Source organism: Ornithorhynchus anatinus, chromosome 2, assembly GCF_004115215.2.
Source record: "Ornithorhynchus anatinus isolate Pmale09 chromosome 2, mOrnAna1.pri.v4, whole genome shotgun sequence".
Lineage (NCBI taxonomy): Eukaryota > Metazoa > Chordata > Mammalia > Monotremata > Ornithorhynchidae > Ornithorhynchus > Ornithorhynchus anatinus.
In genome coordinates, this window is record NC_041729.1 from 120,355,753 (window position 1) to 120,427,841 (window position 72,089).

At 41.5% G+C, this 72,089-nt stretch overlaps 1 long non-coding RNA gene across 1 annotated transcript; it reads left to right on the forward strand.

The window, feature by feature from the left end:
* Positions 1–2,110: 2,110 nt before the first annotated feature.
* Positions 2,111–32,219, forward strand: LOC114818215. Its single transcript, XR_003766056.2, has 3 exons — positions 2,111–2,240; positions 31,440–31,486; positions 32,109–32,219. It is a non-coding gene; the product is annotated as an uncharacterized LOC114818215 (long non-coding RNA).
* Positions 32,220–72,089: the final 39,870 nt, after the last annotated feature.

Here is a 72,089-nt window from a genome sequence, read left to right on the forward strand (position 1 = left end):
AAGACAAAATGTGGGCCTGACAGCATAAAGGGTGCTTTTTGTCCTTGTGGTCTCATTCCCATTCTTGGCTCTGGTCTCTCCCACTCTTGTCCTTGCTCGGGGGTCAGGGTGTCTGGGTTCTATGTCTCGATCTTTGGGTTCTTCAGCAGAGATGGGAACTCTGTCGGCGAACAAGAGCTTTATGTGGGACTTGGGACTTGAGTCGCATAATAAGGAGTTACTTTCTACCAGCATTGCTTGTGGTCAGGGATCAGGCGGAAGAGTCTTGTGGGGCCCTGACTAAAGGGCACAACTGTGGCAGGGAGAAACTGTGATGGAAGGAGTGGGATGTTACCTGGCTCCAAACATAGTAGGGAGAGGGCTTGGACTGCAAGTTCTGACTTGCCCCATTTCTGTGCTAGTTGCTGGCACAGCCTTCCTGGAAATGCTAAGTGTCATCTTCAATCACCCTGAAGCTATGGGCCCCCAGATCCCACTTGCTTGCACCAAGAGACACAAGATAATATTCTTCCTTATATTCTCTTCCCTGCAAACTCCCTGCTCTCTCTCTTTCTTTCTCTCTCTCTGTCCATCCTCTACTTTACCCATCAGTAGATAAGAAATGACCCCTTAGTAAAACAATGAATATGTTTGACGAAATCTGATTTACTGACAACTGGACAAGTTTACTGGAAAGTCTGAAAGAATAAAAATTACAAACATCATGGGTACAGTCTTGTTTGAAACAAATATCTACACTTAGAGCCAGTTATGTATTGAATACCTAATTAGCTTTTGCAGTAGGAGGCTACCTCCAACACTCCTTAATAAATGAAGACTGACACAATTAAATCTGCCTCTGAGCCCATCACAGGAACTATAATCGCCTGAGACATGAAGAGGGTATTTGGAGTAACAGGCTCCCTTATCTAAGACAAGCTTTAAACATTTGGTTTAAATGTTCAAATATTTAAACATCCTGAGATGGATTCACCTTCCTCTCCCACTCCATATGGAATCCCTACATTATGGTATGTGTCCATGCAATACATATGATGTCATTATATCATGCTTGGCATGTGTAATGTAAGGGAATGTTACCAGAGAGAAGTTCACCTGAGCCTTGGAACCTAGAGCATTAACCCATTGGAATCCCTGACCCTCAACCCCAACCTCTCAGATCTCTGATCACCTAGATAATACTTCCAACCCAAATAGTTATTTTCAAATATTCAACTATCAGTGGGAGTGCACTGGGGCCACTCCACAACTGTCCCCGTGCAGTGTGCCCTCAGAGAGCTGCCACATTTGCTTTTCATCTCATGCCAGCCCTGGCCCTCTCTTGGATTCTCTAGCTCATCCCTGCCCTTTCCAGATTCAGTTCTCAGTAAAATAGTCTCAGACTACAGAAAAGTAGAAGTCAGGGTGAACTAGTGAGCCAATTTTGTTAACAGGACTGAGCTACAGCACCCTACAAATGACTACAGCAGAACACTCTCAGGGGCTCATATCACGCAGGAGCAGAGGCAAGGATAAAAACCCAGTTGAACTGAAATCCCCTGAGAGGAATATCAATAGTGGTTACAGCCCATGATGGACTAGACTATTCTATGTGCTATACATTCTGCTAATGCTGGCATAGGTCTAAGAAATCAGATAAGCGATAGTACCTGCCGCACAAGGGACTCAGTCTAAGAGGTTAGGGAGACGGGATATCTTATGCCTATTTTACAGATGAGGAAACTGAGCCATGGAGAAGTTCAGTCAATCAGCCGTATTTATTGCAGAGCACTGGAATAAGTGCTTGGGGGAATACAATATAACAATGTTGGCAGAAACGTTCCCTACCACAGTTAAGTTACTGTGGTGAGCCCACAACAAGCTGCCTCATTAATGGCTGTTTATGATCCCGTGAACAACAACAAGGGAGAGATTTTGTTAAGGCACGAATGGACTCTATCTAGGACAGGTGATTGCGGGCCTGTGGGGATGGAGCTAGGAGGGAGGCGTGGCTTTCTCTCTCTGTTCTACCCAGCAACAGGCCTGGACCAATCAATGACTGCCGTATAAGACCACAGCTGCAATGCCTAAGGCACATAAAAGGCGGCCCCTTTGACTCAAAGGAATCCTGCTGAAATGGGAGCACCTGGAGATGGTACAGAGGTTTGAGGAGGAGCAGAAGTGTGCAGAGAAACGAGAAGGAAGCACTCTGAGAGTAGCAGGAGAGCAGCACTTGGAAGCAGAAAGAAGCAGCATTGACAGTACGTGCACCTTTGACCACAGACTGGTTTGGGCCCGTGGGTGGTGAAGTGGGTGTATGGTCAATCTGGCAGACAACCAGTCTCCCTCCCTTAAAAGCTTTATTGAAGACACACCTCTTCCAAGTAGCCTTCCCAAATTAAACCTCACTTTTCCTCATCTCTCACTCCCTCTGCAATGCCCTGACTTGCTCCCTTTGCTCTTCCCCTTCCCGGCCCCAAAGCACTTATGTGCATATCTGTAACTTTATTGTATTCGGGTCTATCTCCCACACTCTAGACTGTGACCTTGTTGTGAACAGGGAATATCAGTGTTAATTGCTGTAGTGTATTTTCCCAAGTGCTTAGTACAGTGTTCTACACACAGTAAGTGTTCAATAAACAGGAATGAATGAATGAAATCTTGTAGTTGCTCAACTGAAAGAGCCCTTTCAAATCTTTTGGAAAAACATTTCTTCCTATGTTTTTCCAATTTTAAGAAAGGTGAGCTTGTCAGCACTTGAAAGGATACTTAAGACATAAAAGCAAAAAAGTCCAGATCAAACCCATATTGTTAACATGAAATCCTGCCAAAGTCAGAGCAAACTCCCCACAAGAGATTAGGAATACAACTCCAAAATTTCAAATAAATCCTGGACTATCATCTGCAAATGGGCTACTGGGTTTACTTTATTGCCTTTTTGTTAGATTTATCCCCCCTGGTTTTTCCTGCGGTTGGCTCAAAATGGGAGACTCAAAACACTATCCCCATGGGTTCCTATAGGGAAGCCCTGATCCTTAATCACTTATAGTCTCACACACACTGTTAGTTCTCCCCAATTCTTCTCATCTGAACATATTAGTCATAAACTGCCCCATGGATCCTCATTCATTCAAGAGGTCCATAAACATACAAATACAAATAATGCACTCCCAACCCTCTGTAACTTCCTCAAAAGTGTGGGTCATGTTTCTCCAAATCTCATCAAATTCTTGCCATAAAAATCTCTTCTCCAGATAAATCTGATAATCACAGGGTAAGCTTCCTAATTGTGGGAAAAAAATGTAATTAATAGCATTTGTCCTTTAGAGAAATGGCAGGTTGTAGATCTGTTCATTATGTCAAACATATGACTATAAATTTCTAGAATGTAAAATTTATATTAAAGAACATTGCTAGAATATGTAAAATGCTCTGATGCGGCTGGATTATGAATGTGGAATTGAGGATTTAGACTCACTGTGCAAAACCAAGGTGCTCACTTCAGGCACAGTGCAGAGACTAATAAGCAGCTAAATAAATCTGAATTGTGGAAGCCAGCATTTGATTAAGTTTATTTCCTCGGACTATTTCCCCCTTTATCCCAACTATCTGCCAATGATTCCAGTAGGGAGCCCTGGATGGATGCAAGCCTGTTTCCTCCCAGGACAACTCAGGCAGAATGCAAGGGCCAGATTGAAGGTGGTTACAAGACCCGGCTCATTTTCTCCTTGTGGGAGATGAATCTGGCTAATGCCTGGCTGCCTCTTTTCATTTCCTTCTCTCTGCACTGCCTGTTAAGGATTTGGCTGCAGAATGATAGGCAAACTATCACAGTCTTTGAGGGGGAGAAGGAAACTATGCCAGCAGAATAGTAATATTGAAGCTGGAGCCTGAGTCAGACAGGGAAACAGATTGCCGCCCTTTCTGGTTTATCATATTTCTTTTAAAATGTGGATTAAAATTAAGTAGAATGGTAATAATAATGATGGTATTAAGTGCTTACTATGCGGCAAGCACTATTTGAAGGACTGATGGTAATAGCTATACCTTTGCCTGGAACTCTTTCCCATTTCAAATAGACCAGGCCACAGCTTTCCCCATTTTAAAAGCCTGCTTAAAATCTTAGTGCTTCCAAAACACCTTCCTTGATTAATTCCCAGTGGTCCAAGTCACATCCTTACAACACCCCTTAGCACTTAAACATTTTTCCCATCCTCAGCACATATATATGCATGTATATTAAATTGCAGATTCGATAATGTAGTTAATTCATCCTGACATACTTTTGCTACTACTTCCTGTTATAGCCTCATTCTTCCTCCTAATCCAACTATTTGCAAATGATTTATGTTTTCCTGTATCACTTATTAAATGTAAACCCCTAACGAACAAGGACTTTGTGTATCTGGTGTACACTCTCTCAAGTCCTTGGCACAGGACTCTACATGCAGTAGGCACTCTACAGCATGGATTGATCTGTTAATGAACAGTAGTAGTGGGAGCAAATTCCCTTTCTAGCTCCATCAGGTCAGAAAGAAGATCCAGCTGTATGCAGAATCCCAGAAAGTATGAGGAAAGGGTGGACATTTGTACAGTTGTTACTGTATGGACAGGAGAGAGTTGATAAATTTGGACAAGATGTTGGCTACATCTGCCTGAATGGTTGTGTGACTGGAGTGCAGTTAAGATGGAGGACATAGGTCACAGTGCTTGTTTCCGCTTAACATTTCTCTCCCTGAATCAATCAATCAGTGATATTTATTGATCACTTTGTGCAGAATACTGCACTAAGCACTTGACCACTGTACTAATTGCTCAAATCCTGTATTTGATGGAAAATCCTCCCACTCATGGTTAGTGGCCCTAGGGGCATCTTGTTTCTCACCAGGGTTACAACCATACTTTGGAATAAATCCCACTTGTCCTGGGAGACTTTCCTATTTGATTTTGGACACTTTTTCAAGAATGGGTATAGGTAGTGTTTTTAAAAAATGTAGGGTAAGTAAAAGAGAAGGTGTGTTAGGATTTTAATGATCCAGTCAACACAGGTAGTCTGGTTCTAGTAAAGATAGCTATTATAGGTTATTTAAACTGCCCACTGAATTTGAAGCAGTCAATTAAGATATCCTAGCCAAAAATATTGAACATCTCCAAATCAGCTGTTATATAACAGCTAATAATAATAATGATGATTATGATGTTTAAGTGCTTACTGTGTGCTAAGCACTGTACTAAGTTACGCCTATCCCGCCGTCGACCCCTGGGTCACGTCCTCCCGCGGTCCTGGAACGCCCTCCCTCCTCACCTCCGCCAAACTGATTCTCTTTCCCTCTTCAAAACCTTACTTAAAAATCACCTCCTCCAAGAGGCCTTCCCAGACTGAGCTCCTCTTCCCCCTCTACTCCCTCTGCCATCCCCCCTTTACCTCTCCGCAGCTAAAGCCTCATTTTCCCCTTTTCCCTCTGCTCCTCCACCTCTCCCTTCCCATCCCCACAGCACTGTACCCGTCCGCTCAACTGTATATATTTTCGTTACCCTATTTATTTTGTTAATGAATTGTACATCGCCTTGATTCTATTTAGTTGCCATTGTTTTTACGAGATGTTCTTCCCCTTGACGCTGTTTAGTGCCATTGTTCTTGTCTGTCCGTCTCCCCCGATTAGACTGTAAGCCCGTCAAACGGCAGGGACTGTCTCTATCTGTTGCCGACTTGTTCATCCCAAGCGCTTAGTACAGTGCTCTGCACATAGTAAGCGCTCAATAAATACTATTGAATGAATGAATGAATGAAGTTATGGGGTGATAATAATAATTATGGAACTTGTTAAGCATTTACTATGTGCCAAGCACTGTTAAAAACACTGAGGTAGATACAAGTCAATCAGGTTGGACACAGTCCCTGACCCAAATATGGCTTACTGTGTTAATCCTCATTTTACAGATGAGGTACTTGAGGCCCAAAGAAATTGTGATTTGTACAAGGTAACACAGCAGACATATGGGATACAAACAGCCAGATCCTACTGACTCCCAGGCCCTTGCTCTATCCACTAAACCATGCTGCTTCTCTAATTACAAGTTAATTAGGTCCCACATGGGGTTCACATTCTAAGTATAGGAAGACAGGTATTTAATGCTCATTTTCCAGATGAATGAACTGAGGCCCAGAGAACAAATTCCCAAAGTCACATCACAGATAAGTGGCAAAGCCAGGATTAGAACCCAGGTCTTCTGACACCCAAGCTCATGCTCTTTCTGCTAGGCCACACTGCATTTTTTTAAACTTTGACTTCCTCCAGCCCTAGACTAGTATTCAATGGCACTTCACCAGATACCATTCCACAGTGAAAATGTTCTAACAGGAGTATGCTTAGTTTATAGTTTTATCTGAATGTCATATATGAGGTGTTCTTAAACTACTTTCTTCCCTTTACTTAGGCACAGCAAATAAGGAAGTCAAAATTTGATGGGGTTTGGAAGATAGAAAAATCCTGAAGTTCAGAAGAATCAATTTAGTTATCCCAGTTAAGAGGGAAGAAGGGGAACTCTACAGGGCTAAGTGCTTTGAATGTCCAGATCCTCAAGGCAAAGTATTTATTATATTTGAACTATGGTGCAATTGTCTTAAGATCAATTGGCCCATTTGACCCTGTCTGTACAAATAGTTTTTCATTCACTTTTAAGTGAGAAGATACATGTCTTTGAGAAGTGAAGGATAAATATTGAGATATTGTTTACACTAACACAAAGACTAACAGGCAGCCATATTGAATTAGCATCAGTTTACCAACTTTGCCATTAAATTTGTCCTGTATTCTAAGAGGTAATGAATGACTTGTGACCCTATTCTGTTATGGCAGGAAATATCACCTAAAGTCAGGAAAAATAGATGTTTTAATAGCTTTTTAAAATACAGTATATTAACAAGGTTTAATTTCCATATTATAAATTTAATCTCGCTGAATAACTACATTTACCAGCTTTAATTTTATTCAAATATTGAATGAATAATTACATTTTAAAAAATATCCTCACCATTTGCACCTCTTGTTGGGTAACTACAGTACACTTGATTGAAACATCTGCAGAAACTTTCTCTTCTGTTAATTCCCAGAATTATTCAGAATCCTAGCAATAGAACACTACTTTGATCTGAAGATTATCCTTTATGAGTTATTCTGAATTTATTTGAAAGTTCTTCAAATCAAATTCTCTGGTGACTCTTTCTCTACATAAAACATTCAAGGCATAAAGCACTACAAAACACATGATTGGAAACTATTTGCTAACCCCTTGGGGGATAAAATGCATTCTGTGATATGATTTTTTTATCTCCATTTTTCTTGAAGCTAAGATTCAAATAAATTCTAAATTTTTTCCAAGCATATGGCTTTGAATCCTTATAGTACTGGTACTCAAATCTGAAACTCATTTGACAGCATCAGAATGGATGAGTCTACTGATAAGTGAAATGAGAATAGCTCTCAAATGTCAATGATGATTGCTCTACCAAGATAGCAATGTAATTCTTACATATTTTCACACAGTTAAGAAGCCTTGTAGTAAAGTCAAAATACATGATGAGCATTTTTACAGCACAAGGACATAAGGAGAATCCTAGCAGTTAATCATCATTTTCCAGGCTTCGGAATATTTAAATCTCTATCATCTACTTGAAGACAAATATCAGTCAAACTGAATTTTCTCTCAGCATAATGATGAAAGTGATCACATCCTTTTACTCTGGTGAAGATGTTTGTTAGAACAATAATAATAATAATGTTGGTATTTATTAAGCGCTTACTATGTGAAGAGCACTGTTCTAAGCGCTGGGGGAGATACAGGGTATTCAGGTTGTCCCATGTGAGGCTCACAGTCTTAATCCCCATTTTACAGATGAGGTAACCAAGGCACAGAGAAGTCAAGTGACTTGCCCACAGTCACACAGCTAAGTGGCAGAGCCTGGATTCGAACCCATGACCTCTGACTCCCAAGCCCGTGCTCTTTCCATTGAGCTACGCTAGAAGAAAAAACATGGAAGTTCCTCTTGCAAACTAAAAATGTTACCATATTTTCAATTAATAATAAATATAGCTTCATAGGTTAGCTTTGTATTCTGGTTCTTAATGCTGAGAGAATGCAGTTACTCCTTGTTTTATGTCAGGAATGTTTTAAGTGAAAACTCAATTCAGTAAATACCTTTATATAGGGCTGTTGTAGATTGCCCCCATATTCCTGCTTAACCAAAGAATTACTTTTATTTTATTTTCCATAGATTAACCATAGATAGATATTGCTGTATTGTACCTTCTCAAGGGTTTAATACAGTGCTCTGCACACAGTAAGCACTTAATACAATTGAATGAATGAATGAGCCAGAGGGCTTAAAGACTTTCTTTTCTATTTTCATAGGGTTTTAAATTCAACAAATTCAATTATTGAGAGACCAATAGAGAGAAAGGTGAAAGAGAAAATACCCCTTAGTCACCTGTTTGCTATTTTTCTGGGATAGAAAATTCAGGTTGTAACCTGATTAATGTCTATTTGGATTGCAAGGCATCATAATCTCTGGGGATCTCTATGGAAACTTAGTTCAGACTGCCTAGGTGAGGAAGTAATGCCTGTTTTTGGTTCTGAGTGATCCCTTTTGTGGCCTCAAAAATTCCACTTCTCTTGAAAGTTGGAAGATGTGTTACTAGGAGTGTTTAAGCAAAGCTGCATCCTGAAAGAAGTATTCCCTATTTATTTGCAAGCATTCATCAATCCTTCCCAAAACATATGCAGTCTCTTGGAAAAGAACAATGATGAACATTTTTAAGAGATTGCTTAGGGTGACCTATATATGTATTTAAAAAAAAGTGGCAACACATCAAATAACTCTTCTTAGAAATTCATGGTAGACTAAAACTACTGTGAAAATTTCATTCACCACTCATTAATATTAAATTCTTCAATATGGGGATTGCAAGCATGAGACTAAAATTTACCCTAGTCCTTCATGACTTTGCCCCATGCTTTAATTGGTCACTGCACATTTGGGTAGTATGATAGTTAAAAAGGGGAAGGATGAGAGGAAGTGTGGCCTAGTGAAAAAGAACCTGACAGTGGGGGACCTGGTTTCTAATCCCAGCTCTACCACTTGTGAGCTTGAGCAAGACACTTTACTTTTCTGTGCCTCAGTTACCTCAGCTGTAAAATGGGGATTAAATCATCCACTGTCTAACTTGAATTGTGAGCCCCATGTGGGACAGGCACTGTATCCAACCTGACTATCTCATATCTACTCTAGTGCTGACATGTAGTAAATGCTTAAAGTACCATTGTAAGTGTCATTACATTATCCTGACTCAGTTGTCAAATAAATGCCATAGGTATTAGTAGTGTCATTATTCTCATGATACTACTAATGACTATGGTATTTATTTGCTTACCCTGTGCCATGCACTGATTTAAGTACTGGGGTACAAGGTAATCAGGTTGGACACAGTCCCTGAACCGTATGAGGCTCACAGTTGAAGAAGGAGGGAGAACAGGGATCAAATTCTCCATCTTATAAAGAGACTGTACATATTACATATCATAAGTGTGTGTTAGACTGGACTTGGGCTGGAATTTTGTGGATTTTGGCTAAGCATTCCAATTGAGAGATTAAAGAAAAGAGATCATCTCACATCTGAGAAATTTATGCAGATGAATAAGGAATAAAACATTTTAATTTTACTCTCTTTGGTACTTGTGCTGTGGCTCACATTCCTGCTTCCTAGAACACTTTGTTTTCTCAGATGTCCTTTTTTTTTTTTTTTTTTTGGAAAATGAAAGAAGATACATTAACAATTTCAGGGCAATTTTGCTTCCTCTTACTTCCAGGCTTCAGTGTGTGCCTCAACCTAATATGTAATGATGCAAACAGTAAACCATTCTTTGGCCTGAGGAAGACTGATTTTTAAATTCTGGGTGTTTTCAATTCTATCCATAGTTTGGAAACCCAGGCTTTAAAATTACCGTGTTTGAAAAATACCAATCAAATACAATTGCTGTAAAACAGGAGAAGCAACATTCTCAAATATGTCAAAGCTGAATGGGGACAAAGTCCAGCCTGAATAACACACTATGAAATTGCTTTCCCCTCACCTTCAAAGTAATGTGTGATTTTCCATCCTGGCTGGGTGTTGAATTGAAGATGTGAATGGTTTTCAGGCTTCCTGAGCATGTGTAGGTGATTAGAAGAAGGCACATATAGGTAATGATGACTACAAATCTTGGCCAGTAAATCAGAAATGTAATAATATTTCAAGAGACTTCTGAGAAAGTAAATTCCAACCAATTGAATAGTATTGAGTTCCTTCTTCCTCAGCAAAATTTTAGAGTAGTTTTCTTCTAGTCAGTAAGTGGCATTGCACAGTCCAGTTTAGTTGATAAGTAGTTTTTGCCTGAAAAATGCAAGTGTCAGATTCACTTTCCAGACAGAAAATGAGCCATCATTTTGTAAACCATTGGCAAAAATAAGTAACTCAGGGAGAAAGGGCAGTTTTTAGTGAAGTGCAAGGTGTTACAGCTAAAAGGAATGCACTGAAATTAAAAATGAGAAAATTTAGTTCAAATAAGAGGAAAATCATAAATCAGTAAAATGATCTGTCCTGCCCATGAAATATAGCACCTAGATCTCCCCTCAGATTCTAGTTGGGGAAATGAAAAAAGTAACAGCAGTTATTTAGCTCTAGTGGGATTTTCAGCCTTTTTTTGTGGGCCTAGGAAGTAAGGTTTTTCCAAAAGATATATAAAAGTGCAATATGTATTTATAGTGGCTGAAAATTTTGCAATGTACTTATCACATCAAAATATAGTGTAATTAGTGTAGATCATCATCTATTACCAGTGGTACTTATTGAGCTATTGAGCTCTTACTGTGTGCTGAGCACTAAGCACCAGAGAGAGTACAATGTAACAGAATTATTAGGTATGTTTTCCCTGCCCACAGTGAGTTTACAGTCAATCTAGATGATGGCAAGAAAGACTTTTGAAATGTAATTTACTTGATATTGTGATTTATTTTCCTAATTAGTAGTAAAGTAATTCTGAGTTAGTTGTAAAGACCCCACCATTTGCATGGTGAAAGTGAAGATTATTAGTCATGCAATTTTGAAGATGTCACATGAAGATATGATTTTCCAAAGTTACAGTCTGTGTCCCTAATACCATTTGTCTTTCCTGATGAAGAATATCTCACAAATGAAGGGAGTTAAATGATTTTCTGGAGAGTTCCCCCTTTTTGAATGTGATCAGTTGCAGGTGCAAAAATTCCAATGACAGTCAGTGGCCTTAGTCCATCTAACTTCAGCATAAAAACTGGTAAAGCTCCAGGATCAGATGGTACATTTTGTAGAAATCTGCATGCAAAGTTAACATGCATTGTTAACTGCTCAACATGAGGAGTACTGAGGAAGTTCTCCTGGATGTCATTTCCATCTTCAAGAAGACAAGGGAGAGACCTGACAATAGGCAATCATGGAACCTAGTTGCTTCCCAGACAGAGTTCCTTAGAACCAGACATTTAAAATACAATGCTAATCATCCACCTCCAGAGCCTTAATTTATAGCATGATAAGACATAGTCTTCTGGGAAACTACAGCAGTGAAAATAAGCCTGTCCTGGGTAGGGAATATGTCTGTTGTTGTGTTGTACTCTCCCAAGTGCTTATTACAGTGCTCTGCACACAGTAAGTGCTTAGTAAATACAATTGATTGAATAAAGCGATCTGGTGTCTAGCAATAGGGAATGAGGAGCACTTCTAAAACAAGCCCAAACCCAAAGATCGGGAGAGCGAATAAACAGTTAAGCTATAAATATTGCTCAGCAGCCCCACCTTCTAATTAAAATATATGTTCTTAAATAAACAAGGATCACTGACAAAGATACAATTTTGTAATAGAAGTAAATCTATATTGACACTCATGGATTAGTGTGTTATCAGATAGCCCTGTGCATGTGCCATAGATTTGATCCAATCATCATCCAGCCTGAGACACTAGGAGAGAAGTGGTTTAAGAGAATTCCTGATTCTCATTCACTTTCAGGGCTTCATGTACCATCTTTATGCAGATGATTGCCCAATTTAACTTTACAATCCTGATCTCTCTCCTCCTCCTGCAGTCTCTCATTTCCTCCTACTTTCAGGATATCTCTTCCTGGATGTCCTGCCAACACCTCACACTAAACATGTCCAAAACAGAACTCCTCAGCTTCCCAGCTGGAACGAACTCTCAACCTGACTTTCTTATCAGAGTAGACAATACCACTATGCTTCTTATCTCACAAGTCAGTTACTTTGGTATTATTCTCTTCTCAGATGGCTCATTCAGCCCACACACTCACCCTGTCACCAAGTCCTGTCAGTCTGCCTTCACAACATTGCTAAACTCTTCCTTTCCTTCTCCAAACTGCTACCACACTGATCCAAGCACTTATATCCCATCTCTACTATTACTTCAGCCTTCTCACTTACCTGCCTACCTTTTGTCCCTCTTTCCTCCAGTTCTTACTTCACTCTGCTGCCTGGATTATTTTTCTAAAAAAAATCTGGTACATCTTCCCCACTCCTCAAAAACCTCCACATCAGGCAGAAACTCATTACCATTGACTCTATAGCACTTATTCATCATGTTCCCCACACAGTTCACTCTTCTAGCATCCGCTTGCTCACAGTATTTTTGATCTTATCTATATTGCCACTGACCCCTTTCCCATGTCCTCCCTCTGACAGACCACCATACTTTTCGAAGTCTTTTTAAAATCACATCTTTAAGAGGCCTTCCCTGATAAAGTTCTTTTTTCCCCCAACTCCCTCTCTTTTCCGCATCACCTCTGCACTTAGATTTGTACCCTTTAAGCACATAATATTCACCTCACCCCCAGCCCCATGGCCCTAATGTACATATCAGTAATTGATTTTTATTAATGTTTGTCTCCTCCTCTAGACTAAGCTCCTTGTGGGCAGAGAAGGTGTCTACCAATTCTGAGTATTGTACTCTCTCAAGCACTTAGTACAGTGCTCTGTATACAGTAAGTACTCAATCAATACCACTGATAGATTGATTTCTTTGAGGAGCATGATGGAGCAAGGGAGATATGAGTAGGAGGTAGAGTTGTAAACAATCCATTAATTAATTAATTAATTCAAACACTTGGAAAGTACAGTTCAGCAACAAATAGAGGCAATTCCTACCCAACAACAGTTTCACAGTCTAGAAGGAGGGAGACAGGCAACAAAACAAGTAGACAGGCATCAATAGCATCAAAATCAATAAGTATAACTATGACTCAGTGGAAGGAGCTCGGGCTTGGGAGTCAGAGGTCATGGGTTTGAATGCCGGCTCTGCCACTTGTCAGCTGTGTGACTGTGGGCAAGTCACTTGACTTCTCTGTGCCTCAGTTACCTCATCTGTAAAATGGAGATTAACTGTGAGGCTCACGTGGGACAACCTGATTACCCCAGTGCTTAGAACGGTGCTCTGCACATATAAGTTCTTAACAAATACCAACATTATTATTATTATTATTATTATATATGTACACATCATTAATAAAATGAATAGAATAATAAATATGTACATAAATACACAATTGCTATGGGGTGGGGAGGGGATAGAGCAGAGGGAGGGAGTAGGGGTGATGGGGAGGGAAGGAGGAGCAGAGGAAAAGGGGGGCTCAGTCTGGGAAGGCCTCCTGGAAGAGATGAGATTTCAGTAAGGCTTTGAAGGGGGAAGAGAGCTAGTTTGGCCGATGTGAGGAGGGAGGGCATTCCAGGCCAGAGGTAGGACATCGACCAGGGGTCGATGGTGGGACAGGCGGGAACAAGGCACAGTGAGGAGGTGAGGAGCAGAGTGTGTGGGCTGGGCTTGGAGTGTGTGGGATGGGCTGTAGAAGGAAAGAAGGGAGTTGAAGTAAGAGGGAACAAGGTGATGGAGAGCTTTGAAGCCAATAATGATGAGTTTTTTCTTGATATGAAGCTTGATGGGCAACCATTGGAGATTTTTGAGGAGAGGAGTGACATGCCCAGAGTGTTTCTGTAGAAAGATAATCCAGGCAAAAGAGTGAAGTATAGACTGAAGTGGGGAGGGACAGAGGTTGGTAGATCAGAAAGGATGCTGATGCAGTAATCCAGTTGGGATATGATGAGTGATTGTACTAACAGGGTAGCAGTTTGGATGGAGAGGAAAGGGCAACATCTCGGTGATGCTGTGAAGGTGAGACCGGCAAGTTTTGGTGACAAATTGGATATGTGGGGTAAATGAGAGAGCAAAGTCAAGGATGACACCAAGGTTATGGACCTGTGAGATGGGAAGGATGGTAGGTAGTGCCATCCACAGTGATGGGAAGGTCAGCGAGAGGACAGGGTTTGGGAGGGAAGATAAGGAGCTCAGTCTTGGACATGAGTTTTAGGTGGTGGGAGGACATCCAGGTGGAGATGTCTTGAAGACAGAAGGAGCTGTGAGCCTGGGGGGAAGGAGAACAGGGGAGGAGACGTAGAGTTGGGTAGCTGTGGCTCTCCAAAAACAGGTTTTCCACAAATCCCTAATTTCTCCTTCTCTATGCACTTCCTGGTGACCTGACCTATTTTTCCTCAACTTTCACAACTGACCTTCCAACTCTTCCACAACTTTCACTAAAGTCTCTATGGCTCTCACTACTCTTGCTGCTACCTCTACTTTCTTCATGCAGCCCCTACATCATCATCCTCACGCTTCCTGTCAGCTGCCCTCTGACATGTGATGAGACACTTTATCAAACTATGCCCTTATTGACTTGATGCTATGTTTTGAGTTACAATAAGTAGAACAGAGATTTTCAGAGAAAACATTCCTAAAAATTTGAGGGATAATTGGAAGTGATATGCATTTTAGAAAACTGTATAACTCATTTTCAATATGATCAGCCTCACTTATTTTCATTTTAATTTAAATGAACCTCATAGTTTTTTTAAGATCTTGAATTTCCTATGATACTTTGAAATTTACCCATTTCAGTAGTTTTCATCCGTTTGCATTAATTTTTCCTATGTGTGAATTGTTTGCAAAGACAGTACTAAGAACTGATTTTATATAGTTCCTCTGTAATCCTGCTGATTTTCTAAAGGTCATTATTATGAAAAATACAGTAAAATGAGGAGCATGTCTCTGTAAAAAATAACTTTCCCTTCCATTCTTCAGAATATTTTTAAGGATTCACAAATTCTTCAAAAGAATATCATGAAGTCACTTGTGTGGTGTTTCTATTCATTGCCTGGACCCTACCTACAGTGACTGACTACTTTAAAAGGTGTGCTTTGGAAAATCATCTTTGTTCCACTCTGACATCTAAGCTGACATCTAAAGAGCTGGCCAACTCAGATTTTGATTTGAGCCATATTTAGTAGAATACAAGTTGAAAACTGCAATTAAAACCATTCTACACATTAAGCACTTGATACTCATAGCACTCTCATCCTAACAGCACTTAATGTAACCTAACCATGATCAATTTATATGAATACCCATCTCTCCCTTTGGACTGTAAGCTTGTTTGGGCAGGGAACATTCTATCAACACTGTTGTATATTACTCTCCCAAGGCCTTAATACAGTACTCTGCACCCAGTAAGTATGTATTTAATACCACTGATTGACTGATGATGCTCTCAAAATTTCCAAAAAAAGAGTTCCTCCTTTCCTGATTTTGGTGCTTCATATTTTAAACCTGTCTCTAGGCTTTTAATTGTGACATTACATTATCAAAAGGGGTGAGTTGCCCTATACTTTCCTCCATCATTTTTGATTATTCATTCATTCATTTATTCAGTAGTATTTACTGAGTGCTTACTGTGGGGTAGGATGAGTGATTGTATTAATGTGGTAACAGTTTGGAAGGAGTAAAAAAGGGCAGATTTCAGCAAAGTTATGAAGATGGGACCAATAGGATTTAGTGATGGATTGAATATGTGGATTGAATGAGAGAGAGGAGTCAAGGAGAATAACAAGGTATGGATTTGTGAGACAGGATGGTGGTGCCATTTACAGTGATGTGAAAGTCAAGGGAAGGACAGGATTTGGGTGGGAAGATAAGGAGCTCTGTTTTGGACATGTTAAGTTTGTGGTGATTGGAGGACATCCAAGTAGAGATATCTTAAAGGCAGGAGGAGATGCGAGTTTGGAGAGAGGGAGAGAGATCAGGGCTGGAGATGTAGATTTGGGTATCATCCACATAGAGATTGTAGTTGAAACCACAGGAGCGAACAAATTTTACATTATAGTTTCCCCATTTCATCTTACTGTTCATAGCTGTTTGGTAACCTCATATGCCAGACTGTGATATTATGTTGGGGTAAACATAGTTTCAATGCTAGTAGACTGGTTTTATTTAGGGGGATCAGGTGTGATCTCCCTAAAAACTCCTCTACTCTCCTCCAGTCCTTTACTCCTCCTGCTCTTTCTTTCCCTCCAGTAACTCAAGAAGAAATATCAACTTCCCCTCAAACTTTACCCCCTCCACTTGCACTTCCAACCCTAGCTCTTTGAATCTTATCAAATCACCCCTACCTTTTTGCTTCTCTGACTGCCAAATTCAGCTCCTCACTCTCTAATGGCATCTTCCCCACTTCCTTCAAGTACGCTCATGTATTCCCTTTCCTAAAACAACCCCTCATTTGACTCCATGGTTCCCTCTAGTTATCCCCCCATCTCCCTCCTACCATTACTCTCCAAATTCCTTGAGCGAGTGTCTACTCCCTTTGCCTACACTTTACCTCATCCAATTCTCTTCTTGAACCTCTCCAATTGGGCATGCCTCATATTGCCCTGTCTTAGGTCACCAATGTCCTCCTTCTTGCCAATCCAACAGTCTGAACACCTTGGTAATCCTTCACTACCTCTCAGCTGCCTTTGACATTGGGGACCACTCCCTTCTCTCTTTTTTAATGATATTTGTTAAATGCTTACTGTGTGCCAGACTCTGTACTAAACGCTGGGACAGATATAAGCTAATCAGGTTGGACACAGTCCATGTCCCACGTAGGTTCAAAGTCTTAATTCCTATTTTATAGATGAGGCAACTGAGGCACAGAGAAGTGACCTGTCTGAGGTCACTGTTACCCATCACCTGGGGATGGGTTCATTCAGGATTTGGCTTGGTGAGAGAGAGATAGAGGACAGAAAGGCTAAGTTCAAACAAACTTTATTCCATGAGGCCAGTTGAACTTACCTTTCAGGAAGGATATTATTTTTTAATTATTTTGGTTGGAGCGAATAGAACTTCCCTTTTGGGATGCCCCTTTCGGGAGGAATATGATTACATAATGATATTAGAGCTTACCTATTGGGAGAAATATACTTGTGTTACTTGCATGTGGCAAAACACCCAGATCCCACCCACAAATGCTTCCCACCCGTGAGGAATTCACTTATATACTGTTTGCACGTGGAAAGGCAGCTAACTACAAACCATGAATGCTTCCCACCTGGGAGGAATACATTTAAAAGTTACACTCCTGTGGCAAAGCACCCTAGCATTCACTGGGACACTCACATATCCCACAACTCCTCATTTGGTGCAGGCAGAGCGAGCTTCCCACGCTCCAGGCAGAGGTGTCATGCAGCTGGCTGTTGCAAGTCTCAAACCACTACCCAGAAGGTCTGAGGCCACAAGTAAATATTACCTGTGCCCCCAGGCCTTTCCAACTTCTGCATCAATTTATCCAATCTCTGCCCTCCCCTTTCCTCCATACACAATTTGATTGGCAAAGGGGCAAGACACATTATTTATTCCTGGCCTAGACTGTCAATCTAGCAGTTTCAGTTATGGGAGTGGGTTGTTTATGGGAGTGGATTGTCCCTCCTATGCTTATGAGTCCTGTTTTGTTGGCTCAGGCCAACAAATGAGATAACATTTGTCCTTGAGATGGTGAGTACCCCAGTTCACCTTGGAACAGTCACACGGCAGACAAGTGGTAGTCAGAATTAGAATCCAGGTCCTTCTGATTCCCAGTCCTGTCCTCTATCCATGAGGCCCTGCTTCTCTTGGAAACCTCCAATCTTGCTTCACTGATATTGTCCCCCCAGGTCCTTCTTTATCTTTGGCCACACCTTCTCATTGACTTTGACAAGTTCCTCCTCTGCCTCCCACCTTCTAACTGTGGGAGTCTCTCAAGACTCAGTTCTGGTTCACTTTCTATTATCCATCTACACCCACTCCCTTGGAAAACTAATTCATTCCTATGGTTTGAACTACCATTTCTACATGAATGATTTCCAAATCTACCTCTCTAAACCTGGCTTCTCTCTTCTGCAGTTTTGCATTTCCTCTTGCCTGCAGGACATCTGTATTTGGATATCCTGCCAACACTATCAAGGTAACATGTCCAAAACAGAACTCCTCTTCTTTCCATACAAACTCTGTCCTCCCCCTATCTTTCCCATTACTGTAGACAACACCTCTATCATCCTTGTCTTACAAGTCAATACCCTTGGCATCATCCTTGACTCATCTGTCTCATTCAGCCCACATGTTGAATCTTTCACCAAATCCTATCAGTTCTATTACCAACAACCATTTCCCATCAGCAATACTCCCAAAAAGGATCTGTCCATCACTCTAGTACAGTTACAGGTGCAAGAACGAGATGGCACATCAAGATGTCCATGATAATTCAGTTTAGTAGCTTGCCCCTAAACTGATTTAGGGTCTAGTGAACTCCAGCCTGCACAGCAAAGATCAATGACCCTTGGACCACATTTTTGCCCTCCAACACTCTTCACCATTCCCTGGTTCTGCCTTGAAGGTGGCTATCCTTGCCTCTGATGTCAGTCTGGGTGGTCTCGGTCTTTCTGAGTTGTCTGCATATTTCAGGGTGTCCCCTGTGTCATGAGCTACCGGCTCTTACCGACAAGTACTTTTCTAGACCAAGGTAGCCTCAGTGACAAGTAGAGAGTCACACCACACCACCACAGTGATAAGGTTAGCATTAGATGAGCCAAGTTTGCAGACTGGGTTGTGTAAGGAGAGTAGTGAGGTGAGGTAGGAGAAGGGAAGGTGGTGGAGTGCTTTAAAGCCAATGATGGAAAGTTTTTCTTTGATGTGGAGTTCAGTGAGCAACCACTGGAGTTTTCTGAGAAGCAGGGTGACATGCCCTGAGTGTTTTTGTAGAAAAATTATCCAGGCAGCAGAGTGAAGTATGGACTGGAGTGGGGAAAGACAGGAGGCTGGGAGGTCAGCAAGGAGGCTGATGCAGTAATCCAGGTGGGTTAGGATGAGTGATTATATTAACGTGGCAATAGTTTGGAAGGAGAAAAAAAGGCAGATTTCAGCGATGTTATGAAGGTGGGATCGACAGGATTTAGTAATGGATTGAATATGTGGATTGAATGGGAGAGAGGAGTCAAGGATAATGCCAAGGTTCTGGGCTTGTGAGACAGGAAGGATGGTGATGCTGTCTACAGTAATGAGAAATTCAGGGGGAGCACAGGGTTTGGCATTCTCCTTCTCCTTCCAGTGTGTTCTCCATACGTACAGTTTGAGTACCACAACATCAGCTGTAGGACCTTTCAACATCAATGTTTAGTCTCTGCAAGAGGTTCTACTTTTACAACATTGCTAAAATTCTCCCTTTCCTCTCCATTCAAATTGCTACCATGCTGGTCCAAGCACTTCTTACATTCTGCTTTGAGTCCTGCATCAAACTCCTTTCCTGTCTCCTGTCTCTCTCCTTTCCAGTCCTTATGTCACTCTGTTTGCTGCCTGTATCATTTTTTTCTAAAAAAGGTTCACTTCATGCATCCTGGCTCTTCAAGAACTTCCAGTGGTTTCCCATCCACCTCTGCAAGTGCCTACTCTGTGCAGAGCACTGTAGTAAGCTCTTGGAAGAGTACAGTATGACAGAGTTGGTATACCCATTGTCAGCCTACAGGAGCTTATGGTCTGGAGTGGGAGACAGGCATTGAAAAAAAATTACAGGTATGTATGTAAGTGCTGTCAGCTGAGAGTGGAGTGAATAAAGGGTACAAATCCAAGTGCAGGATTTGAAGGGAAATCGAGTTGGATAAATGAGTGCTTAGTTAGGGAAGGTCTGTTGGAGAAAGGTTACTGGCTTATCGGATTGAGAAACTCCTTACCATTGGCTTTAAAGCACTCAATCACCTTGCCCTCTCCTACCTTAGCTCATTGACTTCCTATAACTCAGCCCGCATGGTTTGCTTCTCCAATGCCAACCTACTTACTGTACCTCAATCTTGTCTATCTCACCACTGACCTCTTGTTCACTTCACTCAATTATATTTATTGAGCACTTACTGTATGCAGAGCACTGTACTAAACACCTGGGAGAATAAAGTGTAACAGAGTTGGTAGATACATTCCCTGCCCACAGTGAGCTTACAGTTTAGAGGGGGAGACAGACATTAATATAAATAAATTACAGATATGTTCGTAAGTATTGTGGGGCGGATGTAGGAGTGGGTGAATAAAGGATGAAAATCCCAATGCAAACGCCTGGAATGCACTTGGCCTTCATAGCCACCAGACAACCACACTCCCTACCATCAAAGCATGACCCTGAAGATGATTTCCCTGACTGAGCTTCACTTTTCCCTACTCCCTTCCCTTCATTCATTCATTCAATAGTATTCATTGAGCGCTTACTATGTGCCGAACACTGTACTAAGTGCTTGGAATGTACAATTCGGCAAAAGATAGAGACAATCCCTGCCCATTGATGATCTTATAGTCTCATCGGGGCAGACAGTCTAATCCGGGAAGATTAGACTTCCCTTCTGCATTCCTTATGCACCTGGATCTCCAAGTGTTGAACATTTGGTATTCACTCCATGTGCAGCCCCACAGCACTTTTGTACATATTCTTAACTTATTTCTTCTGTACTGTAAGCTTCTTTTGGGCAGAGAATGTGCCTATCAACATTGTTGTATTGCATTCTTTGAGCACTTATAATGCTCTGCACACATAAGACTTCAATTAGTACAATTGATTGATTTCTTTGTTTCAAGTCTTTACCTTTAGTGACACTGTCCTGTTGAATAAAGGAGATAAGTGGTGCTAATAGATATTTTATTTTGCAATCATGGAAGGACCTATCTAGAAGAAATGATGGCAACCTGGTATATAGTCAACCATCATTATCCACGGTGTTGAAGAGTGCTGAAGCACACCAACATTCCAACTATGTCTTCTGTTCAATAGTCCAAATTTTTCTCCACCAAATATCACAACAAATTGGCTAAGTAGTGAAATTGTTTAATTGATTTCTTCCTGACTTGGAGCTAACAATAAGGGAATTGGTTAAGGGGTATACCTGGGGGGGGGAGGGGGAACGAGGAGGTGTGAGGAGAGGAAGAAAGAGAAGTAAGGGATATGGATCTCCAAATATTGTTTTTTAACCTGTATGTGAATAGGAAATGGACAATGAAATATATACTCTATACTCTGAATGAAATGTAACACTAGAGAACACAGTTGAGTATGGAGTAAGAGAATTTGGTAAAGCTCAGTTCAGGTTGTATAAATTGAACAGTACTTTACATGTAGTGCTTCACAACTGAATAAAAAATATAACTATTGTTTGTGGCATTTTCAGTCTTTTAGTTTTGTATTTTACAAATGTATTTATGGCTAAAATAGATTTAGGCAGTGCAGGCTTAAGTAAATCCAGACTGGCTCAATTATGTATTGGAATTTTACTGTACAATTCAGAGTTTTTGAAATTTCTACCTTAGAAATATTAGGTCTCACTATCCTTAATAGTTCTCACTATTATTAATCTGAAAATCTCCATCAATTAATTAATCGAGTGTTTATTAAACTATAGATTTTTCACAAGTAGAAGCATGAGGAAAAAAAAACTATGTCCAACAAATACTAGGAAGGGAAAAATTTTTTTAAAAATGAGTTGTGCGTGAGCAAACTGTATATAGGTGATAAGGGTGGCTACATATGTATAAGTGCCAAATGTGATCTCTGAACTTTAAAATAAAAGCAAAGACCCTTTAGATCACATTTGAATGCATGTGATTACTATTATTCATTTCAAATGTACTTCTAAAATGTACATTTGAAATTTCTCTTTTGACCTACTTGAAACATTTTATGCTAAGCATTTCAGCCCATACTAAGTTTTATTGAATGCTTGTCATAAAAATTTAAATATGGTATTTTTCAATGCTTAACTATTAAATTACAGTTCTAAAAATATGTTTCATTTTCAATGAAATTATTGTCAGAGGGCAAGAATTTGTGTCCTTTTCAACATTTCCTAATTTGCAAATATTTTTAGTCTTTTTCAAAAATTAATAAGGGGTACCTGCAGTTTCATATTATGAAATATGAATATTATGAAGAGGATTGGATTCAAAATATCTTAAATTAACTCTTTTACTTCATTGATGACTGATAGAATCTAATGGAACTTTATGTACCAAAATTCAGAGTGCCCAGTATGGCCTAGTGGAAAGAGCATAGGCTTGGGAGCCAGAGCACTTGAGTTCTAATTTGGCTCTCTCACTTGTCTGTTGTGTGACATTGGGGAAGTCACTTAACTCCTTGGTGGCTCAATTTCCTCATTACTAAAATGAGGAAATTTTACTAATTCTTCATTAGTGTCAATACAGTAGATTTACTTCATTTTACAAAATTATATCTTTGTCAGTGATCCTTGTCCAAATATGGTATAGCTGAAAAAAATTGATTTTGATTAGAAGGTGGAGCTGCTGGGTTGTATCTATAGCTAAATTGTTTATTCTCTCTCCTGATCTTTGTGAAAAGAAGCGTGGCTTAGTGGAAAGAGCAAGGGCTTGGGAGTCAGAGGTCATGGGTTTAATCTCAGCTCTGCCGCTTGTCAACTGTGTGACTTTAGGCTAGTCACTTAACTTCTCTATGCCTCAGCTACCTCATCTGTAAAATGGGGATCAAGACTGTGAGCCCCATGTGGGACAACCTGATTACCTTGTATCTTCCCCAATGCTTTGAACAGTGCTTGGCACATAATAAGTGCTTAACAAATACAATCATTATTATTATTATTTGGATTTGGGACAGGGACCATGTCTGTCTACTTGTGTATTCTTAACCAACTCTTAATATAGGGCTGTAAACACAGTAAACACTTAATAAATGCCATTACTACTACTATATATTCAAAATCATTTCTGAACCCATAAGCAGGACCTGAAGTCACAAAAGTAGTTCAGACCCTAAGCAGCTAGCATCTGCAGTTGCCATATTAGTGATTGTAGTAGGCAAGAAGCATTTGGGATGGCAGAAGAAACAATGATAGGCAGGTGCTTATTTGTATGTATGCATGTATGTATGTATGTGTATGCCTGTCAATGTGTACCCATAACTGACATGAAGAAAGTTAATCACTTGAAAGGTCCTAAATACTGCTGTACAGATTTTACTCATGGTACAATAAAAAGAAGTCTATAGTCTTTGGTCTCTCTGACACTTGCCAGTTTTCAGCTAGGTGCCTGAGGAATCTGTAGTTTTCTTCATTCTGGCTCACCCTATGGTGGACTTAGGGTCCAGGAGCCTAGGTAGAAAAAGATCTTAGACACTGACCAGATAGTCAAACTGAAGAGCTACAGATAATGATGATAATGGCATTTGCTAAGTTCATTCATTCAATAGTATTTATTCAGCGCTTACTATGTGCAGAGCACCAAGTTCTTACTATTGTGTCAAATACTGTATGAAATATTGAGGTAAATAGAAGATAATCAGGTGAGACACTATACTAACCCCACGTAGGCACACAGAAGGAGAACAGGTATTGGACCCTCATTTTACTGATGAGGAAACTGAAGCACCGGGGATTAAAGTGACTTGCCCAAGGTCAATCATATTTATTGATTTGACTCATGTTTAAGTCAAATTATTCAAAATAAGTCATATTTACTGAATACTTATTGTGTGCAGACCACTGTACTAAGCACTCGGGTGGATACAGTATAACGGAATTGGGAGAAACATTTCCTGTCCACAATGAGCTTACTGTCTAGAGGGGCAGATAGCCATTATAATAAAATATGGATATGTACACAAGTGTTGTGGGACTGAGAGGGGGAATAAAGACTACAAATCCAAGCACAAGGGTGACTCAGAAGGGAGAGGGAGTGGGGGAAATGAGGGCTAGGTCAGGGAAGGCCTTTGGGAGGAGATATGCTTTTAATAAGTGCTTAACAAATACCTTAAAAAAAAATAAGGCTTTTTCAAAGAGTGACTGTTGGATATGAAATGGGAGGGAGTTCCAGGTCAGAGACAGAACTTGGGCAAGAGACTCTTGGCAAGATAGACAAGATCAAGGCACTATGAGTAGCTTGGCATTAGAAAAGTGAAGTGTACAGGCAGGGTTGTAGTAGGAATTCAGCCAGGTAAAATAGAAGGGGGCACTTCTATTTTAGAAGTACTTTAAAGCCAACCTCTGCAAAGGAGTTTCTATTTGATATGGAGGTGTATGGGCAACCACTGAAGGTTCTTGAGGAGTGGAGAAATATGGGGTAAATGATTTTGTAAAAATAACGATCCAGGCAGCAGAGTGAAGTACCGACTGAAATGTAAGAGTTGGGAGACTGGAGGCAGGAAGGTCATCCAGGAGACAGATGCAATAAACAAGTCAGGATAGAACAAGTGCTTGGATTAGCTGTTAGCATTTTGGATGGCTAGTAAGGATGAATTTTAGTGATGTTATTGAGGTTGAACTAAGGGATTTGGAGACAGATTCATTCATTCATTCATTCAATCATATTTACTGAGTGCTTACTATGTGCAGAGCATTGTACTAAGCGATTGGAATGTACCATTTCCAACAGATAGAGACAATCCCTGCCGAACAACGGGCTTACAGTCTAAATACGGGCTCACAGTCTGAACAATTCAGTATGAGATTATGAATGATTGAATAAGAATGGTGAGTTGAGGATAATGCCAAGGTTCCAGGCTTGTGAAACAGGGAAGATGGTGGTGCTTTCTAGCAGGCAACTGGTAGCCAGGATTAAAACCCAGGTGCTCTGACTACTCCCTTTCCATTAGACCGTAATGCTTTCTCTAGCAGAAGAAGGAGGCAGTGAGACTGAGATAGGGAGAGAGAGAGAGAGAGAAAGAAACTGCTATTTCCTGAGTGGGAATAGAAATAAGAAGGAAAAACACTTAGCTCTAAAGTGGTGGCTAGCAGGGATGAGAGAGAGGGAATTCAAATACCTATCTGGGTAGTTCTCAGGTCTTTTTATCAGTGAGCTCTGAAGCTGAGTAGTTTGCCTGCCTTTCCTGAGGAGCTGATGCTCAACCACCCATGGAGGATCAATTCTTTTGAAATGGGTTAGCTTCTCTCCCTTTTTCATCTACTCAGGTCTGGGGGAAAGAAAAAGCATGAACTGGGAAACTTCACTTTTTCTAGATAATGGAAGATTCTCCTCATCCAACCATTTTAAAATATTGAAATATATTCACCAAAAGTAGAAAAATGTTACCATTACCCTAATGAAAGTGTTTAATCTTTCTTTGCCCACTTTCTCATTTGTAACCTGTGTTTGGTAATGATACAATCAAAATACCATACACTGCATGGAAAAAAACCTAAATAATTTCTCAGTATTTTATTCAGTGTCTAGATGTTTCATTTGTGACACCTGGGAAAGGTGTAGGTTTCAAAGATAAGAGAAAATATCTATCAGAAATAAATATGAGGAAAAGATGAGTTGTGATGCCACTGTGAAACACAACTTGAAGAATATGATATAGCTATTGATTGCTTGGGAATGACAAGGGAAGATAGACAACACTGATGTGCAACTGCTACAGATGAAATGACTCAATTTAGACAGAATTGAAGCCAATAAATAGGAAGTTCATACAGACAACATGAAAACTCCTATCTAAACCAAGGAAAGTTTACATAGTTATTTCATCCTTTTTTTTTTTTTTTGCCTGTGGGACAGCATTATCAACGCATCTGAAAATATGTAATAGTAAGATCACACACATATAGTAAAGCACCAACACAGGATTGCTCTTTATATTAGATTGTAAATTAAGGTTATGTGACATCAGAGAGAGGTGACTATAAAGTCAAAATCATATAACAAACATTAATGCATATCACACATCTAGCCTGCCAAGATAGAAAAAAAAATACTTTTACAAAGGGAAATTAATGAGAACACAAGAGCAGTAAAACTCTTGTTTCTTATGGGAATTTTAGCCCAAATAAATTCACCCTCTTTCCTGTCGTTAGTCACTCTAATCATGTCAACCACTAATTGGAATTTTCTTGTGGGTAAGCAACATGTTTTTTGCTTTTGCCAAATTTTCTCAAGCTCTTAGTTTAGTGCAAAGCACTAAGTAGCTGCTCAATGAATATTATTATTATGATTTGACAAGCTGTAGGTATATAAGCATGACCAGAAGTAGAGAGCATAATCACACTTTTTAGGGGTCTGACCCATAACCTTACTGATCTAAAGCAGAAATACTAAAGATCTTATCTTTTGCTTTCAGTCCCCAAATTCTGGTCACTGTCCATCCTAAAATGAATGAATGAATGGAAAATAATAATAATGTTGGTATTTGTTAAGCACTTACTATGTGCCAAGACTGTTCTAAGTGCTGGGGTAGATACAGGGTAATCAGGTTGTCCCATGTGAGGCTCACAGTCTTAATCCCCATTTTACAGTCGAGATAAGTGAGGCACTGAGAAGTTAAGTGACTTGCCCAAAGTTACACAGCTGACAGGTGGCGGAGCCAGGATTAGAACCCATGACCTCTGACTCCTGAGCCCGTACTCTTTCCACCGAGCCACGCTGCTGACCGTGAAACCTGAGTTACTGGGAAAATCATACTCTCTCATGCTCAGGTTGTGCTTAGCATTTTAATCCTGCTCAGTTTTTCAGCAGAGGTGAATATGCTGAGGTTAGTATGCAGGCCTAAACTTAGCATCACCCCTTCAGGGTTTCTTTGCCATTCTTCTATTTATGTAGGCTGCTGGTACTTAGCCCAGTGAATGATGGGTACTGATGAAAGTAGGAGTCTGCCTCCTTGCTACCTTGGATCTGAATGCCCACATTTGCCTTCTCCTTCCCCTCCAAAGCAGTGGGGAGGCAGCCTTTCTCCTCACCTGAAATGTACCAAGGGTCACATTGTTTAGCAAGGGTCACATTGTTAGACCATGATTGAAAATCTGCATGTAAACCAGGTGGAACTTCATTTTTCCTAGGGATCTCTGGAACTTTGTAGTGCCAGTCTTTATAATAATTTGACTTGTATACTGCCTGCTCCCTTCAGTCTCCAGCAGCCTCGGCCCCTGCCAGCTTACTACTAATAAATATGGTATTTTTAAAACACATACTATATGCCAGGCACTGTTATAAATGCTTGGGTAGATACAAGATAATCAGGTGGGCACAGTCCATGTCCCACATGGAACTCAGAGTCTTAATCCCCATTTTACAGATGAGGTAACTGAGGCACAGAGAAGTCAAGTAACTTCACCGAGATCACACAGTCTTAATCCCCCAGAACTGAGGCCCAGAATAGTTAAGTGACTTGCCCAAGATCACACAGGAGTCAAGAGGCAGAGCCGGGATTACATTTCCCGTAAATAGTGATCAACTTTACCTGGTATGGATTGTGGGTTTTACATTTAGAATCAATCAATCGATGATACTGATTGAGCATTTACTTTGGGCACAACATTTTATGAAGCACTTGGGAAAGTAAAATGTAACAGAGTTGGTAGATACTAACCCTGCCCGCAAGGAGCATACAGTTTATCAGGGGAGATGATATATACTAAAATAGATAAGGGATGGGGAAATAGTATAGTATAAGAATATTTATTCATTCATTCAATAATATTTATTGAGCGCTTACTATGTGCAGAGCACTGTACTAAGCGCTTGGAATGAACAAGTCGGCAACAGATAGAGACAGTCCCTGTCATTTGACGCGCTTACAGTCTAATCGGGGGAGAGGGACAGACAAGAACAATGGCAATAAATAGAGTCAAGGGGAAGAACATCTCGTAAAAACAATGGCAACTAAATAGAATCAAGGCAATGTACAGTTCATTAACAAAATAAATAGGGTAATGGAAATATATACAGTTGAACGGATGAGTACAGTGCTGAGGGGATGGGAAGGGAGAGGGGGAGGAGCAGAGGGAAAGGGGGAAAAGAGGGTTTAGCTGTGGAGAGGTGAAGGGGGGGTGGTAGAGGGAGTAGAGGGAGAAGAGGAGCTCAGTCTGGGAAGGCCTCTTGGAGGAGGTGAGTTTTAAGTAGGGTTTTGAAGAGGGCAAGAGAATCAGTTTGGCGGAGGTAAGGAGGGAGGGCGTTCCAGGACCGCGGGAGGACGTGGCCCAGGGGTCGATGGCGGGATAGGCGAGACTGAGGGACGGTGAGGAGGTGGGCGGCAGAGGAGCGGAGCGTGCGGGGTGGGCGGTAGAGAGAAGGGAGGAGAGGTAGGAAGGGGCAAGGTGATGTAGAGCCTTGAAGCCTAGAGTGAGAAGTTTTTGTTTGGAGCGGAAGTTGATAGGCAACCACTGGAGTTGTTTAAGAAGGGGAGTGACATGCCCAGATCGTTTCTGCAGGAAGATGAGCCGGGCAGCGGAATGAAGAATAGACTGGAGTGGGGCGAGAGAGGAGGAAGGGAGGTCAGAGAGAAGGCTGACACAGTAGTCTGGCCGGGATATAATGAGAGCCCGTAGCAGTAAGGTAGCTGTTTGGGTGGAGAGGAAAGGGCGGATCTTGGTGATATTGTAAAGGTGAAACCGGCAGGTCTTGGTAACGGATAGGATGTGTGGGGTGTACGAGAGGGACGAGTCAAGGATGACACCGAGATCGCGGGCCTGAGAGATGGGAAGGATGGTCGTGCCATCCACGGTGATAGAGAAGTCTGGGAGAGGACCGGGTTTGGGAGGGAAGATGAGGACCACAGTCTTGCTCATGTTGAATTTTAGGTGGTGGGCCGACATCCAGGTGGAGACATCCTGGAGGCAGGAGGAGATGCGAGCCTGAAGGGAGGGGGAGAGGACAGGGGCGGAGATGTAGATCTGCGTGTCATCTGCGTAGAGATGGTAGTCAAAGCCGTGAGAGCGAATGAGTTCACCGAGGGAGTGAGTGTAAATGGAGAACAGAAGAGGGCCAAGAACTGACCCTTGAGGAACTCCAACAGTTAAAGGATGGGAGGGGGAGGAGGCGCCGCCAGCGAAGGAGACCGAGAATGACCGGCCAGAGAGGTAAGAGGAGAACCAGGAGAGGACGGAGTCCGTGAAGCCAAGGTGAGATAATGTATGGAGGAGGAGGAGATGGTCGACAGTGTCAAAGGCAGCAGAGAGGTCAAGGAGGATCAGAATGGAGTAGGAGCCATTGGATTTGGCAAGAAGGAGGTCATGGGTTACCTTAGAGAGAGCAGTCTCGGTAGAGTGGAGGGGGGACGGAAGCCAGATTGGAGGGGGTCTAGGAGAGAATGGGAGATAAGGAGATAAGGAATTCTAAGCATCGATTGTAGACGACTCGTTTTAGGATTTTGGAAAGGAAGGGTAGTAGGGAGATAGGGCGATAACTGGAGGGGGAAGTGGGATCAAGAGTGGATTTTTTTAGGATGGGGGAGACGGCATGTGTGTTCATATTTTTACATAACTACTGTGGAGCCAGGGTGAGTATCGAAGTGCTTAATGAGTAAACAACCGAGTTTATTAGTTGACACAGAGGGTAAGGTGGGTAGGAGAAATAAGGGGTTTAGTCAGGCAAGCCTTCTTGGAGAAGATTTTAGGAGGGTTTAGAAATACATAATAGAATGCTTTATTAACTATAGAGTTGTGTTCCTAAGAGAAAAGCATTTATTCTGATATGAATGTTATGTGCTCCTTAGGATCCTGTTCAAAAGAAGCACAGAGAGGAAAATGGAGACATGACTTCTTCCAGAATTTCATATAATAATTTTAGGCCAATATACTATTCCCACCTACTGCCCTTTTTAAAAAAAATATTTTAATTGCTTACTATATGCCAGGCACTAGGGAAGATACTGGATAATCAGGTCAGACACAGTCCCTGCCCCACTTGAGGCTCCCCATCTTAATCCCTATTTTACTGTTGAGGTAACTGAGTCACGGAGAAGTGAATTGATTTGCCCAAGGTCACACAGCGGACAATTGGCAAAGCCATTGTCGGATCCCAGGTCCTTCTCCCAGGCCAGTGCTCTATTCAGTAGGCCACACTGCTTCTCTAGAACATAAACTCCTTGTGGGAAGGGATTGTATCAACCAACTCTGTTACACTTTACTGTCCCAAGCACTTAATACAGTGCTCTGCACACAGTAAGCACTCAATAATTAAGATCGATTGATTTTCCTGCATTTTAGTTGATATTAATGCCTTGTTCCAGTTCATATTTTTATATTTGTTTTTTCAAAAAGGCTGTCTTTAAGGAAGTAATATAATGGGTATTCGCAATCAAAAAACAAGGCTATGTAAGGATTTTCTCCTAAGTCTGTGAGCTGACTTTAGTTTTTTTCTTCACATCAGAGGGCATACATAAAAATAGCAGTGAATCTCTTCCTAACATAGCTCAGATCGTAATCTGTCAGGAACAAGTACCAAATCGACCTGAAGCCTCTGATTTGAATAGTGCCAGCAGTAGTTGATTGCTTGTTAGCCAAAATGAAAAAAAAAAAAATGAAAGGGTCAACCTTTACCAAAACACTTTGCTGTGGCCTCCTTTGTATCATTCCCATGGTTAGTTAAATCCCATCAAACAATGTTCAGAGATGTACTTTCTTTGTCACTGACAAGACTGAGTATTTTACGATCAGCGTTGAGGAAAGCAAAATAAATGCAAGTAAACTTATTGGTTCAAACAAATATATGCTTCAGTAATGGATAACACCCATGAACAAAACTTCAGTACTCTTAGTACTAGTTTAATGAAAAATGCATGCGTGTATAGTGTTTCCCTTCATATAAGATTATGCTACTCTAATTTACGGAAATCTTTTTACATCACAGTGCTTGGACTATATATAAGGAAATTAGCCTTATGAATTTTTTTTTTTCTGAAATCAACTTCAAAAATAATGAAGTCCAATTTCCCAAATCATATGTTCAGTGTACACTTCTAAGGCATTTGTGGAAAAATATCAATAGAAAAAGAAAGCACAGCATATTTTTTCCATTTATTTCATAAGAAGGATGAGAAGACATAAAATGGCCATTCATCCCCTTAGAAAAAATCATGAATCACGCTATTTAATTTATTATGTCTGAAAATCATGTCATTCTTTTACTTCATGTTGGAAAATTCCATTTCTAGATACATTAAATTGCTTACAATTCAATTTAATTGAATGAGAGAAGAAAGCTAAGTAGCATAGTGGACAGATTTGTTCTTCTAATTTAATTACCATTTTTGATTTTAATTCTTTTGTTGTTTCTAGATGAAGGTCAACCACAGAGAACAGTTACTGCTCTTCTTTCTGCTAAGGTAGTAGGGCATATGAATAGATTCCATTACAGAAATTGCCACAGATAATTTTATCCCTTCTGCTTAGCACTTTCTTAGGCATAAAGAATTGTGTAGTAGTAAATAAAAAATTAGTCTTTCGGCTGTTATATTTAAAGAGAATTTTTAAACTTCTAAAATTCTTTGGCTATCCACAATTATCTATAAAATCTGCATAGAAACAAAGAGGCAATCAAAGAAACTGCTGTTTTTTGTCGATAATATCCAGTTAGCTGAATAATCCTGTTGCTGATGAATACTTAGACAATTTCTCATGTATTTAGGGGCAAAATTGCAGAACAAATATCTAAAATAATTTTAGGAAAATATATATTGTTTTGCCTGTTAAAACTATTGGTGTAGAAAATAGTATTGACTATGGAATTTTTAATAATTACTGAATGGCACTTTGGAAAAAAAAGTTCTGATAAAAAGTCTCCAGTTCAAATTTATGATCAAATATAAATTATCTTAAAATTTGGACATAATTCTCAATGGCGAGGTGTCTTTATATTGGGTTAGCTTATAAATTGTTCCATATTTTCATTTGTTTTAATTTCCTAAATGAAATTACCCCTGTGTCTTTGAAACTGTTTCATTTAAGATTCAGGGAAGCTGCACCTTTGCTTAAGGGCCGGTAGGCCAGACTCCTACCAAATTGGTCAAATGGATGTCAGATGAAGGAGAGCTGTTCATAAGGACATGTGCTGTCCTAATTTGGGTAAGTGCTTGGATTAATGAGGTAGTAGCTTGAATAAAGGGAAAGGACAGATTTTAGTGATATTGTGAAGATTTAACTGAGAGGATTTACTGATACATTTGGAAAAATCATTTCCTCACTTATTTTGAAATGAAAATGGACTGAGTTTACCTTAGGGATCACAACCCTGGAGTTAATCCAAATATGGTTAAAAGTTCCCATAGTGTGGTTTAGTGTATAAAATATGGGCCTGGAAGTCAGAAGGACCTGGGTTCTGGTCCTGGCTCTGTCAGATTTTCTGCTATGTGACCTTGAGTAAGTCATTAACTTCTCTGACCTCAGCTGCCTCATCTGAAAAATGGGGATTGAAACTGTGAGCCCCATGTGGGACAGGAACTGTGTCCAATTGGATTAACTTCTATCTACCCCAGCACTTAGAACAGTGCTTGGTACATAGTATGTAACAAGTACCATTATTTTTATTAGCATTAGCAATAAGGGCATCGATAAAGGCTAAGCAAGTAGTTTTAAAGGACCAGAGACGACCTTGGCCAAAGAGCTGCTGGGTTCCTGGAGGTACTGTGTGGAGAACTAGAGAAAGGTACAGAGTTGGGAGGATGCTGGGAAGCCCCAGCTGCTTTTCTGGCCATTCAGATGAATTATTGGAGGACTGTGACCGCAGCAGGACAGAGTCAGGGAGGTGCCCTAGGAAATTGAGCAGTAGAATCTTCCAGCGTAATATCAAAATGTAAAGTTTAAAATGTTCTTCTAATTTAATTACCATTTTTGATTTTAGTTCTTTTGTTGTTTCTAGATGAAGGTCAACCATAGAACGGTTACTGTTCTTGTTTCTGCTAAGGTAGTAGGGCATATGAATAGATTCCATTACAGAAATTGCCACAGATAATTTTATCCCTTCTGTTTAGCACTTTCTTAGGCATAAAGAATTGTGTAGTAGCAAATAAAAAATTAGTCTTTCGGCTGTTATATTTAAAGAGAATTTTTAAACTTCTTAAATTCTTTGGCTATCCACAATTATCTATAAAATCTGCATAGAAACAAAGAGGCAATCAAAGAAACTGCTGTTTTTTGTCGACATTATCCAGTTATCTGAATAATCCTGTTGCTGTCATCTTGGTGCATGCCCATAATCTCCCTCCCACCCTCGTTGCTGTGGTGTTTCCCGAGCTAAAGATTGTCCTTGGCTGTGACACTGAGAGGTGGCACTGATCTGCAAAGGGGGCTCCCTGGGGATGATGATAATCATAGACTGTAAAACCATTGTAGGCAGGGATTATCTCTCTATTGCTGAACTGTACTTTCCAAGTGCTTAGTACAGTGCTCTGCACACAGTAAATGCTCAATAAATACAACTGAATTGAATGAATAATAATAATATGGTATTTAAGTGCTTGCTATGTGGCAGGCACTGTACTAAACTGTGGAGTGTATATAAGGAATTCAGATTGGACACTATCCCTGTCCCACATGGGGCTCGCAATCTTAATCCTCGTGTTACAGATGAGGTAACTGAAGCACAGAGAGGTTGAGTGACTTGCCCAAGGCCGTACAGCAGACAGGTGGCAGGAACTGAGATTAGAGCCCATGTTGTTCTAACTCCCAGGCCCGTGCTTATCCATTATATGCCATGCTGCTTCATATGGGGGTAGTCAGTCAGTCAATTGTATATACTGAGTGCTTACTCTTTGCAGAACACTGTTCTAAGCACTTGGGAGAGTAAAACAATAAATAGACACATTCCCTGCCCACACAAGTTAACAGTCTAGAGGGAGTGGCAAACATTAATATAAATAAATGACAGATATGTACATAAGTGCTGTGGGGCTTAGAAGGGGGATGAATGAAGAGACCAAATAGGTGTTTTGAGACTCCAGGGCGGTTCAGAGGAAGGGGCTGAGGTGGGGAACAGGCAGATTGGTGTACATGTTGTCTTCTAATTACGTGGACCCACAAAAGCTCTAATCTGACCTCATGGTTAGAAATCTTGCACTTTTCGCTCCTCTTTACTAACCTACTCACTATACCTTTATCTTGCCACTGAGTCTGTCAATGGGCCGGGACTCTCTATCTGTTGCCGATTTGTACATTCCAAGCGCTTAGTACAGTGCTCTGCACATAGTAAGCGCTCAATATATGCTATTGATTGAATGAATATATCAGTTGAATGAGAGAGATGATTCAAAGATAGTGCCAAGTTTATGGGCTTGTGAGATAAGAAGGATGGTGGTGCCTGCTACAGTGATGGGAAAATCACTGGGATTGAGTGGGAAGATAAGGAATTCTGTTTTAAGTTTGAGGTGTTGGTGGGACATCAAAGTAAAAAAAGTCTTGAAGATAGGAGGAAATGCAAGACTGCACTGAGGAAGAAAGAACATGGATGGAATTTGAGAATTGGGAATCATCTATTGTCCCAAGGTGAACCCAGGTTACCCACCATCTCAAAGTCAAATGCTATCTTGTGACTGCCTGAAACAGCAAGGCGGAATTAGGAAGTGCGGGTGGGATACCGCCCCCACAACCAAAACCACTAGATTGACAGTCCAAGCCAGGAGTACAGAAGGTGTTCCTCGCCCCTGTGCCAATCAAATCAGGTATGGAGGTGGCGGAAGAGCAGAGATTGGATAAACTGAGGCCGGAAGCTGGAATGGCCTAGGAGCACGGATAATAAATACCTATGGCCTCTCACCTTCTGGCCAGCCGATCAAGACCCGCTCAACACTCGTCGGGCTGGAAGCTAAGCACTTCATCAGTGTGTAAGTTATAAATGGATTTCTCCCATGTGGGAAGCGCTCATGGGTGGAAGCTAGCTACTTAAGCATGTGCGAAGAAACCATAAGTGAATTCCTCCCAACTGGGACATTCGTGGGTGGGGGCTAGCCACCTCCCCATGTGTGAACAAAGCATAAGTGAATTACTTCTGGGTGGGATCTGGGTGTTTTGCCATGCATGAGTACTACATAAGTATTTTCCTCCGGCTAGGGAAGTTCTAATATCATTATGTAAACATATTTCACCCAAAGGGGAGGTTCAATTTGACGCTTTCAAAATAATCAAATAATTCAATTTGCTATATCCAAAATAATCAACTAATTCAGTTCACCTCATAGAATAAATGTTGTATAAAACTGAGTCTTACTGTCCCTGGTCTCTCTCTCTCTCTTTCACCACATCAATTCCTGAAAGAACCTATCCCCGGGCGATAAGTGACATCTACATAGTAGTAGTAGTTGAAGCCATGAGAGAGAATGAGTTCTCCTAGAGAGTTGGCGTAGATGGAAAATAGAAGTGGACTCAGAACTGAGCCTTGAGAGACTCCCACAGTTGGATGATGGGAGGCAGAGGAGGAGTCCACAAAAGAGACTGAGAATGGGCAGCCAGAGAGATGAGGGGAACCAATAGAGGCCAGTGTCAGTGAAGCAAAGTTTGAATAATGCTTCCAAGAGAATAATGCTTTGACAGTGTTGTTGGACAAGTCATGGAGGATTAGGATGGAGTAGAGGCCGTTGGATTTGGCACGAAGGAGCTCATTTGTGACCTTTGAAAGGCTGGTTTCTGTGGAGTGAAAGAGATGGAAGCTAGATTTAAGGGGGTCAAGGGGATTATTGGAGGAGAGGGACTGGAGGAGACAGAGGGTGTAGACAACTCAATCAAGGATTTTTGAAAGGAATAGCTGGATGAAGATGGAGCAATAACTGGAGGGAGTTTTGGGGTGAGGGGAAGGTGTTTTTAGGACAGAGAAGACATGGGTATATTTGAAAAACAGTGGGGAATGAGCTATTGGAGAGTGAACAGTTGAAGATGGAAGTCAGAGATGGAGGAAGGGAGGGGATATGTGTTTTGATAAATTTTGAAAGGATTAGGTCAGATATGCAGATGGAAGGGGGTGGATTTTGAGAAGAGTCAGGAAATCTCTTGAGATACTGCTAGGAAAGCTGGAGAGTTGAAGAAGGGGTAGGAGGAATGAGGGACTGATCAAGCTCAAGACTGATAATTTCAATTTTCTCAATAAAGGCGGCGACCTGGTCATTAGGAACAATGGAGGGGGGAACAGGGGATTTGAGGATGTAGCTAAATGTCTGGAACAACTGGTGAGGGCAACAGGCATGGGTGTCGGTAAGAACACAGAAATTAGTTCATTTGTTCAATAGTATTTATTGAGCACTTACTGTGTGCAGAGCACTGTACTATGCACTTGGGAGGGTACAATATAACAATAAATAGACATATTCTCTGAGAGTGATCTTACATTCTAGAGGGGGAGATAGACAATATAAATAAATGAATTACAGATATGTACATAAGTGCTGTGGGGCTGATTTTACCCAGTAGAGGAGAGGGCAAAGTTAAAGAACATGAAGGGTGAACTTGAAGTGGAAAGGTTGGCTTGATATCTAGATTGCTGCCTGCAGTGTTCTGCAGCTTGTTGTACAGGAGCCTGAGAAATAGACTGTGGAGGTGATCAGGGCTATGTGTTACTGGTATTAGATTGACAAATAGATCGGGATTTTTCTACAGGCTGAAAGTAGAAATGGATTCGTTTATGTTTTGTTAAAAAAACGAATTCAAACAATGATTAATTCATTGAATATATTAAGCACTTAGTGCAGGGAATCATACTAAGATTTTGGGAGAATAACAATAAAGTAAGTAGACATATTCTTAAGGAGCTTGCAATTTAGTGAAGGAGATAGACACTAAATAAACTACAGTAACATAAGAAAAGGAAGACACCACTCTAGTCCATACTTTACTCTGCTGTCTGGATCATTTTATTTTTAATGTACCATATCTCCCTACTTCTTGAATACTTCCAATGGTTGCCCCTCTATCTCTGCACCAAGCCATATCTCTTTACCATAGGCTTTAAGGCACTCAGTAAGTCATTTTCTTCTTGCCTAACCTCACTAATCTGCTTCTGTAACACAGCCCACACACTTTGTTCATCTAATTAATGCCAAACTGCTCATTGTATCGCAGTCCCATCTGTCTCACTGACAACTCCTTGCTTGCATCCTCACTCTAAACTGGAAACCCAACCCCCTCTCTAACAGACCCCTCTGTCCCCACCTTCAAAGCCCTACTGAAATCATATCTGCTCCACGAGGTCTTTGCTGATTAATTACAACAATAATAATTATGGTATTTAAGTGCTTACTATGTGCTAAGGACTGTTCTAAGCTCTGGGTACAAGGTACAAGGTAATTGCGTTGTCCCTCGTGGGGCTCACAGTCTTTATTCCCATTTTATAGATGAGGAAACTGAAGCACAGAAAAGTTAAGTGGCTTGCCCAAGGTCACACATCAGACAAGAAGCAGAGCAGGGATTAGAACCTGGGTCCTCTGACTCCCACACCCGTGCTCTTGCTACTAAGCCATGCTGCTTCTCCTTCAGTTCCCTGTTCCCCTGTTCCTTCAAGTCCCCGAACTATTGGCCGACCTCTCTGTATTTGTATGTAACCCTTAAGCATTATTTAACTCATCCCATCTCCAAACTAACAAAATGTATGTGTGTGTATATATATATATACTTAGACTCTGATGCTTTCCCAACCTGAAATTTCTTTTATTGTCTGTCTCCCCTACTAGACTATAAGCTCTTTGAGGGCAGGGATGATATCTAGCAACTCCACTGCGTTGTACCCTCACAAGGGTTGAGTACAGTTTCCAGCACAAAGTCCTAAATAAATATATTTGGTTGACTGAGAACAGACAATGTGGTAGATTGGGTAGTGTTCAGGCATTTGCCCTGAGGCAGAGGAAAATTTGCCTCTCTGTTCCATTAAGCATGATGTCATTTTGTAAGACTCCACACCCATAAACAATTATTCAGTGTTATTTATTGAGAGCTTACTATGCAGAGAACACTGTACTAACCTTTTGGGAGAGTACAAATATAGTGTTCTAGGCTTCACCAACTAAGCCCTCATTTACCTTACTCTCTCTCTCTTCTGCGTTGCCTAGACACTTGGATATGTATCCTCTAAGTCTTCACTCCACCCTTTGCCCCACAGGGCTTATGTACGTATCCATAATGTATTATATTAATATCTGTCTCTCCCTGTAGACTGTTAACTTGTGGGCAGGGAATGTGTCTTCCAGTATCATTGTACTAAACTCTCCCAACTGCTTAGTACAGTGCTCTGGACACAGTAAATTCTCTACAACTATCAAATAGGTTGAAATCATTGCTACACTGTTTGAACTTGCAGCATAACATAACATCCAGAGAAAAGTAGTTTAAAAACCTCAAATTGGAGCATTCTTCCAAGGGGATCTGGGAGGGTCTTCTCAGCCCATGCTGCAGGTCCCTGCTACCATAAGTGACACTTTCAGTGCAGGCTGTGTAGTTTAACATTTCCAACTGCAATGTTTGTTGTGACAGCCCTGCCGCTTCTATTGTTGCACCAATCCCGCCACCCCTAATCTCTGATGTGCCTGTACCACTGGCTCAGCTCACTCTCATTCATTCAATAGTATTTATTGAGTGCTTACTATGTGCAGAGCACTGTACTAAGCGCTTGGAATGTACAATTTGGCAACAGATAGAGACAATCCCTGCCCATTGATGGGCTTACAGTCTAATTGGGGGAGACAGATGGACAAAAACAAGGCAACCTAATCACAATAAATAGAATCAAGAGGATGTACACCTTATTAAAAATAAATAGGGTAATAAAAATATATACAAATGAGCACAGTGCTGAGGGGAGGGAAGGGAGAGGGGGAGGAGCAGAGGGAAAGGGGGAAAACAGGGCTTGGTTGAGGGGAGGTGAAGGGGGAGCAGAGGGAGCAGAGGGAAAAGGGGAAGCTCATTCTGGGAAGGCCTCTTGGAGGAGGTGAGCTCTCAGTAGGGCTTTGTAAAGGTGAGAGTGGCAGGTATTGGTGACAGATTGGATGTGTGGGGTGAATGAGAGAGCTGAGTCAAGGATGACACCAAGGTTGCGGGCTTGAGAGATGGGAAGGATGGTCGTACCATCCACAGTGACAGGGAAGTCAGGAAGAGGACAAGACTTGGGAGGGAAAATGAGGAGCTAGATTTTGGACATGTTTAGTTTTAGGTGGCGGGCAGACATCCAGGTGGAGATGTCCTGGAGGCAGAAGGAGATATGAACCTGAAGTGGAGGGGAGAGATTAGGGGAGGAGATGTAGATTTGGGTGTCATCTGCATGAAGCCGTGGGAGCAAATGAGTTCACCAAGGGAGTGAGTGTAGATAGAGAACAGAAGAGGGCCAAGAACTGACCCTTGAGGAACCCCAACAGTTAGAGGATGGGAGGGGGAGGAGAAGCCCGCGAAGGAGACCAAGAACGAATGGCCAGAAAGATAAGAGGAGAACCAGGAGAGGACAGAGTCCGTGAAGCCAAAGTGAGATAAGGTGTGGAGGAGAAGGGGATGGTCGATAGTGTCAAAGACACTGAGAGGTCGAGAAGGATTAGGATAGAGTAGGAGCCATTGGATTTGGCAAGAAGGAGGGCATGGGTGACCTCTGAGAAAGCAGTCCCGGTAGAGTGGAGGGAACAGAAGCCAGATTGAAGGGGGTCCAGGAGAAAGTTGAGTTGAGAAATTCAAGGCAGCGAGTGTAGATGACTGGTTATAGGAGCTTGGAAAGGAATGGTAGGAGGGAAATAGGGCGATAACTGGAAGGGGAAGTGGGGTCAAGAAAGGGTGTTTTTAGGATGGGGGAGACATGGGCATGTTTGCAGTCAGAGGGGAAGAAACCATTGGAGACTGAGCGGTTAAAGATAGAAGTTAAAGAGGGGAGGAGGGAAGGGGCGATGGTTTTTATAAGGTGAGTGGGAATGGGGTCCGAAGGACAAGTGTAGGAGGTGACACTTGCAAGAAGGGAGGAGATCTCCTCTAAGGATACTGCAGGGAAGGATGGGAAAGTAGGGGGGAGAGTTGGAGGGTATAGGGGGAGAGGTGACTTTGGGGGACTCAGACCTGATTGTGTTAATTTTCATGATGAAGTAGGTGGCCAGATCGTTGGGGGTGAGGGATGGGGGAGTGGGAAGGAGAAGGAACAGGGCCCTGAGGAGCTAAATAAAATTCTGGAACAATTGGCGGGGGTGACAGGCATGGGAGCCAATGAGGGAAGAAAAGTAGTTTTGCCTGGCGGAGGAGAGGGCAGAGTTAAGGCAGTAAAGGATAAATTTCCAATGTATAAAGTTGGCTTGGTGCCTGGACCTTCGCCAGCAGCGCTCAGCAGTTCGAGCATAAGAGCGAAGGAGGCAGACAGAGGCAGAGACCCAGGGGTTAGTGGGTTAGTGGAACAAGAGCAGTGGAGGGAAAGAGAGAGGTGAGTGAATTGAGATGAGTAGAGAGAGTGGAGTTGAGAGCAGTGACCTGATCATCGAGAGTGGGAAGAGAGTATAGAGAAGCAAGGTGGGGAGAGATGCTTTTGGAGAGACAGATGGGATCAAGAGAGCAGAGGTCTCTGTGGGGGAGTAATACAGATTTGCAGGGGGGAGAGAGTGTGAGAAAGGAGGCACGTGAGAAGGTTATGGTCAGAGAGGGATTTCAGAGTTGGTGAGGGAGGAGATAGAGCCGGTAGGAGATAACGAGATCGAGAGTGTGATCAAGTTGGTGAGTGGGAGAAGTGTAGTGGAGCTTGAGGTTGGCAGAGTTGAGGAGTGATAGCAGGCGGGTGGCAGAGGAGTCACCAGGTACATCCATGTGGTTGTTGAAGTCTCCGAGGATCAGAGTGGGCAGAGAGAAGGAGAGAAGGAAGACAAGAAAGGGGTCAAGGTGGTTGAAGAAGTTGGAGGTGGGACCAGGAGGGCGGTAGATGACAACTACAAAAATCTGGAGGGGGTGGTAGAGGCGAATGATATAGGCTTCAAAGCAGGGGAAGGTTCCACTTCTGATCTGCCCCCTCTGACACTATTCCAATGTTACTGTGCCAGTGCTACTGGCCCAGCTCCCTCTGATGTTGTGCCTATGTCACCTGCCCTGGTGACACCTGTTGCCGGGGACAGGTTATTTCTGAATCGGTGCGACGAGAGATAGGCCGGGGATGGAAAACCTTAGTTTTGTATAGAATTTACACCGCAGGGCGAATCGAATTAATTATTTAGATGCGACAATCGGCCTTCCCTTTTGGGGGAAACATGGTGTTAAAGCTTCCTCTTTGGGAGGAATATTGTGTTAGAGCTTCCCTAACGGGAGGAATACACTGGTATGTTACTTGCGTATGGGCGGGCACCAGGGCCCGCCCAGGCAGAGCTCGCTTATGGTTTACTCACAATGTGGTGAGGCGGCTAGTTCCCACCATGTGCACACCCACTCAGGAGGAACCCACTTAGGTGTTAAACCCACTTGCACGTTAAAACCCACTTAGATGTTAGACCCACTTGTACATTAAAACCCATTTATGGCGTTAAGTTCGCATATGCGCTACTTGCACTTGGTGAGGCGACTAGCTCTCACCATGTGCACAACCACTTGGGAGGAATCCACTTTTAAATGTTCATTCTACTTATGCGCTGAACCCACTTATGCCTTAGACTTACTTTTGCTTTACACTCCCGTGTGCGTTAAACTCACTTGCGTGTTACCCTTGCTTATACGCTACCCACTTACGCACTAAACACGAATATGCGTTATACTCACTTATACATTGCCCGCATATGCACTAAGCTCACATATGCGTTACACTCATACGTTACCAACTTATGCATTAAACCCAGTTATGCATTACACTCACGCGTCCCGCAACCCATCTCTGTGCATTGTTCCTGGTGGCAGAATGGCATCTGGTGCTGTGGGCAGGAAAAGACACGTGGGTGGCTGTTGCTACTGCTGTGATCCTTCATGAGAGACCCGACCACCAGAGGTGACAGGTATTTATTACCTGTGGTTTGGGTGGTCCCAACTTCCTTCCTGTTCAATCTCCACCCCTCCCGCTCCCTCCCTTTCCATACCGTATTCCATACGGAGGTGAGAGGCACCTATCTTCCCATCCCGCCCCCTCTGGCCAGAGAGATTATGTCACTGATGGCATTTTGACCTTGAGGTAGCCGGTGCCCGGGTCCACCTTGGCACACCTGGTCCCTCTGATGTTGAGCCCATGACGTGGCCCTGCTGTACCAGGACCACAGACAGCCTACTTTAAGGTTCCTTGGGACATTTTCTGCATTCACTCACTTATCATATTAAGCTGGCCCAGTTAATACAACAATTCTAAGATATAGTCTCTGAACATTCTTTTTTACTTGTTTCTAACATAACTTCAGTTATTTGACTTTGATTTGTCTAGCTAAGTGTTTATACTGAAGAAACTCCTGAACACACCCAAGTATTTCAAACTTTTTATTCCAGTCACTTGACAGAGCAAACTACTATCAACATGTTGATAACAAAACAGTGACATTTATGATGATTGATGGAAGACACTAAATGTATAAAAAAGCTGTGTTGTGATTTCTGACTCCCCTATCCATGGTATATTGTAGACTCCTGTGGCTACATCAGTTTCTTCTCAATATAGCATACGTATCCTATGACTAAATGACAAAGATAATGGATCCAACCATTTGCAAAAGACTCCTGTCCACTAACTTGATATTTCAGATGGTGAAAATAGTATTTTCTCCAGCAAAATAACAGAAAGAGGTATGAATCTGATGTATCTGGGTTTTATATATGATATATTTCACCTGAAAGTACCATTTTTAAAGCTATGAAGCATTTGTGAATTTTCTTAAGTAGAGGAAATTTGTAGGAAAACTCCTTCCTACTCTATTTTGTGACCTTAGCTCTGTCTTTTTATAGATTGTAAACTCTTTATGGATAGGTAGCATGATTCCCAACTTTGTTGCATTGTGGTCTCCTAAGTGTCCTGTGCATAGTAAGAGCTCAATAAATGTGTCTTTAGTCTTGAATTTACATTACCATTGTAAGTTAGAATAGATACTCTTTCATTCAGCATATTCCTTGGTCTTAGAATTAATTTTAAACAGCGATTTTTGTGAGAGTTCTTTAGAGAATGCCAATTCCACTAGTGATTACTTCATTTTCTGTGAAAAATTGAAATTGCTTTATTTTAAAAGGATGAAGGTCTTAAGAACATGGGGAATATTGTGTCTGTATTTGAAGTGGTCTCATTCTTTTCATACTGAGTGTGCCCGATATCCTACAATCCTGTTCACTCAAAATGTCTTGTATACAATGTGATAAAGGAATATAACCTGGTTAGAGGATGTTAAGTCCTAATATTTACAGATGGAATATTCATATTTTTTTTTTCAGATTTAAAATACTTCCAACATGCCTTCACATTCACATGTGATAAAAGTTTAAGGAATAAATAGTTTATCACACACATATCAGTTACAGTAGTTATGTATAGATATATATATATGCATAAATATGTATAGATATATGCATATATATGAATATATGACATATTAGTCTAGATTAAACCTATGATTTCAATGATAGAAGAAAAGGAATTAACAATAACTAATTGTTCAGTCTTATTGTAGATTTTCCTCCTGGACAGCTCTTTCTTTGTTGTAATTTGTGTCAAATGATTCAAATCCCTGTTGGGAAATACTAGTCAAATAGGCCATTCATTCAAAATATAAGGACTGTTCACTGTTCTGTAACATGCTGTGGAACGGGGAACATCTAATTTTAGATTGTTGACACTTTGAGTGAAGAAAACTCAATCAATGGTCAAGTCAATCCAAGAATGTTCAGATATGCAGGTTCTTCTTCAGAAAACCGACTGGCTCCATCTATCCCAAGTCCCCCAGGACCTCAACCTGGTTCTGCCTACAAGTTGCCCTGGACCCCAGATCCAGACTATTTAATTTTGCTCATCTTTCCTCTTCCCTCTATTCCATGCCAATTTGGGGCCTTCTTCCCCTGCAAGTAGAAAGATGACATCAAGTAACATTCCCCAAGTGTTTACAAAAACATCCTTGTAGTATCTTTTTTACCTCAAAAGAGGCATCAGTAAGATGAATATTCACATTTTTTATGTTTTGATGGTGGATCCTTTGACTCAAGGTATAAGAAGCATATACATTTTACAGAAATAGCTTACTACTTAAAATGTAAAGATTATTATATGTGAAATGTTATTTGAAATCTCAAGATTTCTAACACATATACCAATTGCAATGGAATTAAAAAATCAAATGTAGTTTCTGTAGATGTTATGATGAAACATGAAAAAGTCATTTTTTTGTGATTTAAATGGAATTACAAATAAATACACAGCTCTCTTGAACTCCTCATTCTCTCCCTACTGAGATGTTTGAGGCAAAATAACTTAAAACTCTCTTTACTTCATCAGTCTCATGTTAAATGGCTTCATACTCTAGACATTGAGCAGTGGTATCCCTCTGCTTTTATTGACAATAACTCCAGTTTCTAAATAAATCATTATGGTAAAAATCCACAAGCTATTATTGTTGTTAATATTTAGAACACAAATTCCCAAAGAAAACTTCAAAATTAAATAAAAAAGTTGCTCAGCATTGGTCTTGGGTATCCTTTTAAGGGATTCTTTCACTTATGTCCCGGGTTTTTTGGAAATACCTGTTGATAAAGCTTTTGAGGTTAGGATTTTCGTGTTCCAGAGCAACATCCTTTAAGTACCTGCAAGTGATTGGAGTAATTGAAATCCTCAAACTCTCCTACAACCTCACTTTTCTGATTTCATCTAGCTCATCACTGACACCTAGCCACGCCCACACCCCCTACCACCACCACTCCCCCAACCTTCAGAGCCTAGTGAAACTCCTTCTCCTCCAAATCTTCATTTCCCCAACTCCCTATCCCTTCTACCTTACCTATACTTGACTCTGTATCCTTTAAACACTTGATTTTTACCCAACCCTATGGACAGGGAACATGCTAGTTATTATATTTCATTGTACTCTTCCAAGTGCTTAGTACAGTGTTCTGTGCATAGTAACAGCTTAATAAATAACAGTGATTGATTGATAGGCTGAATGGAGATCACTTTGGGTTCCAACTTTACTGGAGCTAAAAACAATGACTCTGAGGAGCCATTGATAGCTAGATGCCGGTATGCTTCCTGGATAACCTCTAGTGACAGATACTGAACAGCCATCTAATCACCAAAAGCCTTGGGTGTTCTTAGGGACACATCTAGCACCTGGACCAAGTTTAATGTCCATGCATATTGTGGGGTGATAAGAGGGAGAAGGAAGGTAATGTGTCTACAGACTATAGCAGAGAATATTTACTAAAGACTTTTGTTAAGTAAACATTTTCTAAAGATAAGCAATGTGGCCTAGGAGAAAGAGCATAGGCCTAGGAGAGGACCTGGGATTCCAGTTCCAGCTCCACCACTATGTGTTACCTTGGGAAAATCACTTAACTTCTCTATGCCTCAGGTTTTTCATCTGTAAAATGGAAATTAAATCCTAATCCCTCCTTCCTAAATTGTCTCTCCCATGTAGGACAGATATTGTCCCACCAGATTGTCTTGTATCTTCCCCAGCACTTAATTACAGTGCTTAGCACAAAGTAAGCAATTAACAGCCACCATAAAAAAGACTTAGACCAGTGTCAACCCTTCTGTAGAGGTTATCTTGTTAACTTCTCATTTGATGAGCCTTGAAGCTGCTACAACTACTATAGGGGATATGGCTACAAATAATGAGGTGATAAGAATGAGAACTATGCCTTGAAGCCCAGCAGTTGTGAACTTATTTATATCCATCAACGGCACATATATATATATATATACATATATATATACACAATATACACATATCTATTCACATATTTGTTAATTCATCTGTATATTCAATTATTATATTTATTTATTCATCTGATTATGTTTATTAATATATATATTTCCCATGTTAGAGTGTAAGATCCTTGTGGGTAGGAACATATCTCTTTATTTTGGAACTTCTTAAACACCTATACAGTATTGTCCCCAGTGGATACTTACTAAGCACTGTTAATACTATTAATTCAAGAGGTTTTCCTATTTGGTCAGTTATTTTCTGCTGCTCAGGCTACTGCTAATCTGTGTAAATGAATGTTAGAGGACAGGCTGTGTGTGTGTGTGTGTGTGTGTGTGTGTGTGTGTGTGTGTTGCATTTGTGGGGAAGGTCATAGGGGCTGGGTTGTAGGGGACTTGGATGAGATGGTTAATATGTGAGGAGGTAAATAATGGGTATAGGTATACTACAGGTGAAACCTTTCCAGATTAGATTCAGTTTTTGGAAATATGGAGAAGTCATAATAATAATAATAATAATAATTGTGGTATTTTAAGCACTTACTATGTGCCAGGCACTGTTCTAAAGTGCTGGAGTAGATATGAGCTAGTTGGGTTAGATACACTTGTGCCTTTCATAGTAGGGAAGAATAGGGTTCCCTAATTCTGTTTTTCCCTTTCTGTTTCCTATGGTCTCAGCATGTTCACAGCAGTGTTATTTACTTGAACAGAACACAAAACTGGAATTAGGAATACTTAAATTCAAATTCTGACTTCCTGTCCTTCATTAAGTCACCTAACCTCTTTGGCTATTCTCATGTTTGTGAAATCACTATGATTAACCTCAGTCCTCTCTCAGCCCCTTGAAAAAATATGTGTGAAAGTCAGATTCCTTTTTCCAATTTGGCACAGATCAGAGACCTTAAGATATATGTATGTCATCTTATCTATATGTTTCACGATTTTGTGTGACAACATTGTTTTGTCAAATGTTAGAGATAAGCACTAATCTGCCTCATTGTTTCACTCACTTTAACCTTCTAAACTGACATTTTTATTAGTATTGTATGCTACTCCTATTCCTATTTTTGTCATCATCATCATCATCACTGAAGTCTGTTCAGTCTTGAGGTTAATGATTGCCCCTGAAAATGGGTTAGTGGAAAAAAATGCATATTTCAACGATATTAGGGATCATGTCTTCAAGTCTGTTGTCCTCTTTCAAGGGCTCTGTTACTTTAGGTGCTTGGTTAATTTCATATTTCTGCTAAAGATAATTAACTACAGTTAATTAACAGTCCAAGTGATTATAATCTGAATCAATTAGTATTTTTAATATTTAAAGGAAACTGGAAAAATTGTAGCACATTAGCACAATTTAAAGCTAAATACATTTCATACTCTGCTGCTGTATGTTTAGAAAATATGAAAATCTGAGTCAGTCATAGGACCTTTAGTCATTTTAATGTATTCTCTTTCTATAATGGATTCCTAGGCTAAGGACCTACTGATATCCTGATGTTTATAATTTTATCTAATGGGTCTTAATATTTTGGGCCTCCATGTTTCTTAGTGGTCTGGAATGCCATTCAAAATTTACTTCATTCATTCAATAGTATTTATTGAGCGCTTACTATGTGCAGAGCACTGTACTAAGCGCTTGGGATGAACAAGTCGGCAACAGATAGAGACAGTCCCTGCCGTTTGACGGGCTTACAGTCTAATCGGGGGAGACGGACAGACAAGAACAATGGCACTAAACAGCGTCAAGGGGAAGAACATCTCGTAAAAACAATGGCAACTAAATAGAATCAAGGCGATGTACAATTCATTAACAAAATAAATAGGGTAACGAAAATATATACAGTTGAGCGGACAAGTACAGTGCTGTGGGGATGGGAAGGGAGAGGTGAAGGAGCAGAGGGAAAAGGGGAAAATGAGGCTTTAGCTGCGGAGAGGTAAAGGGGGGATGGCAGAGGGAGTAGAGGGGGAAGAGGAGCTCAGTCTGGGAACGCCTCTTGGAGGAGGTGATTTTTAAGTAGGGTTTTGAAGAGGGAAAGAGAATCAGTTTGGCGGAGGTGAGGAGGGAGGGCGTTCCAGGACCGCGGGAGGACGTGACCCAGGGGTCGACGGCGGGATAGGCGAGACCAAGGGACGGTGAGGAGGTGGGCGGCAGAGGAGCGAAGCGTGTGGGGTGGGCGGTAGAAAGAGAGAAGGGAGGAGAGGTAGGAAGGGGCAAGGTGATGGAGAGCCTTGAAGCCTAGAGTGAGGAGTTTTTGTTTGGAGCGGAGGTCGATAGGCAACCACTGGAGTTGTTTAAGAAGGGGAGTGACATGCCCAGATCGTTTCTGCAGGAAGATGAGCCGGGCAGCGGAGTGAAGAATAGACTGGAGCGGGGCGAGAGAGGAGGAAGGGAGGTCAGAGAGAAGGCTGACACAGTAGTCTAGCCGGGATATAACGAGAGCCCGTAATAGTAAGGTAGCCGTTTGGGTGGAGAGGAAAGGGCGGATCTTGGCGATATTGTAGAGGTGAAACCGGCAGGTCTTGGTAATGGATAAGATGTGTGGGGTGAACGAGAGGGACGAGTCAAGGATGACACCGAGATTGCGGGCCTGCGGGACGGGAAGGATGGTCGTGCCATCCACGGTGATAGAGAAGTCTGGGAGAGGACCGGGTTTGGGAGGGAAGATGAGGAGCTCAGTCTTGCTCATGTTGAGTTTTAGGTGGCGGGCCGACATCCAGGTGGAGACGTCCCGGAGGCAGGAGGAGAGGCGAGCCTGAAGGGAGGGGGAGAGGACAGGGGCGGAGATGTAGATCTGCGTGTCATCTGCGTAGAGATGGTAGTCAAAGCCGTGAGAGCGGATGAGTTCACTGAGGGAGTGAGTGTAAATGGAGAACAGAAGAGGGCCAAGAACTGACCCTTGAGGAACTCCAACAGTTAAAGGATGGGAGGGGGAGGAGGCTCCAGCGTAGGAGACCGAGAATGATCGGCCAGAGAGGTAAGAGGAGAACCAGGAGAGGACAGAGTCCGTGAAGCCAAGGTGAGATAAGGTATGGAGGAGGAGGGGATGGTCGACAGTGTCAAAGGCAGCAGAGAGGTCAAGGAGGATCAGAATGGAGTAGGAGCCATTGGATTTGGCAAGAAGGAGGTCATGGGTGACCTTAGAGAGAGCAGTCTCCAGGTACTTGTGGTCTACTTAATAATAATAATAATAATAATGTTGGTATTTGTTAAGCGCTTACTATGTGCCGAGCACTGTTCTAAGCGCTGGGGTAGACACAGGGGAATCAGGTTGTCCCACGTGGGGCTCACAGTCTTAATCCCCATTTTACAGATGAGGGAACTGAGGCACAGAGAAGTTAAGTGACTTGCCCACAGCTCCATTATTTGGTGACAAATGTTTGGTGTTTGGTGACAAGTAGTTGCTAATATATTGTGTGTAACTTCTGAGTATAAAGGTCAGGAATTATTTTCATAGAGTGATGCTGTTCTGTTGGCATTAAATCAGCTTTCCCTAGCAATTGCAGGTTTGCTACTGCAGATCTCATTCTTCACACAGGTTAGTCAGAGAGTACCCAATGTGACAGGTACTTAACAGTTCTAAGTTTGTATTTTGATTAATTAAAGCCAAGTAGATCATGAGATGGTGAGCCTGCCTTCAGAAAGCTGTTTAGTGGAAATATTTGTGTTTTTTTAATATCTCTTGGTTTTCACAAGAAGTGGGTAAGACTCACCTGGCTGTCCCTAGTCATTCTGTCATTCTCTAGTATGGCTTACCAAATGGGTGAGGTCAGTCAGCCAGTCAATCATATTTATTGAATGTTTACTGTGTGCAGAGCACTGTACTGAATGCTTGGGAGAGTACAATATGACAATATGATAGACACATTTCCTGTCCCAAATAAGATCACAGTATAAGATCCCTCTCGTTCACCCCACACATCCTATCCGTTACCAAGTTCTTTGGTCAGAAAAGATGCGCTACTGCATTTTCAGAGGCAAAGTGTGCAAGTTTCCAAGAGCTAATCTCTCTATCACCTCCGGAAGGAGGTCTTACTGTCAGGCGCATCATCTCTGAGCTGAAGGACAACTCTACTAATGAACAGTAGGAGTGATTCCTGCAACAAAATTTCTTTCTCTAGCTTGTTGGCAGAGAGTGTGTCTACCAGCTCTGTCACACTGTACTTTCCTAAGCACTTAGTACAGTGCACACAGTAAAAACTAATAAATATGATTGATTGGCATTAGTTCCTTTGATGCTCTCTGTCACTTGCTTTCTTCTTCCCATCCCCTTGTTCCCTTTCTTCTCTTACTCTTATTTTCCTTGGGGACCAAAGAGCCACTCTTACTCGGCCAGTTCCAGCTAATTCACGTACTTCCTCTTGTCACTGTCAAGAAACATGCAAAATAAACAATCTGTTCCCAGGCCTTTGAAACTACAGTGCATGTTACCTACATCAATCTTTAAAGCTTAAGCCACTTTGGACATATACAGCATGCTGAAATCTGTGCTTCATTGGGTCAGTCTTGTAGAAATGCAGATTTATAATTACAATTACTTTATGGAAAGCCTAGCAACCAGGCCACTTCTTATACCTTCTTAGATCCTTCTCAAGAGAAACGCTATTTTATTGTATTAAAGCAAATTGTTTTGAATTTAGATTTTGAAGTAGTTTTCAAGTAGCTGCCAAAAGATGTAATTGCAGATGTTTATACTTTATGTTGAAGGAAGGATTAGATTTTAAAATAACATTTCTCAGCTAACACCCAACACTTTTCTAGTCCTTTTGGGATTAAGAACATTTTCAAAATGACTAGCACATGGAGGTCTTAGGGAAGTATTACATTTTTTCAGGAAAGTGAGTTGTATCTGATGCCATCTTTAGCCACCTGAGGATCAACAACTTAAATTTCAGTTGAATTGTGGTAGATGGAGGCAAAAACAAAATAACCTAAAAAGTTTTTTTTGTTTATTGAATTTCTTCCTCTTCTCTTAACTTGGCCCAACAATTGCTGTCAAATAGATGTCCTCTAGATGTTAACTATTGTTATTTCAACATCATTCGATGTGACAGTAGAAAACAACGAGCATATTAAGCCACAAAGACACTTAGAGAAAATGGAATGGCAATATCTTGTTACTAGGGGCCATGTTTTGGAATAAGGCAAAACAGAGGCAAACTATAAGGGAAAAAAAGGCTTCAAAGGGATGAGATGCTATAAAGTGAAAATTTTCGAAAGGAAAAGATGAATTTTCTGTCACTAGAGACATTTAAAACTGAACTGGACCTGAGACTAGGGAGAAAAAAAAAGATATACTGTCCTGCAGCAACAAATTCTACTTGGCAGGAAAGTGATTGGATGAGTTGTTAAGTCTTCCATCAACTAATTCCAAGGTAAAGGCTAAAAGTGAAAAGTTAAAGCATATTGTTTATAAATTGAGTTGGGGAATAAAAGCTGATGATGCCATGGTCTAGAGCTGCTTATTTATGATATATGTTCTCCTGTCATCTAAATTGGCTTTGTTTAAGACCTGAGTACAGTATTTTTTCAGCATGACAGAAAGCATATTTAAGAAATGTCAATGCGGCAACATTTTGACTGCATGTACAATATTCTGTGGAACCTTTATCTAACATTTCCTACCTCTGCTGAAGACTTTATCTTCAATGGATTCCTGTACTTGCAAATATCAAGGGGGGAAGAAATAACCACTGGGTAAATAGCATAATATAATGATGGCTCAGCTTTGCATACTGAAGTTAAGCACGTATTTGCTAGCAAGCCAAATATCAATCAATCAATCAATCAATGGTATTAATTAAGCAGTTTCTCTCTGCAGGCACTGAACCAAGCACTTGCAATTTTATGTGGTTCCTGCCTGTGAGGTGTTTTAATTCTAGAGTAGGAGATGGATAATAAAATAAATTACAGATAGGGAAAATGGCGGATTTGAGGATATGCACATACGTGCTATGGGGCTGGGTGTGGGGTTAGTATCAAAGTGCTTTAGAGGTACACAAGCAAGAATGTAGACAATGCAGAGGGTAGCCTGAATAGGGTGGAACAACAGTCTCTACTTCACTCCGCTGCCTGGATTATCTTTTTACAGAAAGGCTCTGGGCATGTCACTCCCCTCCTCAAAAGCCTCCAGTGATCGCCTATCAATCTTTGCATGAAGCAAAAACTCCTCACTGTTGGCTTCAAAGCTCTCCATCACTTGGGCCCCTCCTATCTCACCTCCCTTCTCTCCTTCTACAGCCCACCCCATACACTCCACTCCTCTGCTGCTAACCTCCTCATTGTGCCTCGTTCTTGCCTGTTCCATTGGCGATCCCTGGCCCACGTCCTACCACTGACCTGGAATGCTCTCCCTGCTCACAATTGCCCAACTAACTCTCTTCCCCTCTTCAAATCCCTACTGAGAGCTCACCTCCTCCAGGAAGCTTTCCCAGATTGAGCTTTCCCTTTCCCTCTGCCCCTCCTCCCCTCCCCATTGCTGCTACTCCCTCCCTCTGCTCTATCCCTTTCCTGAGCCCACAGCACTTGTATATATTTGTGTATATTATTTATTACTCTATTTTATTAATGATGTGCATATATCCATGATTCTATTTATTTTGATGGTACTGATGCCTGTCTAGTTGTTTTGTTTTGCTGTCTGTCTCCCCCTTTTAGACTGTGAGCCTGTTGTTGGGCAGGAATTGTCTCTATCTGTTGCCAAATTGTACATTCTAAGTGCTTAGTACAGTGCTCTGCACACAGTAAGTGCTCAATAAATGCGATTGAATGAATGAATGAAACTGCCACTTGTTCACTGTGTGACCTTGAGGAAGTCACTTCACAAGGGAGAAGAGGAAATGAGAAGTCAGGAAAGGCCTCTTGGAGCAGATGTGTCTTAAATAAGGCTTTGGAAGTGGTGAGAGAGATTGTCTGTCAGATATAAAGAGGGAGGGTGTACCAGGCCAGAGGTGTGATGTGGGTGAGAGAGGTGAGATCAAGGCACAGTGATTGGTACTTAGTATGTTGACTGGGTTGTAGTAAGAAAGAAGCGAGGTGAGGAAGGATGGGGCAAGATGATTGAGTGCTTCAAAGCCGATGGTAAGGAGATTCTGCTTGATGTGCAAGTGGACGGGCAACCCCTGGAGGTTCTTGAGGAATGGGGAAATATGGACTGAACGTTTTTGTAGAAAAATGATCTGGTCAGTAGAGTAATGTCTGGACTGGAGTGCGGGGAAACAGGAGGCAGGAAGGTCATCAAGGAGGCTGGTACAGTAGTCATGGTGTGATAGGATAAGTGTTAGGATTAACATGGTAGCAGTTTGGATGGTGAGGAAAGAGTGGATTTTAGCAATATTGTGAAGGTTGAGCTGATAGGATTTAGTGACATCGAATATGTGGGTTGATCAAGAGAGATAAGTAAAGGATAACACCAAGTTTATGGGCTTATGAAAAGGGAAGGATGGTGGTGCTATCTACAATAATGGGAAAATCGGTGGGAGGACAGGGTTTGGGTGGGAATATAAGGATTTTCATTTTGGACTTGTTAGGTTTGAGGTTTCAGCAGGACATCCAAATAGAGATCTTCTGAAGGCTGCAAGAAATGTGAGACTGCAAAGAAGGGGAGAGATCAGGAAATAGAGATTTGGGAATCATCTGCATTGATATGGTACTTTAAGCCAGGGGAGTGAGTTGAGGGGACGGGAGCTCCAGCTCCTATGCCATCATAGGCAAGTGTTGGCTGCAAGAGAGACAAAACTGAGGTAGTGAGTAAGCTGGCTTTAGAGGAGTAAAGTATATGGGTTGGCTTGTAGAGGAGATCAGTGAGGTAAGAAAGCATTGCATATTGGTGGTAAGAGCACAGTGCTGGGATATAGTATATTTCCTATAATATTATAATACTATGTATAATATACTATAAATATCTACTATCAAACTTGATATAATAGATTATAAATTATATTCTTATATTACTATCTGTCTCCCCCTTTGGACTCAAAGTTTGTTGTGAGCAAGGAACATATCTGCCAACCCTGTTGTATCATGCTCTACCAAGCACTAATACAGTTCTTTGTACATAGTAAGTACTCAGTAAATATCATTGATTGATTCTTTGACAGAGTCAGAGAACCTGGAATCTAATCAGCTCTGCCACTTGTCTTCTGTGTGACTTTAGGCTAGTCATTAAATTTTTGTATTCCTCAGTCATTTGTATAATAGGGATAAAATCCTTCTCTGTCCAGTTTAGACTATGGGCCCCATGTGGGATAGACTGTGTCCAACTGTAATTTCTTCTATCTACTCCAGTCCTTAGTGCAGTTCTTGGTACATAGCACATAACAAGTTCCATTAAAAAAAAAAGAAGTGTAGTAGGAGGGGAAGACCTGATAGAGTGCCTTAAAGATGATGGGTTTTTTTTGTGTTTGATGTGGGGTTGTTTTATAGAAATTAAAAATTTCCCTTTGGTAGTTGTAGTAGTAGTTGTTGTAATCAATGAATCAATCATATTTGCTGAGTGCTTATTTTGTGTAGATTTATTGGGAGTTAAAGTAATAGTGTAATAGTGTTTATTAGAAAAATAATTTAGCCTATAGTTGGCCAGATCATGGGCCTGGGAGTCAGAGAACCTGAGTTCTAATCCTGGATCTCCCAATTGCTTGCTATAGGACCTTGTAGAATTAACTAAGCCTGAGTTAAATTAACTAAGCTTCATTTTGCTCATTTATAAAGTAGGAATTCAATGCCTTTTCTCACTGCCCCTTAGACTGTGAGCCTCAAGTGAGACAGGAATTGTGTCTGATAATAATAACAGTAATGATGGTATTTAAGGGCTTACTGTGTGCAAAGCACTGTTCTAAGCACTGGATCTGACCTGATTTGCATGGTATTTAATCCTGTACTTTGCAATCAATGCTATTCATTGAGTGCTGATTGTATACAGAGCACAGTACTAGGTGCCTAGGAAAGTGTAATACAACAGAGTTGGGAGATGGAATTCCTGCCCACAAGGAGTTTACAGTCTTTAGGGAAAGACAAACATTAAAACAGATTGGGGATAGGAGAAATGAATGCATGCACTCTCTCTCTCTCTCTCTCTCTCTCTCTCTCTTTCTCTTTATCTTTCTCTCTCTCAACATTAACTATTAACTATTTGTATCTCCATGGTCTCAGGTCTAGGAAAGTGCCTTACATATAGTAAATAAGAATTTAAGGTATGCCAAGATAACTATTAGAGGAAAAAAACATACAAAGATGAAGAGACACCCACAGGATGAGGAAATAGACACACAATTATTTATACTATGTCAAATTTTTTATCACATCATGAAAGTAGAAATGGTATCCGCACCACAACCTAATAAACTGTTCATAGGATAGAGCATGCAAATGTATTACATGCTTCTTAGAATAATGGTACGTTTTAAAATTAGTTCTCTCATATATTAGTCAATTACTATCATTAATATACTTCCCCACCTGCTTTCCTTTTATTGTTTTCCTCCCACTCCCAAAATATAATGCCACAAAAGCACCAAAAACAAATATCAAATTTTTCCACCTGACTTTCTTTTAGACATCAAATTTGAAACATCTTTTTAAATAGGTTACATATGGAACATAACTCTGACTATAGCAAACTGTGGTAAACTCTAGCATACATTTTAAACCCTCAAAATGTGGAAAAGAAAATTAAAGAGGTAGAGGGATTGAAGCCAGAGCCCAAAGTAATTTTCTCCAGTTCTCATTTATTCAATCATATTTATTGAGGGCTTACTGTGTGCAGAGCACTTATACTAAGTGCTTGGAAAGTACAATTCGGCAACAGATAGAGCCCAACAATGGGCTGAATCTATAGTTCAGATCATCATCGTACCACAACTGATGATACCACTCAACCATGAGAGTTGAAGGTAGCTAGTCTCAGATCTCTCAATGGTGAATTCCTGGAAGAAAAATCCTTGAAAGTTTATTGGCTCCACATGTCTACTTCTTGACTGGTGTATAACTAAGTGCTGGGGTCTTCAAATGCTGTCAAATCACTTTTTATCCATAAAACCTCCATGGACACACCCTCTCCAGAGCATCCCATCTTCTGCTATAAAGTTGTTCTGGTTTGAGTATCAAATAGAGTTTTCTTAATAAAGATACAGAAGTGGTGTACCATTGACTTCTATATGGTAAAAACCTGAGTCTCTGCCATTGTCTTGGTCAGTGTTTTGATCACTTAATCATCTGCCTTTGACTCTTTCCCATGCCACAGCTGTCCAGAACAGGTGAATCAACTTTGTCTGATGCTTCATCTTAGACCTTTCTGTTATGGGTAACACTATATAGCATAGCTCTAAACTTCATCAGCCAACACAAACTCCCTCACTGCGATAAGGTGTCAATTCATAAGAGAGAAGTGCTGAAGTGAAAACAAGATAATCAGGTCGGACACAGACCCTGTGCCACATAGGGCTCTTTGTCTATTTCTACATTGAAATTTCCCAAAATCCCTATTTGTGAGATCCTGATTGTTCTCACCAGATTGGCCTGTGTGCTGTAGTTGCCTCTCAGTGTTCAGCTGGTAAAGCCTTTGTTGGAGAGTTCGCTTCATTGCATCATTAAAATGTTGGTATTTGTTAAGCGCTTACTATGTGCAGAGCACTGTTCTAAGTGCTAAGGTAGATACAGGGTAATCAGGTTGTCCTATGTGAGACTCACAGTCTCAATCCCCATTTTACAGATGAGGTAACTGAAGCACAGAGAAGTTAAGTGACTTGCCCATAGTCACACAGCTGACAGGTGGCAGAGCTGGGATTTGAACCCATGACCTCTGACTCGCAAGCCCGTGCTCTTTCCCCTGAGCAACGCTATACCCTTCCCTCAACACCCAGATCCCTTATCCCATCATCAGTTTTAATTACAGAATTAGTTAAAGAATACTGAATCTGTGGCACAGCTTTGCTTTGGTCTTTCCACTAAGCCTTGCTGCCCTGAACCAGTGAAAAAGCATGGGCATAAGAGTCAGGAGACCTGTGTTCTAATCCTGACTCTGCCATTTGCCTGCTGTGTGATCTTGGTCTTTATTTAATTGCTTTTTTCCTCAGGTTCCTCTTCTGAAAATAGGGAGTGAGAGATCTATTCTTCTTCAGCCCCTTAGACTTTGAGTCCCATGTAGGACAGGGTTTGTGAATGATCTGCTTATATATGTAAGCATATTGTGGGCAGGGAACAGGTCTACCAAATCTGTTACATTGTACTCTTCCACCTAATTCATTGCTCTGCATGCAGCAAGTGCTCAATAAATGTTTGATTGACTGAATCTACCCCAGTGTCTGGCACATAGTAATAGTTTAACAAATGCCACAGTAATTATTATTATTATCATCATTATTGCTATTACATGCAGATCCTCTCCCCCTCTGACATCAACTCTATTACCATGGAATAGCCTTATGGCTAATGTCAATTTCTAAAACAGACAAATTACTCTGTAATTGGAGAACAGGTCTACTAGTAGTGGCAAAATGGATGCCATTTCTATAAGTACAGTAGCAAGGAATTGGTGTGGCTTCTTACGTTGTCTGTTTGCTAAAGGATCCAGCCCATTGCAACGTCCATCCAAAACACTGCACATTGCATTTCAGAAAAGCATGATTACCGTGTTCTTCAGTAGTCTGTCCAAGGTTTTGCTGTGGTGCCACTATCAACAAATGTATAGCATTTATCAAGCACCTACTGTGTACAGAGCACTGTGCTAAGGGCTTCAGAAAATAGTAAGATTCCATAGTAGTTTCTGGACTCAGCTCTTTAACCTTCTTTCTACATAAGGATGACTAGCATTTTTTTAAATCCTGTGGCAGTTCTTAGTGTTCCTCATACTGAGACATAACATGCAGGTTATTACAGCATTAAGTCCTCCTCTTGCCTGTAGATTTCTATTAGAATATTTTAAGACTTTAGGTGCTTTTCTGTAATGCCTTGGTCTGAAGGAGTGATTTCTTTTATACCTAGAGCTAAAAACATGGCAGCATTCACAGTCACTGCAGTATTTTCTTATAACACAACCACTGTTATAAAGGTTGGAAGTAATATGCATCTTTCACATTATGATTGAGACACTGAAGTAAAGAAAAATGAGGGAACCTTTCAGCATTTATCACTGCATAATTGGCCAGTGGAGGGGATTGAGCGTGTGGGGATTTGGTTTCCTACAACTCCTCAAGTTGGAGTCACAAAATCATGTTGTCTTCCATGAGACAACAGTGAATATACCAACAAAAGCATATTATTTTACCTTAATTCTACAATCTATGTGTTTAACTGTAAAGTAGCTTAAGACCCTTTAAAATTATGCTATTTTGTTGTATTTCAAGTGACCATAGGCAGTAAACCTACATATAGCCTTCTTAATACACAAATACATTGCCATTCATGAACCAACTCTTTCCATTTGCCATGCTCTGAATAGTTTCCTTCAAGGATTGATTTTTCAATAATTTCAAAAATTCAATCCTTGTAAGGAACACAGAGCAGTCAAAGAGGATAACTCTAATTACTCTAAAACAATCTAATTTCAGAAGAGGTGTGTATTTCCATTCAGCCTTCACCAGTATCATAAATCCTGTCAACTTCCCCAATTTTCACTGCATGGTCGAACAGAGAGGTAAGTCATTTGTCCCAAAATATAAAAGGAACAATTCAATACTTTTGAAGTGGGTCATCTAAACCCACCAACCTGTCAATAATTCTAGCTATAATTCTATCTCTGAATAATCAAGGAGATGAACTACCAGTAGTTGGTTCCAATGCAAGAGCACTGCATTGGTTCCCCTCCGCTTCCTTGGAGCCGGGCTGTCAGTCCTCTATGACCTGCCCCTGGGCTTATGGTCAGCCCGGTAACCTGGACCTCTGCACCCCCGGAGACCCCCAGCCACCAGCTCCCATTGTGCTCCCCTACTTGGCCCTGGGGACATTGTGCTCCCCTGCTCGGCCCTGGGGACATTGTGCTCCCCTGCTCGGGCCCGGGGACATTGGGCTCCCCTGCTCCTCCCACCCCGGGCCTTGGGACATTGTGCTCCCCAAACGCCCTCCCCCCACTCCACCAGAAGTGGCTATTTTGGAATGCCCTCACTCCCTCTTCTCTTGTGAGGTGATTGATCTCCCCGGCCCCTGGCGATGATGTCCTGTTCTCACTGTGCTACCTTAACTTAGCTACCACCTACGCCCGCAACCCACCCCGGACATCCTCAGGGCTCCCGCTGCCAACTCAGAGACATTTGGACATGAGTCCCAGGGCTCTCCTTGCCGCTGGCCTTTTGACTTTGATTTTGATCGGGTCGACCCTTAGTCAAGTAAACCCCCGACCCTGGTCATCACCCGCTTATTAATACTATTTTATTATATCAGATGGTATCATGTTACTTTATTACTGATTTCGCATGTTATCGTTAATTGTTGTCAGTGCTGCCACCTACCTCTCTGGCCTCACCATATCCTTCCACCCCCCCTCCTCCCATCTGCCCCCCCAGTCCTCTCCTTCCCCTTCCCCTCTCTCGCCCAGCTCTTTCCTGCTCTCTCCTCTGCCTCCCCCTGCCCTAGAGCCCCACTTTACCAGCCCCACCCCTCTTCCCCCTCCCCCTAGGCTCCTCTCCACCAAACCCCCTCCTCCCACCCTCCCCCCTTCCCTCTTCCTTCCCCCCTTCCCCATCCCTGTCCTCCTGTCCCACCGCCACCCCTCCTCCCCCTCTCCCCGTCCAGGGCCCCACCACCTCGTTCCCATCCAAACCCTCCCCGCCACCAGCTCTCTCCCACCCCTTGCACCCACAGCTACTTTCAAGTGTGGCCTCTGGAACCTCCGCTCCATTAAAGGTAAACTACCTTTCATCCTTGACCTTTTTCTTTCCTGCTCTCTCCTCCTCCTCGCCCTTACAGAAACCTGGCTCACTCCTGAAGACACGGTCTCCGCAGCTGCTCTCTCCAACGGTAACCTCTCCTTCTCCCACTCCCCCAGACTCACCGGAAAGGGAGGAGGCGTCGGCTTCCTCCTCTCACCCCGATGCCGCTTCCTCACTATCCCTCCTCCCCCTTCCCTCTCCTTCCCCTCCTTTGAAACCCATATCATTCGCCTCTACCACCCCCTCCAGATACTTGTAGCTGTCATCTACCGCCCTCCTGGTCCCATCACTGACTTCTTCAACCACCTACACCCCTTTCTCACCTTCCTTCTCTCCTTCTCTCTGCCCATTCTGATCCTCGGAGACTTCAATATCCACATGGAAGTATCCGGTGACTCCTCTGCCGCCCACCTGCTATTGCTCCTCAACTCTGCCGACCTCCTGCTCCACCATACCTCACCTACTCACCGACTCGGTCACACCCTCCATCTCATCATCTCCTACCGCTGCACTACCTCCTCCCTCACCAACTCTGAAATCCCTCTCTCAGACCATAACCTTCTCACCTGCCTCATCTCTCACACTCTCTCCCCCTGCAAATCTATACTACTCCCCCACAGAGACCTCCACTCTCTTGATCCCATCCACCTCTCCAAAAGCATCTCTCCCCACCTTGGCCCCCGTCCTCTCTTCCCACTCTCGGTGATCAGGTCACCGCTCTCAACTCCACCCTCTCTACTCATCTCAACTCTCTCGCCCCCCTTTCCTTCCGCCACTCTCGCTCCACTAACCCACAGCCCTGGGTCACTGACTCTGTCCACCTCCTACGCTCCTAGGCCTGAGCTGCTGAGCGCTGCTGACGAAGGTCCAAGCACCAAGCCGACCTTATCCATTTCAACTTTATCTTTTCCTGCCTTAACTCTGCCCTCTGCTCCGCCAGGCAAAACTTCTTTTCTTCCCTCACTGACACTCATTCCCGTCACCCCCACCAATTGTTCCGGACCTTTAATTCTCTCCTCAGGCCCCCTGTTCCTCCCTCTCCCCCATCCCTCACCCCCAACGATCTGGCCACCTACTTCATCACGAAAATTAGCACAATCAGGTCTTAGCTCCCCACAGTCACCCCTCCCCTTCCTGCCTCCCCCCCTTCCCAACCCTCTCCCCTACTTTCCTATCCGTCCCTGCAGTATCCTCAGAGGAGATCTCCCTCCTCGCAAGTGCCACCCCCTCCAACTTTGCCTCGGACCCCACTCACCTTTCAAAAACCATCGCCCCTGCCCTCTTCCCCTCCTTAACTTCTATCTTTAACCGCTCACTCTCCAATGGCTTCTTCCCCTCTGCCTTCAAACATGCCCATGTCTCCCCCATCCTAAAAAAAACCTTCTCTAGACCCCACTTCCCCTTCCAGTTATCGCCCTATCTCCCTACTACACTTCCTTTCCAAGCTCCTAGAACGAGTCATCTACACTCACTGCCTTAGAATTCCTTAACTCCCATTTTCTCCTGGACCCCCTCCAATCTGGCTTCCGTCCCCTCCACTCTACCGAGACTGCTCTCTCTAAGGTCACCCATGGCCTCCTTCTTGCCAAATCAAATGGCTCCAACTCTATCCTAATCCTCCTTGACCTCTCAGCTGCTTTGACACTGTTGACCATCCCCTTCTCCTCCACACCTTATTTCACCTTGGCTTCATGGACTCCGTCCTCTCCTGGTTCTCTTCTTATTTCTCTGGCCGTTCATTCTCGGTCTCCTTCGCAGGGTCCTCCTCCCCCTCCCCTCCTCTTACTGTTGGGGTCCCTCAAGGGTCATTTCTTGGCCCTCTTCTGTTCTCCGTATACACTCACTCCCTCGGTAAACTCATTCACTCTCACGGCTTCAACTATCATCTCTATGCAGATGACACACAGATCTACATCTCTGCCCCTGTCCTCTCCCCCTCCCTTCAGACTCGTATCTCCTCCTGCCTCCAAGACGTCTCTACCTGGATGTCTGACCACCACCTAAAACTCAACATCGCCCAAACTGAGCTCCTTATCTTCCCTCCCAAGCCCTGTCCTCTTCCTCACTTCCCTATCACTGTGGATGGTACGGCCATCCTTCCCGTCTCTCAGGCCCGCAACCTCGGTGTCATCTTTGTCTCAGCTCTCTCGTTCATCCCACACATCCAATCCGTCACCCAAACCTGCTGGTCTCACCTTTATGATATCACCAATATCCGCCCTTTCCTCTCCACCCAAACGGCTATCTTACTGTTACAGGCTCTCATAATATCCCAGCTGGATTACTGTGTCAGCCTTCTCTCTGATCTCCCTTCCTCCTGTCTCTCCCCACTCCAGTCTATTCTTCATTCCACTGCCTGGCTCATCTTCCTGCAGAAATACTCCGGGAAATACTCCGGGCATGTCACTCCCCTTCTTAAAAACCTCCAGTGGTTACCTATCAACCTCTGCATGAAACAAAAACTTCTCACTCTAGGCTTGAAGGTTCTCCATCACCTTGCCCCTTTCTACCTCTCCTCCCTTCTCTCTTTCTACTGCCCACCCCTCATGCTCCACTCCTCTGCCACCCACCTCCTCACCGTCCCTCGTTCTCACCTATCCCGCCGTTGACCCCTGGGCCATGTCCTCCCACGGTCCTGGAATGCCCTCCCTCCTCACCTCTGCCAAACTAATTCTCTTCCCTTCTTCAAAACTCTACTTAGAGCTCACCTCCTCCAAGAGGCCTTCCCAGACTGAGCTCCTCCTTTTCCCTCTGCTCCCTCTGCTCCCCCTCTATTCGGCCCTTCACCTCTTCTCAGCTAAGCCCTCTTTTCCCCCCTTTCCCTCTGCTCCTCCCCCTCTCCCTTCCTCTCCCCTCAGCACTGTACTCATCCGCTCAATTCTATATATTTTCATTACCCTATTTATTTCGTTAATGAGACGTACATCACCTTGATTCTATTTATTCGCTATTATTCTAATGAGATGTTCATCCCCTTGATTCTATTTATTACTATTGTTTTTGTCTTTCTCCCCCGATTAGACTGTAAGCCTGTCAAAGGGCAGGGACTGTCTCTGTTACCGATTTGTACATTCCAAGTGCTTAGTACAGTGCTCTGCACATAGTAAGCGCTCAATAAATACTATTGAATGAATGAATGAAGAGCCCAGAAACATCTTGAAGTTATTTTTTCATGTAAGCCTATACATTTTTATGAAGTTATATGTCCTGATCAGCAGCACATATTTAGATGAAAAATATCTTCCAAGTAACATATTTTCTCTATTAGTGAAAAAACAAAAAAACAAATACAGTTTACTGTCACTAGCTACTGATCCAAAGGTTGTACTTGGTCTCGAGTTTGGATCAGTGTTTTGGAGCTGGAAAAGACTTGGCAAATGCAAAAGGGCCCCCAAATTCAATTAAACACCTTTATGTTTCTGTCAACTGAACTAGGAAAATCAGCAAACACATAATGCAACAGCTTTAAAACCTGGCAGTTCAGCTGAATTTTTCCCCCAGAGGAAACAAGTTCACCTCTTCAAAGAATCCATATTGAGAATCTTTATTTTAAAATAAAGTTTTTAAAACTTTATCTACTTTTTTCACCTGCCATCCTTATTACAAACCTGGTTAAAAATCACTGGCAAAATCTGAAATGAAAAATAGTATGATGGTGCCCATTTCTCAGAAGATGTATCTTAAACACATTTTTCAAAAATGTGAACTAAAAGCTAGATATATGAAACATAAAATTGACAGAAATCAATCATGAAAATCCAGTAAAAATCAGATTCATTACATGTCTTATGAAACTACTTTTACAAAGTTTTTTTAGCTTTTGAAAAAATATATTTTTCAAGTCCACTTTCAATTCCTATTTTTTTCTGAATATACTTGTATAACTTTATTTGGTAATTAGGAAATTCCTCATGATCCAATGATCCAATCATCACACTCCTTCAATCAATCAATCCGTCACTCAATTTTATTTATTGAGCACTTATTTTGTGCAGAACACTGTACTAAGCACTTGGGAGAGAGTACAATATACCAAAGTTTATAGACGCTTTCCCTGCCCATCAGGAGCTTGCACTAAAAATGCAATTTTACCCAACAGAAGAATTATTTCAGGATCAAAACTAAGGGGAATAAAATTGACACATTCCCTTTTCTTGTTTGTAGCTTCCCAGAGGGAATCAAACAAAAATTATTTGTAAAAATGATCTTTAAACATTCTCGTTGAAATATATTCACTTCCATGTAAATTTTCATATCAATGGGCTTGCTAGAACAGCTTCTAGGTGGTAGTTGGGTGGGAGTGTTTGCTTTTCTGTCATTTTCCCTCCATTGTCAAATCCACTGCCCTATTTCAGACTGTTGCCTCTGTCACTCCTAGCTTTGGTGGTTACTGATGCACCCACTACCTCCAGGCTATCGACTATAATCTAGTTTGTTTCTGCACACAGAAACAAGATCCTTCCTCATTTGCCTACAGGACCTTTAAATTGCCAAACAGATCAAATCCAATCTCTTAGCCTTCCTATCAAATGGTATGTGCCCTATGTTCATTTCCCAGTAATGTCCTACTCATAATTTCCATTGCAGTCAAGATAATTTATTGGACACTTCCAAATTCATCTCTCCCTGCATTTTCCTTCCTCTTCAGAGGTGAGGTTCATGCTGACCTTCAAAATTTATAAATTACCTAGCTCCCTTAATAAGTTTTCCTAGATCAATCAAGATCAAATCTGAGCAATCAGCCACCTAGGTACCTACCCAAGAAATTTGTCCCTGGAAATTGAAAATTGAAATGCATGTCTTTGGTTATCCAATTTCAAATTTTAGATTGTTATCAACCACCAGTTAAGATTTCTCACATATAAACCTCTGGCTCTGTGCTATCATATACTGATTTGAAAATCATGGTAGCTGGAAAGATGAGAGAAATCAGAAACTTCTGGTAATGTGGCAGTGTTGATCTGCCCATTTAACCATCATATCCTTAATAGATTCAGAAATGGCCCAATTTATTCTGTTTGCACATGAGTTATGCCCCCAAGATAAATTCTGTGATCTGATTTTGCTGATCATAATCCTTGATCTTATTTTTTAGAACTGCAGTAGAATGTGATGAGTTGACACCATTACCTATATGAGAGATTCTGAAGGGTGTGAGGTGATAGAAATGCAGCACATTTGGTAATGTTCGCTAAATAGTTTTGAAGAAAACCTATGAATTATCTCCTATGGTCTCATATGTCTACTTGTCTCTAGGAACTCTAGATTATATTTTGAATTGCTATTTCTCAGTGTGATCACGATTCAGTTATTATCACCAATGGTGTCATTTGCTTGCTGCTGATTTAAGAGATTGTCTTCTCCATTTTGAGTTTATCCTACAGTTTTTTCAAGTTCTCCTGTAGGTTTTCCTTCTCTTTCACTGAGTTGTATTAATTCTCTCCCAGTAATTACATTTCAAGTCCTCCGGCTTACTTGATACCCAAGGCCACCAATGGTTATAATAAGTAGGCCTACTTTACTATTTTAAATGGCAGCATGTACTTGACCAGTAGTACTATTAGTATTTTCTCAGTACCTTTCCTGGGTCTTTTCATAATAGCCATTCACTAATATCAACTGCGCAGCATTACTCAGCAGTACACTTTTGTAATAGTATCAAGCATAATTTTGGGGTCATTTATAGTGGAATTTGTTTCTCTTTTGCTTGTTTTAAAAATTATTCTTTTAATTATCCCAAAGTGTGAAACTACTGAAACCACAGGATTTTGTCTTCTTTGCTTTTTGTTCCCTCCTCTTGTGCCTTGCCCACTCTCAACGCTGGTTCACCCCCACAGTCTGCTTCATCTACTCTTGCTCTCATACAGCTAAGCTAACCTGGCAGAAATTCCCAAAACAGGCTAACCTTGCCACTCAAATTTTACCTGCTCATGCTATCATTCTGCCTTTCAATCTGCACAGCACATAACAATCCAAATCCCATGGACAGCTCCCCCTCTTTCACACTGAGGATCCAGCTATTCCAGACCTTTAATTCCCTCCTGAGATGTCACTGATTCCACTGTCTCCCATTCTAAACCCCCACAATGACCTCACAAACTATTTGTGCTGAGAAATGGGAATATCAGATTCTAATATCTTGAAGCACTCCTTTGCTTTCTTATTGTTTCCCCATATATATGCCAACATCTTGGCTTTCCCAAAAGCCCCTTAGGAGCTGTGAGCTCTTTGTGGGCAGGGATTGTCACTGTTTATTATTGTACTGTTCTTTCCCCATTCCTTAGTATAGTGCTGTGCACACAGCAAGCACTTAATAAGTATGATTGAATGAATGTATGAAATAGACTTACCACACTTAAAAATCCAACCTACCTAGGCCTTGGTCCCCATCTCATATCCATTTGATAAAATGCTTGTTCTCAGCTTTCTCCCCTTTCTTCTGCTATTTTCCACCTCTCAGTCTTCCCTGGCTCTCTTTGTCTTCGAACATTTACAGGTGTCTGCCATTCTGAATATCCACTTCCCTACTCCTCTAAACTGTCTCTGCAATAACATGCTGTGTGATCATAGGAAAGTCACTCAGTACACAGTAAGCGCTCAATAAATGCGATTGAATGAATGAATTTCTCTGTGCTTCAATTTCCTCATTTGTAAAATGGGGATTCAATGCCTATCTCCCTCCAACTTAGACTGTGAACCCCAGGTGGAGCAGGGACTATATCTGACCTGATTAACTTATATCAACCCCAGAGCTTAGAACAGTGCTTGACACAAAGTAGGCACTTGACAAATACAATGATAAAAATAATAATAATAATTTCACTTGGTCCTTTGATTCCTCCTTTCAGCTAAAGACAAAAAAACTCTCTTTAGCTTCACTTTTATTAACACTACTATTTTTAATGGTATTTGTTAAACTCTTACTATGTGCAAGGCACTGTACTAAGCTCTGGGGTATATATAAGATAATCAGGTTGGACACAGGGCGTGTCTTAGTCTTCACCTTAGAGATGAGGTAATTGAGGCATAGTGAAGGTAAATGACTTTCCCAAGGTCACACTACTGACAAGTGGCATGGCAGGATTAGAATCCAGATCTTTCTGACTCCCAGGCCTCTGCTCTTGTCACTAGACCACAATGCTTCTTGTGTCCAAGTGTACCTTTCTAGTTCTTTTCTAGTTATTTTTGAGTCATTTTCTTCCTACCTCTCCAACTATTCTTTCTTAGTGTGTGCTAGTGTGTTGACATTAGAAGTGGGATGTTAGGCAGCCATTTCATTTTAAGTTTGGGATAGTCTAATTGTATATTTGTAGAGGGAATACTGGAAAGAAGGGGAGCACAGTTTAGGGCAGTTATAGACAGTGGCATGGCAATGAATAGAGTGTAAAAGCAGGAAGTTGAGATGTATGAACAATAAGTAACAACAGCAGAGAAGGACAGCTGGGCAGCAACAAGAAGGCATCCTCTCCAGAAAGGGCATTAAAATCACTGATGCAAAAAGAACAAAGGGAGTGACAGGAATGATCAAGGAGCAATTACAGAATAGAAAGAAAACTCCCCCACCTCTCCTCTCCAAATCAATCAGTAATATTTTTTGAGCACTTACTGTGTTCAGAGCCTCATACAGAGCAGTAGAGATGATAGTCTTGATCCCAGCACTCAAGGAATTCATAGTCTAGAATGATCAGATAAGGGTTTTTCCTGGTATAGAGGTCATGACAGCTGAAGAGACCATGACCTCTTGAAAGGACTGCCCAGAAATTGACCAGGGAAAAGTTCAAAATATGTGGACATCCCTCAGGAATACCTCAAATGGCCTAAAACTGATGCCAGATGTATGGAACCCTGCCTTCTGTGAGAGGCATGGGACATTCAAAAACGGGAAGGCATAAAAAAGAGCTTCATCTCAGAAATGTGAAAGTGAGAGACTGGAAAAAGATTGATTTGGAATAATATAGTGCTGGCTGGGCTGAAGCAATTGAGGAGGATTTTTGAGAACAAGAGAACTGGTGGTTAACCCAAAGCCAATGTTCCTGAGTTTTTTGCTTGATATGGTGGAAAACGGTACCTATTGGAGGTAGAAAAGACAGGAGAAATGCAAACAGATGATTCTATCAGCCAAGTGTAATATGGACTGGAGATAAGAGAGGTTTAAGGCAAGGATACCAGTGAGTTATAGATTTTAATTTTAGAATTTGAATGAGGGTGATGGGTCTTTGAATGAAAAGGGATTCCACAAGGAATATTAAGGGGAACAATCCATTGGATTAAATTTGAGGATTAAAAGCTGATGTGGAGTCAAAAATGACACCTGGGTTGCAGAATTCTGAGGCAGGTAGAGGATGTGTTGTTGACATAAATGGAGAAGTGAGGAGAAGGAGTCAGTTAAAGTGGGAAGACTTTGCATTTAAAGGGTCCACTGAACATCCAATAGGAGATGCCCTAAATGCAAGAAGAAATGCAAAATAGTATATAGCAGGAGAGAGTAGGATTCATAAAGGAGAATTGAGACTCATTGACATGAAAATGATAGTTGAAGGAGTTGCAAGTGGATGAACTCCCCAAGAAATTGAATGCAGAGTAAGAAGTTATGGATATTGAACAGAACATTTTGGGGCACACTCATTTAGAGATGCATGGTAGAAGAGAGTCAACAAATGAGACTAAGGAGGTAGAAGAGGTAGGAGAACCTGGCAAGTACTGGGTCAGTGAAACCAAGGTGAGATAGTGTTCCAGGAATAGCGGCTGAGTAATAGTCATCAATAGCCATTCAACTTGGTTATCAGAATATTAAGAAATCATAGGATATCTTAGAGAATTTGATCTCAGGGGGATGAAGTAAGTGGAAATCTAATTGTTGTGGATCAAAAGTTATCATCCTTCAGAACTGTTGCCCAGTAAAGATCATTCCCATTTTCCTGGGAACATTACCTAACCTTGGTTTCACTGACAATATATTGTACTAGTTCTCTTCTTATCTTTTTGGTCCCTTTTCAGTCTAGTCTGATGGCTCATCCTCTACCTCCCAACTTTGAACTGTGGGGGTTCCAAGGAACAGTTCTAGGGCTTTCATTGTACTTTAAGGGCATCTCTCCCAATCATAACAGAACTCCTCATTTACTCACCCCAAACCTATTCTGCCATTGACTTTCCTATCACTGTGGGCAACACCATCCTCCCAGTTTCATGGGCCTCAACTCATTTCTCTCATTCAGCTCAAATATTCAAATCCTGTTACCAGACCTTGACTTTCTACTCTCACATCCCTAGAATCCATATTTCCTGTCCATCCAAACAGCGTCCATGTTGGTACAAACACTTATGATATCCTATCTTGACTACTGCATTAACATCCTTACTGACCTCCCTGCCTTCTGTCTCTCCCATTCCAATCCAAATTTCACAATGCTGCCTGGATAGTTTTTCTAAAAATAATGCTCAGTCCATATCTCCTCACTCCTTAAAAACCTCTAAAGCTTGACCATCCACCACTGACAAACAGAAATTACTTACTATTAGCTTTAAGGGACTCAATTAGCCTTCTACCTCACCTTTATGATTTCCTACTACAACCCAACTTGCACACTTCACCTCTCTAATACCAACCTACTCTTTTTACCTCAATCTCAACTATCCTGCCACCAACCTCTTGCCCAAATCTTTCCTCTGGCCTGAATCTCCATTCCCCTTCATATCCAAAAGGCCAACACTCTTCTTACCTTCAAAGAACTCCTAAAATAACATCTTCTCCAAGAAGCCTTTCCTGATTAAGCAATCATTTCCCCTACCTGCTCTTCCCTTCTCATCACCTATGCACATGGATCTGTACTCATTATTTACAGGACATTCATCCACCCTCAGCCCCGCAGGACTTACATGTTTTCTATTGAGTGCTTCCTATGTCCTGAGCACTGTGCTTAGTGCTTGGGAGAGTACAAGAGGGTAGATTTACACATTCCTGACCAAAATGAGCTTAATCCTCTTAAGGAGATGTACATAAATTCTGTGGGGCTGAGAGTGCATGATATCAAGGGCTTAAAGAATACAGATACAAGTGCTCAAGTGATGCAGAAAGGAAAAGGAGTAAGGGAAATGAGGGTTAAATTGGTGAAGAGGTGAAGATCTCTGAGGCAGCATGGTGTAATGGGTAGAACACTGGCCTGGGAGTCGGAAGGTCATGGGTTCGAATCCTAGCTCTGCCACTTGTCTGCTGTGTGACTTTAGGCTAGTCTCTTCACTTCTCTGGGCTTCAATTCCACCATCTATAAAATGGGGATTGAGATTGTGAGTCCCACATGAAAGAGGGACTGTGTCCAACCCAATTTGCTTGTATCCATCCCAGTGCTTAGTACAGTGCCTGGCATGTGGCACATAGTAAACACTTAACAAATACCATTATTATTAATAAGGCTTTGAGGTTGGAGAGAATGGTGGTTTCTCATATATGTAGGGGAAAGGAGTTCTGGAACAGAGGGATGACACTGACAAGGCATCAATGCTGACAGAGACTACATAAGAGGTCTATTTGTAGGTTGACATTACCTATCCTTACACCCTGCCATTTCCCCTATTTTTAATTTATTTTAATGTTTGTCTACCATTCTAAATTGTGAGCAGAGATCACGTGTACCGACTCAAATATATTGTTCTTTTCCATGTGCTTAATACTGTGCTCTGGATATAGCAAGTGCTCAATAAATACCATTTTTTGATTGATTGCTATTTTACCTCTCATAAAATAAAAACTTCTAATGATCGATTTTATTGTTTTTCTTTAGGTCTTTTTCTGCTCTGTTATGTAACATACAAGATTTCCTTCTTTGCTCTTAATCAAGTCAGTCTTCTAGCTGTAAATTGCTTGCAGCTTTCCATCTTCGACCCTCCTTCTCTACATGGACCACTACATTGTGTAATAGTAATATTAATAATAAAGGTATTTTTAGGCACTTACTGTATGCCGTGGTGTACTCAGTAAATAAAACATAATTCTAATGGACACAGTCCCTATCCCTTTTAAACTTCATAATCTAAAGGTCTATAGTCCACCAAATTGCTTCTCTCTCTCTTCTCAAACCCTCCCTTCCCTTCCACAGCCAGCATTCCCTAAGTCCCCACCTCATTGGCCTTAAGCCACATTAGACTCCTCAATACTTGTGTATGTATATGCCTAATTGCTTACACCCATTTCTCCTACGTTGTGGACATAACATTCTCACACTATTCAAGGGTAAGGAAAACGGAAGTGCTAGAATTTCCCTATGCCAGAAGCACATATGTGCATGTATTATCCTTTAGACTGTGAGCCCATTGTTGGGTAGGGATTGTCTCTATTTGTTGCCAAATTGTACTTTCCAAGCACTTAGTACAGTAAGCATTCAATAAATACAGTTGAATGAATGAATGAATTATTATTATTGTTGTTATTATATTTGTTAAGGGCTTACTATGTGTCAAGACTGTTCTATGCACTGACATAGATACAAGTTAAGTTGGGCACAGTTCTTGTCCCAGTGGGACTCAGAATCTAAGAGGAAGAACAGTCATTGAATCCATATTTTAGTAATACTAACAATAATTGTGGTATTTGTTAAGCACTCACTATGTTCCAGACACTGTACTAAACACTGGGGTGGATACAAGCAAATCAGGTTGGACACATTCCCCATCCCACATGGAGCTCACTGTCTCAATCCCCATTTTACATATGAGGTAACTGGGGCACAGAGAAAATAGGTGATTTGCCCAAGGTCACATAGCAAACAAGTAAGGAAATTGAGGCATAGAGAGGTTAAGTGATTAGTTCATGATCAAACTCCAGACAACTGGAAAAGCGAAGATTAGAATACAGATCATCTGAACTCCAGGCTTGAGGTCTTTCTACTAGGCCATGCTGCTGTTTGTTTGTTCCTGTGTGCAAGCCATTTCTTCCAAATCTATAGTGCAAGGAATACAGACAGGCTTAAATCGTTAGACAAATTTTCCCTAATTCCCTAACAACATTCTAGCCAAAGCATAGAGAAAAAGAGTTATAAAAGAAACAAGTGTACTTAATTTCATTTTTTATCATTTGTACTGATTCTCTTACTCTTTTACTTATTGCACATTTAATGTTCGTTAGTCTCCTATTAAAGGGTTAATTCTTTGAAAACAGAACCAGCATATTTTACTATTATAACTTCTCCAAACACCTTGTACATTACTCTGCACATAATAGATGCTCAATAATTCATGTTGATAAAGAGGGGTATGGAGAACAGAGTAGTAGTAGGCAAAAT